The following is a 72,089-nucleotide window of genomic DNA, read 5'->3' on the forward strand; positions in this document are numbered from 1 at the left end:
AAAAAAGACATGCTACAGAATTAAAATTCCATAGATTCCTGACTTTTAATTTCCTACCTGAAAACCCATCAGTTTTACCTATGTACTTTCTCATTGCTATTCAAGACAGTTTGGATGCTTACACTGTAACTTCTCTGATAACTCCTTTTGACAATTTCCAAGCATTTCTGTATTCCACTGCTTTGAAGGCATGGACACAAAATTGGTGGCTCTTCAGAAAACTATGTTCTTGCCTCGTTTCTGGACAACAAACTATTTTATAGTTATGTCAACTGATAACCCAAAATCTGTTGCCACTTTGATGAGAATAACAACAAAGCCTATAGCAATGAAAATGATGACTGTTTGGATTTTCTTTTTAAGAATGTCTGCTGACACCCTGAAAATGCTCTCAGTACACGTATGCAAAACGTGCATGCTCAGTACTCCCAGCAGTACCACCAGTGACATTATTCCATCCTGTTCACTCATATTTGTGTTTATTTGGATACCATTGTTTCATTACTGGCAAAGCACATCACAAAGTGAGCACGTGCTGTTTTTATCCCCCCCACAGAAAAATTGTAAAACTTTCTGGGCTGTTAGGAAACATAGCCTTTTTGTTTTGCAAATATGTCTTTCCCAGCTGCCTCAGATGAATCATGGCTTAAGCAATTGCAATCAATTGCACAAAGAAAGTCATTCTATTTTGACAACCCTCACCGTTTATTACCACCTGCAAAAAAAATAGTGGATCAGGACAATTAACTCCAATTTTATAGATTTGAGAGATTCATACAGGAAAAAAAAAGCACTGTTTGATCAAGATGATGTTGGAAGTCTAATGCAGAAACTCCTTCAATTTTATTAAATATGCTTATTCTGTACAAGTCTAAGCAGTCTGTGATATTGATCATGATCATTATACAACTGACAACACGCTCACTTCTGTGGAAGTAGATGTGAAATTTTTATCCTGTCAATTAACCATATTAATATAAATGACTTAGATTGCTGAGATTATCGATATTGTTCAAATGCCCCAATTTGAGAAAGTGCTATAGTGTTGTAGGTGGTGTCATTTGGATGAAATGCTAGACCAAGATCTCGTCTACTTTCTTAAGGATCCTTAGAAGATCTGGAGGCAAATTTTTCAAACACATTGGACCTCTGTATGCTAAACAGCACTTTTCCCAAAATAAATACCTACTGACAAACTATCTGGTCATTTGTAACGTTACCATTGTGGAACCTTGTGTTCAAATTGTCTGTTGTGTTTATGACATTAGAGTAATGATTACACATTTTCAGAGGTATTTCATTGCGATAAAGATTTCCTGCAGTACATGAAAAGCAATTGTAAATTCATCTTTTACTACCTTAAAGTATTGGAGATGATTAGTTACATTAGGCTTCATATATGAATCTCGCTAGATTAATAACTATGGCCATAGTCACTACTCAGCCTTAATATTATAAGGGACCATATTCAGGGGAAGTGGTGACAGTAATTAAGACCCAGGACTAATGGTGCTGCAACATCAGACTAATGTTATTTGATGATGGCGGAAAATAAATGTTCAGTTGTGTTTAAGAGTAATTCTGAATAGAAGAGAAAAAAGTAACAAAAAGAAATGAAATCCTTTGTTCGGACTATAAACTGAAAATGAAGTTTGGCTGCTATACAGCTGAATTACCAAGAGAATTCTGGATCTTAAAAATTAAGTGCTACCCTTTTTAGGTCTGTGCACTACAATGTTGCTTTCTGAGGCAGTGAAGGAGAGAATTTGAAAGAGAGTGGTACCAAAGCGTCTTTGCATTCAGGAAACTCTTCCTGACAACAGCCTTCAAATTGATTGAGCTGCAGAGTCCTGCAAAGTTTAAGTGCCAATGCAGCAGAGAGAAATATTCAGAGCCTGCAAGCTAAAAAAACATCCATATTGCCTCTGCTCTCATTCTGTATAGGAAGAACAAAAAGACCAAGCAACTTAAAAGAAAAAAATTCTATGACAGGAATAGACCTAATTCCAACCAATGACTGATTCAAGGAATGACCTTCACTCAATTGACAAAGGTGTGTTATCAGTGCAAAATACAAACAAAAGACTTTCACACCATCTCGAAGTGTGAATGTGTGATCTTCAGAAATTTGTTTACATTGTCTGCATTCCTTAACCACACATATGACACAGATACAAACATTTGATGTTTGTCTGTCTTACGAAGGATTGTCTACAATTCAGATTTTTGAAGTATAGTTTAACTTGCATAGTGGTAGAGTAGAAATCATTTTCTCCCCTCTACTTTTAGTTAAAATTGTGTGTTACAATAAATAGTCATTTTCTGTTAGTGGCAAATCCTGGCGTGAATCGCTTTTGTTCTGAATAGCTGACAGTTGAGAATTTACATCATCTTGGTGGTCTAGTTGCATTTTTGATTTGATGTCACATGTACTGAGATACTGTGAAAAATACTGTTTTGTATGCTAACCAGATAAATCATATCTTACATAAGTACATCAGAGTAATAGAACAGAAAGCAAAAGACAGTTTTACAGCTTCAGAGAAAAATCAACTCGAATATGAGAGGTCCATTCCTAAGTCTGTAAACAGTGAGGAAGAATCAATTAGAATCATAGAGGTCCAGCATGGAAACAGAACCTTTGCTCCAACACGTCCATGCCGACCAGATATCCTAACCCAATCTAGTCCCATTTTCCAGCACTTGGCCCAAATCCCTCTGAACCCTTCCTATTCATCGACACATCCAGATGCCTTTTAAATGTTGTAATTATACCAGCCTCCATCACTTCCTCTGGCAGCATATTCCATACACGCTCCACTCTCTGTGTGAAAAAGTTGCCCATTCAGTCCCTTTTAAATTTTTCCGCTCTCAGCCTAAACCTATGCTCTCTAGTTCTGGATTCTCCTATCTCAGGGAAAAGACCTTGTCCATTTACCCTATCCATGCCCCTCATGATTTTATAAACTGCTATAATGTCACCCCTCAGCCTCTGATCCTCCAGGGAAAACAGCCCCAGTCTATTCAACCTCTCCATTTTGCTCAAATCCTCCAACCTTGACAACATCCTTAACATTCTTTGCTGAACCATTTCAAGTTTCACTACATTCTTCTGATAGGAGAGATACTAGAATTGCACACAATACTACAAAAATAGCCTAACGTTGATAAGTATGTACCTGTCAGTTAGGGAGGAAGTAGTCGAGCGTGGGAGCCATGGTTTACTAAAGACGTTGAATCTCTTGTCAAGAGGAAGAAGAAGGCTTATGTTAGGATGAGACATGAAGGTTCAGTTAGGGTACTTGAGAGTTACAAGTTAACCAGGAAAGACCGAAAGGAAGAGCTAAACAGAGCCAGGAGGGGACATGAGAATTCATTGGCAGACAGGATCAAGGAAAACCCTAAAGCTTGCAATAGATATATCAGGAATAAACAAATGATTAGAGAAAGATTTGGGCCAATCAAGGATTGTAGTAGTACGTTATGTGTGGAGTCAGAGGATACAATAGAAAAGCTAAATAAATATTTTTTTGTCAGTATTCACACTGGAAAAAAGACAATGTTGTCGAGGAGAATACAGAATATAGGCTATTAGAGTAGACAGGATTGACGCAAGGAGGTGGTGTTAGCAATCCTGAAAAGTGTGAAAATGGATAAGTCCACTGGGCTGGATGGGATTTATCCTAGGATTCTCTGGGAAGTCAGGGAGGAGATTGCAGAGCCTTTGGCTTTGACCTTTATGTTGATATTTTCTACAGGAATAGTGCCAGAAGATTGGAGGATAGCAAATGTTGTCCCCTTGTTCAAGAAGGGTAGTAGAGACAGCCCTGGAAATTATAGACCAGTGAACCTTACTTCGGTTGTAGGTAAAGTGTTGGAAAATGGTAAAAGTGACAGGATTTATCATCATCTAGAGAGGAAGAAGTTGATTAGGGATAGTCAACACGGTTTTGTGAAGAGTACGTCGTGCCTCACAAACCTGATTGAGTTCTTTGAGATGGTCTCTGTATTCAGCAACAGACCCCAGGACCTTAGGTCGCACCATAGTAAGGTGAAGTTAAAAGATGTCTACAAATACTCCCCACAGCTGGTCCACCCAGGATTGGGATGCACTGCTGGGGTCTCAATCCGGGCCAGTCGCTTTGTGGGTTTTATACATTTGGGGCAGCAAGATAATCATCTGAGTGCACTCCAGGATGTCAGATCTATTTCTAACTTTGTTAGAATGGAGTATGCTATTGGTTTCTGGTATACTAACCTCTACACACATAGGCTGAATGCTAGCTTTTGAATGCTTTCTCCTATCTCTTCCAAGACCATGAGCCCACCATTGATCAGCAGGTTACAGTATCCACAACTGTTACTAAATCCATCTCATCTGGGGACCTCCCCTCAATGGTCTCCCAACTCATAGACCCCAAACTAGTGCAGCCTGCTCCTACCTTCTCAACTGCCCAGGCAGACCCATTGTTTCTGCCTGTTCCTGTGCCACAGATTTTTATTTCTTCTTATTACGGGTCTACATTTTCTCCCCTTGTCCAGCACCTCCCCACTTACATCTGTGATTCTTCTGACACTTTACACCAGTTTCAAAATTTCCAGTTCATGGGCAGCAGCTGCTTCCTCTTCGTTATGGAAGTGCAGTCCATTTACGCATCTGTCCCCCCACCAGGATGGTCTCAGGGCTCTCCACTTCTTCCTGTAAGGACTCCATCCCATTCTCCCAATTTCTCCATCACATCTGTTCTGACATGCCACTTTCCACAAGTGGGGCCCATAAATGTCCTCCATTTTCCTCAGCCAAGGATTCCCCATTACCGTGCTCAACAAGGCTGTTAGCTAGGTTTGACCTATCCCCCACACTTTACCATTTCCGTTTCATCCCACATTTCCTTGGTTTCCTTGGTCCTCACTTATCACCTCACCAATTTCTGCATCCAAAGGATTGTAAGCTGCCAATGGGATGCTATGACTAGATACATATTCCCCTCTCTCTTTGTCAGCATTGCACAGGAACCATTCCCTCTAGGACATTCTGATCCACTCCTCTTCCACTCCCAAAATCTCCTAACCTGAACATAGCACTTTCCCCTGCATCCTGACAAGGTGTAACACTTGCCCATTTACTTCCTTCCTCCTTACCTTCTAAGACCTCAGATGCACTTTCCAGGTGAAGCAGTGTTTTACCTGCACTGCATTCAATCTAATCTACAGTATTCTCTGCTCACAATGTAGTCTCCTCTTCAATGGGGAGATGAAACATAGGCTGGGTGACTGCATCACAGAACATCTCTGCTGTTGCAAAAATGATCCTGAGCTTCCAGTTGCCTGCCACTTTAACACACCATGTTCCTATGCCAATGTTTTTTGTCGTAGATTTGCTTCAGTATTGCAGTAAGCTTTACAGCAAGTTTGAAGAATAACATCTCATTTTGGGGAGTTGGGGCCACTGTAGCCTCTTGAACTCAACATAGAAACCAATCACGTTAGATTCTGTTTCTAGCTTTCCTTTTCTTTTACCCGCCCAACGCCCAGTCCTGTTATGCAAGGGTTGCTTTTAACTCACTCGTTCTCATATACTCTTAGATCTGTTATCCAGATTGTTTGGAAGGAGCTGTGGATATTATAAATCTGAGGGAAGGTCACTTGACCTGAAAGATTAACTCTGATTTCTCTCCATCGATACTTCCAGGCATGCTGAGCTTTACCAGTAATTTCTGTTTTTGATCACATGATATGCATTACATTTAGTATAGTTTATCCATTTTCTCCTCAGTTTTTAGTGTCACTTATTTAGCTTTTCTATTGTACTGGCCTACTATCCATAACCTTTCTATTTACTTACCACTTTCACATGGGCTACTCTTCCGAAGGTCGGTGTGGGCTTGTTGGGCCGAAGCACCTGTTTCCACACCGTGGGGAATCTAATATAATCTAATATCTCTCTAGGCTCCATCTCTATCTCTCTGCTCACCCCTCCCTTTACCCCACCCACATCTTTGGCTTCAGCAGAAATAACAAGCAAACAAATGTCTTTCCTTGGCTGTTAACAGTTCTGAAGAGTAACTGGAACTCGAAGCATTAATTCTGCTTTCTTCCCACAGATGCTGCCAGACACACTGAGTTTCTCCAGTATTTTCTGGTTTTGTTTCTCCAGCATCTGCAGTTCTTTGTTTTGTTATCATCCTTTCTAGTTAAGCTCAACAATATAAGGGGTAACAGAGACACAATGTGTTAGTTGCAGAATTAGTATATGTTTGTGTCAGATTCATGTCATAGACAATTAAAACACCTTGTAGGCAATAGGATGTGTTGCTAAGAAACTTACTCATCTGTGCTTTAAGTCTTGCAAAATCCTTTACCATTAAAGTTCCTGATCCATGTCACAGTATAATTTTAAACACCTCCATTAATTTAAACTGAAACAAGGCAGGAAGGTTACAAGAGTGTGACAATTGTGTCAGTGCACTTATCCCTAGGATCATTGCATTTATCTCTTGGGTCATTGCTTGCCAACAATGTCAAGAAACCATTTAGGTTACAATTTATTTCTAACTATCTTGAAATTACAATTGGGAATAAGTTTATCCATTAGAGCATTGGGATACAGATGCAGAATATCAGAGAAGTGCAGATAGCTGAACATCTTTTGTGTTACTTTGAAATGTACCAGACTTTCAAGTGTTCATTCTAGGCTTAATATATTGGTACATAATCAATGAATAGTTTCCTTTTCATGTGTTGATTCACATCATGATCAATTAAACTAATTAATCTTTACTGCAATCACCTTGCATAATGCTGAATAGTTAAATGCATTTGGTGGACTTTAATATCTTAACTAACGTCATTTGATTACTAACATCTGAGCTCCTTCAGTTATCTTTATAAGCCAGACATTGGAGTCCGACTGAATCAGACTATTCATGCTCACTTCTTCAATACATTCATGTGCACTTCAGTGGTGTCAATAATTTGCACGTTATAGAAGCCTTGGCTAATTCAAGGATGAATACATTCACCTATTGATTCACCATTCCTTTCATCAGTGGTCTGCCATCACTGACACATCTTTGATATTCAGTTATTTAACCATTCCCTGATACTTGCTATTAAATCAGTCAGGGGCTTTCTTCTCCACTGTGACTATTCTATGGACTTTGTTATATTATGTCTCATAGGTCAGGTGCACTGAAACAAGAGACAAACTTATTGCATCACTGTTTCATGCCATGTGGCCTGAGGACATAAATATTTTACTTTCCATCCTAACTGGATGAGTTTGGATGTTGGAGATCAAATAGTGTGATCACTTGAAGTATGCAATGCTGATGAAAGGATATTGCACTTTGTAACGAAACAGCCTACTACTATCCCAGATACTGATGTGTCTGTGAACGTAATGTTTGTATATAACAGTGAATTGTGATAAATGTTCTTTAGGATTTTTTAATTAACTATTCCCTATGCCTCATTCTTGTATAACAGGAGATAACATTAGCATTTCTGCATCAGTTTCAAATACTCTGTTGGAGACAAGAAACATATTAGGTACAAAAACAGAAATCGATGGAGAATCTCAAAAGATCTGGCAACATCTGTGATGACAAAGCTGAGTCAATACTTCAGAACCAGTGACCCTTCTTCTGAACTCTTCACAGATGTCATTGTGTCACCTGGAACTAGACTGTTCACAATTTCTTTATTCCCAAATGGAGCTTCCAATGCAATATATGTCGGCCAGAAAAACCATAAACATCCTTACCCTAGCAACCATAGCAACACGACGGCTGGAAGAACCGTCTCCGCCTAGGAACCCTCTAACCACAAGGGATGAACTCAGATTTCTCCAGTTTCCTCATTTCCCCTCCCCCCACCTTGTCTCAGTCCCAACCCTCGCACTCAGCACCACCTTCCTAACCTGCAATCTTCTTCCTGACCTCTCCGCCCCCACCCCCACTCCGGCCTATCACCCTCACTTTATCACCCTCACCTTAACCTCCTTCCACCTATCGCATTTCCAACACCCTTCCCCCAAGTCCCTCCTCCCTACCTTTTATCTTAGCCTGCTTGACACACTTTCCTCATTCCTGAAGAAGGGCTCATGCCTGAAACATCGATTCTCCTGCTCCTTGGATGCTGCCTGACCTGCTGCACTTTTCCAGCAACACATTTTCAGCTCTGATCTCCAGCATCTGCAGCCCTCACTTTCTCCCATTCCATAAAATAACCATGCACTGTGTACAAAAAAAACTATTCCTCACATCACTGTTGGATCTTTTGCAAACCATCCTAAATCTGCATCCTCAGGTTCTCAATCCTTTTGCCAATAGAACAGTTTCTTTAAATTAACTTTGTCTGGATTCCTCATGATTTGACTCATCTATAAAATTCGCTCTAAACATTTACTTCTCCAGGGACAAAAATCTCAGTTTCTCAAATCTCTTCACATCATTGATTTCCCTCATACCCAGAATCTTTCTTCACCCTCCTGAAAACCCTCACGTCCTTCTGTAGGATTGAGCAAAAATTCCCATCATCTCAAACACTGGACAAGACCCTGGAATTTTCTAATATCTAAAATACTGGACAAAACCCTGGCTCAAGCTGCACAAATACAACAGAGCCAGAATGATTTCTGACTGGGACTATTGTTCAGCCTAGGATTTACAATTTACATATCCATTCTAAGAGAAGAACCAATCAAACCTGACACTTTAGGCCAAAACTAACTTTTATACCTCAGCTTAAACAACAAAGACAGTATGGGGCCTACAAAAATACCAAACATTATTCTTCAATCAAAGTCCATTCGTAGAGCTACCACACATTCAAATTCACGGTGGCTCAGTGGTTAGTACTACTGTCTCACAGCACCAGGGACCCGGGTTTGATTCCAGTCTCGGGCAATTGTCCGCGATGGTTTCCTCCTGGTACTCCGGTTTCCTCCCACAATCCAAAGATGTGCAGGTTAGGTGAATTGGCCATGCTAAATTGCCTTTAGTTCATTAGTCAGTAGTAAAAATGGGGTAGGGGAAGGGTCTGGGTGGGTTACTCTTTGGAGGATCGGTGTGGACTTGTTGGGCCGAAGGGCTTGTTTCCATACTGCAGGGAATTTAATCTAATTTAATTAAAATCCCTTCACACATATGCTTCACTACTTAGAAACCAGTTGACTTCAAAAGGACACAGAAACATAATGGAAAGCACAATTTGGCACTAAGATAAGGGACCCATAATTAGTATAATTGTAGCCCTGATCTCACCTGAAGGAGCTATCTCTGAGAGTGATCCCAAACAGCAATCTTCAGAAGCATTTCAAAGAGCTATCTTCAAATAACAAGTCACCTTTATTTACTTGTGCACAGTACACTGGTTGTCACCAACCAGGTCAGAGTCAGTCACCTGGACCAAGGAGATTCTTATCTCCTGTCTTTTTTTAAAAACAGAGGCTCAGTTCAAAACAGCAAAGAGTGAAAACACATGGAAAAACGAAAGTGAAGACACTAAAAAGCAGAGTGCAAGGGCTAAGCCCTGCCACAACATCAGCATAATCCTTTTCTCAAACATGAAACTAAAAAAAGTAACACACAGGCTACAACCCAGCCAGTGAAACAACAGTTCCCTAGCAAGAACTTAATTTCACCAGTAACACACTGTCTCCAAGTTTTTTTAAAAATTTTATTAAATAATACAAATTAGAAGCAACAATTAACAATGACAGCTGTATACAAGAAACAGCAATTTACAAGGGAGAGGTGTGGCAAAGCCAGACCCCAAACCCGACTGTACAACTAGTTTTCAGGGATATGAGGCCAAACCTCAAATCCCACTTTCAGTATCACAGAAGTATCAGTAACAAATACATTTAATATGAAACCGTGCATAGAATACAGACACCATCAACATCCGACCCTCCCACCTTCCGGCCACTCAATAGTAGCCCGCCCCAATGCCACTTCGGCTTTTGGTCCACCCCCACGCCCCTTGTGGCTCTTGGTGTGCCCTGACACACCTCTGGCCACCTCTAGGAAAGCCTGTTCTGCTTCCCCACCCCCACTACCCCCAGGATGATAGCAATCAGGATGGCCTACCCACTTTCTGGCTTCCCTAAACATTCTCTCGTGCCTTCTGGCCACCTCAAGGACAAGCCTACCTCAATACCTGCCCAGGATGACAGCGCTGAGGGCGGCCTACCTGCCTTTCGGTCAATCCCTACACACCATCTGACTCTCACCCACCCTGATGTGTCATCCGGCCTGTGCACTGCCCTGACACACCTTCCTGCCTCATCTAGGACAGCCTGTCCCTTTCCTGGAACAACGGCACACAGGACAACCCACAAACCTTCCACATCTCAGCCTGCCCCTATGCGTCTTCTGGCACTTGGCTGCCCCGACACACCTTCTGGCCACCTCCATGACAGCCCATCCCAATTGCCCCTTCCCAGGACAACAGCCCTCAGAATGGCCTAGCCCCCTTCCGGCTCTCGGGACGACTGGTATTGGGGTGGTCTACCAGTCTTCATGGCAGCCTACCTACCTTCAGGTTCACAGGTCAACCTACCCACCATCTAGCTCTCGGGGTGACAGCTTTTGGAATGACCTATGAGCCTCCCAGCTCACAGTGAGGTCTACCGGATTCAAGACAGTCCAGGTGATAAACCCATCAAGCCACAAGACAGAGTCAACTACCAACAAACACAATACCTTCTGGTACACAGAGTCCATTACCATAAACAATTCTCTCCAGTACGATAGAGTCCACAACCAAAAGCAGAATCCATTCTGGTATGCAGAGTCCACTCCTGAAGGCAGCAAATACATACCCCACAGCACACACACACAGATATTCAGTCTCCATAGAGGCCTGGTGTTACAACACAGGGTAAACCCTCCTGCTTAACTTAAAACCAGCAACACAGTAAAGATATATCCCATACAGTCATCCGTAAAAATTCAAGTGGCCAAGAACTATTTAAAGTAAAAATTAACAACATTATTTCTTAAAGTATAACAGACAATAATTAACTGACACTATTTACCATTTCTTCCTCTAACCTATCTTTTACCTTCCTTTATATAATACTCGTCTGATAAAACTCAAATTAAGATTTACAAAACCACACTTCTTATCTGAAAACCAACCACTTTCGTTCTTCTATTCGGATCTTCCTGTGTCTTCTTTTCGTTTTCTTAAGAATTTCTGAGTCACAGGTTACTAATTGAAAAGGTGCCTTTTTAAACGAGCTATCTTTCAGGCAGTCTCTTTATCTGCTCGGTTTGTCAGTTCTCCTCTCAACTGTACAATTTTCCCTGGTCTTATACCCCAAAGCACTGGATTATGTCATTAGTTTTTAAGATTGTCAATATACTCAATTCAAACTGGATTGGATTATAATTTAAACTGATTGGCTGAATTTGAACTTTTTTTTCTCTAGGCAAAGAGCTAATCGAGTTGTTCGATCATTGTTGCATCATTGAGAACACTTGGTGATGTGTCCGGTAGTTCTGCTGCTTTTAATCCTCTTAAAGTATACCCATATCTTTATAACATTGGTCTATGCACAGAGAACCAGGCCCACTCACAGTAATACAGTTCATTGTAAAAGGCTTCCTTTTTCTCAGTAAGATCCCTTTGATTAGGTTGGCCATAATAATGTTCTTCGTATTAGCTATTGATTTTTATTATTTTTAGGCTGAATTAGGTTGACTCTTAGTTGACAAGTGAATTGAAGTATGTAGATGACAGGCAGGGGAGTAAAGTTCAGATCACACTCAAATCAGCCATGATCTTAACAAATAACAAATTAGGCTTAATGGGGCAAATAACTTTATCATGTTCCTAATTCATATGTGCATGTACTCATATGTATAATTTCCCATTTGAATATATCTGAGTGTTCTATCTTCCCTTTTGGAATGCTTAGGCACCAAATCAGCAATGCAAAATGGCTGCATCAACATCATATTTCTACACCATGACTTTTCCTGCCCATCCTCTCACCCTTCCTATCCCAATCACAGCCTTAAGTAGTCACTTGAATGATTTCCAAACATTTACTACTATAGATAGTAGATCTTTTTAGGAAGATTTCTACTGTTTAAGGAGCTCCTCCTGATATTGGCTCCTGAACACGCTTGAAAGCTTATTCATCGGGTGCACTTAAATAGCATGTAGTTGCTATCCTGTAAACAATAAATAGGGAAGTTGATACCCAAAGCTGAAGTTGTGTCACGTCAATTGATTCTTTACAGTGAGAACAAGTTGTTATTTGGTAAAGATATCAATATCATGTTTCAAGTATTCTTGGAATATTTCAAATATTCCCAACATGTTTCCAAAGAAGGGCTTTTCAACATCCTCTTCATCCACATAAACTCCAACTGGCCAATGAATAGTATAGTGCGATTCAAGCGAGAAGATATTTAATCAATAGGTAGTTGAATTCAAAATAAGAAAAAAATCAGCCTAAGTAGCATTATTTGTTGCCAATCTTGGCAGTAGCTGGAGAATTGTTGGCTTCTCAAAATGTATTAACTGAACTGTTTTTCACAAAATCTTAACTAAAAAGAGATGCAAAATCTTCACCTGTTCCAGCTGAATTAAATTCTGCATATCATATTTGTTCAAAATTTTCATGCTCCAAACGAACCTTAATTCTCCCCTATTCCTTTCTCCCTCACATAACCATCTGGCTTAATCTTTAGTGGATAAATTTTATTCACCTCAATCGTGCAATGTTCTGTGTGTGCCATGTTCTAAACATTCTTTGAGTAAAGATTTTCTATGATTGCATAACTATTAGATGCAAGAACAGACAGAGTGCATGGAATTCACTATCTGTATAAATGATATGATGTGGAGGTGCCAGTGTTGGACTGGGGTGGACAAAGTTAAACATCATACTACATCAGGTTATAGCCCAACAAGTTTGTTTGGAAGTATAAGCTTTTGGACAGCTACTCCTACATTGGTAGCTACTGGGGTAGGATCATAGGCCACAACATTTATAGTAAAAGATCAAAGTGTCACGCAATTGATGCGATGTATTGAACAAACCTAGATTGATGTTCAGTCCTAATGGGGTACAGATTTCAATGGGGATGCAGGTGTCGATTCATTAATATGTAAATCCCAGAACTTCTTTCAATTCACAGTTCTGAGATAACTTAAGGTTTTATTTTTTTAAAAAGTGACATCTCAGCTCAGGCAATGCATGAAAGATGTTATGTTAGAGTCTGTCTATATGCCAAGCTTGAGTCAGACTGGTTCTACTTCCAAAGTGGAAATTTATAAAATGTCACATGGACTGACTGCCTACAGATTGTGTGCATTTTGAACAAACTGGAATGTACCTATAAATACAAATCTGCAAATACAAATCCATATAACATTTTATAATTTCATACCTTGGAAATAGAACCACTCTGACTCAAGATTGGGTTACGAACAGACTCTAACCTCACACCTTTAATGCATTGCTTGAGCTGAGATGTCACATTTCTTTTTATAAAACCTTAAGTTATCTTGCAATGGTGGCTTGAAAGAAGTTCTGGGATTTACATATTAATGAATCGAAACCTGCATCCTCATTCTACTTGATTAAAGACTTAATAGCAATCTAGGTTTATTTAATACATTGCATTAGTCGTATGATACTTTGACTTTTTACTGTGAATTATAAATTCTGTGTCCTACGATCCTGCTCCATTAGCTACCTGATGAAGGAGCAGCACTCTGAAAGCTTGTCTTTCCAAAGAAACCTATTTGTCTACAACCTGGTGTTGTATGACTTTTAACTTTGCATAAACACTATGTAATTGGTCACGTTTTGGAGACCTACCAAGGAGCCAATGCCATCAGAAAATTGGAATGACTGCGAAGAACATTAACAAAGAAACATTTTCTGATCTTTTGACTCTATGTGACTGAGCAACCAGAGTTGTGGTTTGCAAAAGATCTTTTTCCCTATGAGCGTGAAAACTATCTGAATGAATTCAGAGTGGTGTTGTGCTCACTGGATGAAAACCAATTTACAGAATAAATACCTTTTGAATTTCTTTATCTGAGAATAATATTGAATTTTTAAGAAAACATTTTTGAAGGAAGTCTTGTCATAGGTTTGACAATTTATCCAGAGATTTCAGCTAACACACCACAAACCAAAAGACTGAAGCTCAACTAGTTCATAGCCATTGAAATGCAGCTGCGAGATCAATAATTTTATTTCCATTATGTAATGTAAAATGGATAATACATTTTAAAGAAGATATTTACTGCCTTTTTGAAATTGTGATCGTTTCACAAAAATACATTCCTTTTGTGAGAATGATACTTCTGAAGTACCAAACTTTACTTGCACCAAGCATGTGCACTGTCTCAGGATGTTGTCCATTACATCACAGGTTATATCATGCCCTTGCCAAATGTGATCCTGCTAACATTACCAACAACCTATTTTCAATAAAGCCTAGTTCTATCACTATTAAATAAGACAAACATGCATAGTACCTTCCAAAATCTTAAGATGCTCCGAGGCACTTTACAAACAATGAACAAACAACAGTGGCCCCAAAACACATTCTTGCAATACACCACTAGTAACTAAACTCCAGGAGTTTCCCATCAACCGCCACCCTCTGTCCTCTTTCAGCTAGCCAATTTCTGATCCAAACCGTTAAATCACCCTCAATCCCATGCCTCCGTATTTTGTACAATAGCCTACCATGAGGAACCTTATCAAATGCCTTACTGAAATCTATATACACCACATCAACTGCTTTATCCTAATCCACTTATTTGGTCACCTTCTCAAAGAACTCAGCAAGGTTTGTGAGGCATGATATCACAAAACCGTGTTGACTATCCCCAATCAACTTATTCCTTTCTAGATGATTATAAATCCTATCTCGTATAACCTTTTGGAACACCTCTGTGGGAAGCTCAGGAAATTATTGTTGCCTCTTGCTGAGATACTTGTATCATCGATAGTCACAGGTGAGGTGCCAGAAGACTGGAGATTGGTTAACATGGTACCACCGTTGAAGAAGGCCAGTAAACACGAGTCAGGAAACTATAGACCAGTGAGCCTGACTCTGGTGGTGGGCAAGTTGTTGGAGGTAATCCTGAGGGACTAGGATGTACATGCATTTGGAAAGGCAAGGACTGATTAGGGATAGTCATTTATAGGGATGGTTTGCGCCTGAGAAATCATATCTCAAAAACTTGTTTGAGTTTTTGAAGAAATAACAAAGAGGATTGATGAGGGCAGAATGCTGGATATGATCCATATGGACTTCAGTAAGGCGTTTGACAAGATTCCCCATGGGAGACTGGTTAGCAAAGTTAGATCTCATAGAATAATGGGAGAACTAGCCATTTGGATAAAGAACTGGCTCATAGGTAGATGGCAGAGAGTGGCGGCGGAGGGTTGTTTTTCAGACTGGAGGCCTGTGACCAGTGGAGTGCCACAATGCTCGTTGTTGGGTACACTACTTTTCATCATTCATATAAATAATTTGGATGTGAGTATAAGAGGTATAATTAATTAGTTTGCAGATGACACCAAATTTGGAGGTATAGTGGACAGCGAAGAAGGTTACCTCATATCACAATAAGGTCTTGATCAGATGAGCTAATGGGCCTAGAAGTGGCAGATGGAGTATAATTTAGATCAATGCAAGGTGCTTCATTTTGGGATAGCAAATCAGAGCAGGACTTATACACTTAATGGTAAGGTCCTAGGGAAAGTTGCTGAATAAAGAGACCTTGGAGTGCAGGTTCATAGCTTCTTGAAAGTAGAGTCACAGGTAGATAGGATAGTGAAGAAGGCATTTGGTATGCTTTCCTTTATTGGTCAGAGTATTGAGTACAGGAGTTGGGAGTTATGTTACAGTTGTACAGGATGTTGGTTAGGCCACTTTTGGAATAATGCGTGAAGTTCTGGTCTCCTTCCTATTGGAAGAATATTGAAAAACTTGAAAGGGTTCAGAAAAGATTTGCGAGAATGTTTCCAGGGTTGGAGCTATAGGGAGAGGTTGAATAGTCTAGGACTTTTTCCTGGTGCATCGGAGGCCGAAGGATTACTTTATAGAGATATATAAAATCATGAGGGGCATGGTTAGGGTAAATAGACAAAGAGACCTAAGGGGCAACTTTTTCACACAATGGGTGGTGCGTGAGTGGAATGGGCTGCCAGAGGAAGTGATGGAGGCTAGTACAATTGCAACATTTAAAAGGCATCTGGATGGGTATATGCATGAGAAGGTATGGATGGGGTTCTGGAAGGTGGGACAAGATTGGTTTGGGATATCTGGTTGGCATGGATGAGTTGGACCGAAGGTTCTGTTTCAGTGCTGTACATCTCTATGACTCTATGATTTTAACCACAACCAAAGTAAGTCTCGCTTGGTCTATAATCACCAGGGTTGTCTCCACTTCACTTATTCACAGAGTCATAGAAATGTACAGCATGGAAACAGACCCTTCAGTCCAACCTGTCCATGCCAATCAGATATCCCAACCCAATCTAGTCCCACCTGCCATCACCTGACCCATATCCATCCAAACCCTTCCTATTCATATACCCATCCAAATGCCTCTTAAATATTGCAATTATACCAGCGTCCACCACATTCATATGCGTACCACCCTCTGAGTGAAAACATTGCTCCGTAGGTCTCTTTTATATCTTTCCCCTCTCACCCTAAGCCTATGCCCTCTGTTTCTGGACTCCCAACCCCAGGGAAAGGACTTTGTCTATTTATCCTATCCATGCCCCTCATAATTTTGTAAACCTCTATTAGGTCACCCCTCAGCCTCCGACACTCCAGGAAAAACAACCCCAGCCTGTTCAGCCTCTCCCTGTAGCTCAGATCTTCCAACCCTGGCAACATCCTTGTAAATCTTTTCGGAACCCTTTCAAGTTTTACAATATCTTTCCCTTAGGAAGGAGACCAGAATTCCAGTTCTTCAGGCACTATTCCTGTAGACAATAACATCATAAAAATCAAAACCAAAGGGTCTGCAATCTCCTCCCTGTCTTCCCAGAGAATCCTAGGATAAATGCCATCTGGCCCAGGGGACTTATTTTCCCACTTTTCAGAATTGCCAATACCTCCTCCTTGTGAACCTCAATCCTGTCCAGTCTAGTAGCCTATGTCTCAGTATTCTTCTTGACAACATTGTCTTTTTCTAGTGTGAATACTGATGAAAAATATTCATTTTGTTCTTCTCCTATCTCCTTGGACTCGACGCACAACTTCCCATACTGTCCTAGATTGGCCCTAATCTTACTCTAGTCTTACTCAGCCTAGACTTTTCAGTTTAAATTACTTGTTTGACGTGAGAAGCCACAATCCTTCTGTTCTTGGGATAAGAATACAATATAGTGATTTGGCCAACATCTACGTTGTTGTCTAATTGTCACACTGAGCGGTAAAGATAATCAAAATCTTCCAAACTTTTTGATCATAGCAACAGTGGATAATGACCTCATTGTTGGAATATGAGTTAAACCAATTTTTAATGTTGCCCATTTCCTTTGCTGTTGACTTCTTGTCCTTTCCAATAATTTGTCCAAGGTGATTCGGCAGCATGGGTCCTTCTGCATGGACCACACGAGCAAAGGATTTTATTATTTGAGAGTTCTCTGTTAGTTTCTTCTGCCTCATTCAGTAGTTGTTTTCTAAACTTTGCTTACCTTTATGATCCTACTCTATGAGTTTACCTAATTTTAAAAGATGTTGGCTCACTGAATGAACTAACAGCCAGTGGATTTACCAGAACAAACCTTAATGAAAGTATAGCAACATTTTAATCTCTACTTGTTTAGGTATCACATTCTGAAGACCTATTGGTGGCTACAGATGTCTCTGTTGGTCAATGACTAAACTAGTCAATATCCTACAGTTACCTTCTGCAGGAGCTGAGCAGGGGCGTCTCTCATTTTCACTGCCTGCTGTTAGTGTCTGCAGATAGCATTGGCTGTCGATAATATATGTCTGTTTGAAGAGATGGTGCAGAAATGATGGGTTAAATGTCCTTCCATACATGACACTTTTGCAACATGGTTTCGCGAGATTAATGCTTGAGATGTTTTAATTAGATTGGTTTCAAGAATCTTTCTGAATCTTCTGATGAGACTATTTAAAGAAATTGATAGATGATTTCTAGTTTTTTTAAGACTCTGCAGCTGCTGGGTTGTTATTTTAGTGCTGGCAATGGTATATAGCTGGTCAAACGTAGGCAGGGCTCAAACCTGCATGACAACTGGTGAGAGAGAGAGCAACTGCTCACCTGAGGGCTTTCTTTTTCTGCATCTCTTATTCATATTTAATCGCTGGATTAGCTGATTACTTTTTAAAACAACGAAAGGGTCTCATCGGCTTATCATATGTTGCCTTTTCATTAATTGACCATTTATCCACCATAGACTTACAGCATGTTAAATTCCAGGTTCATGGTTTAGGTATAATTAGGCTATGGTTGGAAAAGTTGCCTTCCTATCCAGGGTCCATTTTCCATAGTCATTGTGCCTTATGACTTGTTCTCCACCTAGCTGAATGTTTGGATAATTAGTGAATCAAGCAAATTCTTCTAGACTCTATCTTAATGGAGTAAAAATAATGACTGCAGATGCTGGAAACCAGATTCTGGATCAGTGGTGCTGGAAGAGCACAGCAGTTCAGGCAGCATCCTATGGGCAGCGAAATCGACGTTTCGGGCAAAAGTCCTTCATCAGGAATATGAAGGGCTTTTGCCCAAAACGTCGTTTTCGCTGCTCGTTGGATGCTGCCTGAACTGCTGTGCTCTTCCAGCACCACTGATCCAGAATCTGTCTTAATGGCATTGGAATTTGTAGCTGATAGTGATGTAAATGTTCAGCCTGTGCTTCTGCTTCAAGTCACTGCAGTGCTGTTGTTTAGACTTCTAAACCTCACATAATGGTTTCAGTCCAATAAATGAACATATGTTTTTAGTATAAATGATTGTTTTCTAACATTCTGAACACCTCATTGGTCTCTGATCTGTGTATCAGATTATTTTCTTCAAACTGTATTCCTTTCATAGCCAGAAATATCCCCGTGTAACATGGTGACAGAGTTATGCCAAGAATCTTGTATTTATTAAGCCACTGTAAAAGGGTGACCAGGCCCCTGTCTGTTTATGACTCAGCCTGTGCTCTACATAAACTTGTCATCACTCTGAGATTTTAATGGGGTTGCAGTCTATGTCAGACCTTCCTGCTTTATTTATTTTAGATTATGAAGAACAGGCCCGTCCATAATCGAGGTGACTGTTCCATGAAGGAAATTAGTAAACTCAATCTGCAGACCCACTCAGTGAATTATTGGGATGTATGACTCAATGACATAAGTTACATCTTGTGCAGTTGTCTTTAAGCTACACAGTGTGCAGGATAAATCAAAGTAAATGACCTAGTGGTAGTCATTTGCTGAATAATAATTCACTGCAGTGTCAGCTTATTTTACCTACTGGCTGCTCATCCTTGTACAATTTGTACTCCATTTATTTTTTCACCAGATAATTTCCTTTCTATATAGTGAAAACTCTGCTTATTTCCATTTTCTCAGAAACAAAATGCAGCAAATAAATTGACCTGTGAAACCTTGAGAAAATGCTTCTAGAAACAGGGTTAAAAATTACACAATGCCAGGTTATAATCCAGCAGGTTTATTTGGAAGCATAAGCTGTCAGAGCACTGCTCCGAGTGCTCCAAAATCTAGTGCTTCTAACTAAATCTGTGGATTATAATGTGGCATTGTGTGATTTTTAATTTTGCACATCCCAGTTCAACACCAGCACCTCCAAATCTAGAAACAGGGGTTGACATATGCACTGAGTAGAAAGGTGAGCTGCTGGCGTGGATGTGGATGATTCCCATCTACAATATTCATCATTTTGGGTCTAGTCTATGTGGATATGTCTTAAACACCTGTGCATCTTCCCAATATAATCTGTATCACCTGTTTGATTCCGTGTACCCAGTTATACTGAACCAGTACCAGCAAGTAAAGCATGCATTTCACAGAATCGCTACAGTGGGGAAGCAGGCCATTCAGCCCATCAGTTCACACTGAACTTTCAAAGAGCATCCCACTAGACCCACCCCCATGACTCTGCATTTCCCATGACTTCCCCAGCCCATCCCTGGACACTATGGGCAAATTTGTATGGCCAAACCACTTAATCTGCACATCTCTGGATTGTGGGAGGAAACCAGAGCAGCTGGAGGAAACCCACAAGGAAAATGTGCAAACTGCACACAGACAGTTGTCCAAGGCTAGACTCAAACCCAGGTCCCTGGCACTGTGAGGCAGCAGTGCTAACCACTGAGCCATTATGCTACCCACTTCTGGGATGAAAATTTGAACTGACTACAAATGTGAATGTCACATGTAGTGCTGAGATGAGAGGTCAATTTATATGCTAAGTTAATGAAAACATACTAATTTTGGGCAGAAGCTGATCATTCAGCCGTTTGAGCACATTCTGCAATTGATAAAATAATTGCTGTTTGAATTGCTGTCTCAACTCTACGCTCCTGCCTACCACAATAAACTTTCACTGTCTTGTTAGTAAAAAAAATGTACTTCTGTGATAAAAATATTTAATGAGTCACTTTCCAGTGTAAAACAAAAGAATTTTTGGGCTGAGAAAATGGGGTAGTATTATGTGCTGGACCCATTTACATGCTGCAATCTGCAGCAATTTTATAGGAGTTTGTATTTTTACCACTTCGTTCCCAACCATAGTTTCACCTCCAACACCATTTCCTGGAAACATAAACACTCTATTCAGCCCATCAAGCTGTTTCTGCTCTTTAGTGGCTGATCATCCACCTCAATGTCACTTTGCTACCCTACTTCCATATCCCCTTATGCCACTAATCCCCACTTATCTATCCTTATATATTGTGAAGCTGTTCTTTGATTGACCTTCAACAGCCTCTGTGGCAGAGAGGTCCAAAAGATTCTGTACCCTCTTAAATTCCTCTATAGTTCTGCCTTACATGGTGGATCCATTATTTTAAGATTATGATCCTTGAATTTTCTCCAGCCAGGGAAAACATCTTACCCACCTCTACTATCATGCCATGTAAGAACTTTGCAAGTTTCATATTTTTCGAGACTCTGATGGGAACCTGAGAGGAAGATCAGATTGGAGGGAAGAAAAAGTGGTAATAGGAAGTAGAAAAGTAAAAAGCAAAGCTAGAAGACAAAGCAAAGGTAAGCATCAAGTCAGATCAATGCCAGGGTGGGATGGATCTTTGAGAATGCCAGCAGCATTTCCTTGACAGCAGGCCTGTTAGATGGATTTTGTAGTTGGGACGTTGACCTTTGTGACTGTCCGGGCTGAGTTCACCACTCTCTGCAACCGTCTCCGATCTTGAATAGTACAGTTGCCATACCAGGTAGTGATACATCCAAGCTGAAAATGTGTTGCTGGTTAGGCAGCATCCAAGGAACAGGAAATTCGACGTTTCGGGCATAAGCCCTTCATCAGGAATGAGGAGAGGGTGCCAGGCAGGCTAAGATAAAAGGTAGGGAGGAGGGACTTGGGGGAGGGGCGATGGAGATGTGATAGGTGGAAGGAGGTCAAGGTGAGGGTGATAGGCCGGAGTAGGGTGGGGGCGGAGAGGTCAGGAAGAAGATTGCAGGTTAGGAGGGCGGTGCTGAGTTCAAGGGAATCGACTGAGACAAGGTGGGGGGAGGGGAAATGAGGAAACTGGAGAAATCTGAGTTCATCCCTTGTGGTTGGAGGGTTCCCGGGCGGAAGATGAGGCGCTGCTCCTCCAACCGTCGTGTTGTTATGTTCTGGCAATGGAGGAGTCCAAGGACCTGCATGTCTTCGGTGGAGTGGGAGGGAGAGTTAAAGTGTTGAGCCACGGGGTGGTTGGGTTGGTTGGTCCGGGCGTCCCAGAGGTGTTCCCTGAAGTGTTCTGCAAGTAGGCGGCCCATCTCCCCAATATAGAGGAGGCCACATCGGGTGCAGCGGATGCAATAGATGATGTGTGTGGAGGTGCAGGTGAATTTGTGGCGGATATGGAAGGATCCCTTGGGGCTTTGGAGAGAAGTAAGGGAGGATGTGTGGGCGCAAGTTTTGCATTTCCTGCGGTTGCAGGGGAAGGTGCCGGGAGTGGAGGTTGGGTTGGTGGGGGGTGTGGACCTGATGAGGGAGTCACGAAGGGAGTGGTCTTTGCGGAACGCTGATAGGGGAGGGGAGGGAAATATATCCCTGGTGGTGGGGACCTGATGAGGGAATCATGAAGGGAGTGGTCTTTGCGGAACGCTGATAGGGGAGTGGAGGGAAATATATCCCTGGTGGTGGGGTATCTGACGAGGGAGTCACGAAGGGAGTGGTCTTTGCGGAATGCTGATAGGGGAGGGAAGGGAAATATATCCCTGGTGGTGGTGTGATACATCCAAACAGAGTGCTCTTGATGACGCACCTTTTTAGTGTCCAGGTGTTCTAGGGAGGACTGAAGGTCAAATGATATGACATCTGACTTAGATCTGTTGGTCTAATACACAAATTAGAGTGGGTCAAGAATAGGGGGGAGGCTGGAGTTGATTAATGCCATGACCAGCCTTTCAAAGCACTTCATGACCACCGAAGTTTGGGCCACTGAGCGGTAGTCATTGAGACATGCTGCATGAGCCTTCTTAGGTACAGGGATGATGTTGGTCCTTTTGAAACAGGCAGGAACAGTGGCCTGTTGCAGGGAGAAGTCAAAGATGTCCAGGAAGACCTTGGCCAGTTGATCTGAGCATTCTCTGAGTGCATGGCCTGGTACTCCGTCTGGTCCCATCACTGTCCTTGGACTCACATGAAGGAAAACTGATCTGACCTCTGATGCAGTGACTGTTGGGATAGGTTGGTTAGTACTTGTCATAATAGGTCTTACCTCTCTGCCAAAATTCTGCACAAAGCAAGCGAAAAAGGTGTTGAGATGATCTGAGTGAGATGTGTCATTGTCTGCTATCTTGCACTGTCTCTTTTTAGAACCTGTGATGTCATTCAGTTCTTGCCACAGTCGGCAGGTGTCGGTCTGGGTATCTAGCTTGGATCATTATTGGTCCTTGGCTGTCTTAATGGCTCTGCGAAGATCATACTTGTATTCCTTTTAGTTGAGTGGGTCCCCTGATCTGAAGGCCTCACACCTGGTTTTTAGCAGATTCTGTATGTCCTGATTCATCCAGGGTTTCCTGTTGGGGAACACCGGATTGACTTCCTTGGTACGCAGTCCTCCACAACACTTGCTGATAAAGTCAGTGACAGTGGTGTTGTACTCATCCAAGGTACCTGCGGACTGTTTGAACCTGGCCCAATCAGCCGATTCCAGACAGCACCAGAGTTGATCCTTTGCCTCCTCTGACCAGCACTGTAGTTTCATACAAAGTGCTCCAGGTAGCAGAACAGAGTGCACAGTGCAGCTGATAAGAAGATACAGAGAGAGAGATCAACATTAATGTCAGAGAGGTCCATTCAAACATTTGACAACAGTGAGGAAGAAGCTGTTCTTGAATCTGTTCATTTTTGAATTCAAACTTCTCTATCTTCTGGGCCTAGATCAGAGTGGTACTGGAAAAGCACAGCAGATCAGGCAGTATCCAAAGAGTAGATCAATGATCAAGAATTCACTGCAAGAGAATTTGGGTACAGATATAAAGATGCCTTGCACAATTATACACAACCTTAACAGGACTGCAATTGTACTATTTTGTCTTCTTTCTTTTAGATTATAATGCATGCTTCGTATTTTACAAATTATTAGTTTATTCACTCTGTTCCCAGCTTAGATCTATGTTAGATTAGGTAAAATCTAATTTCTGTCTACCTAATTGGTCAGTTATTACCCATCCACCTTTTAATAATGGTATCTAAAGATTGATTTGTGATTCAGAGAGATTCCAGATTTGCACTTGCTTGCAGTTCACTCATCAAAATGACTCCTTAATAGGATTGATATGTGTTTTTCTCCTTTCAAAGCTACTTGGCAAGGTTCATTTACAGTCTTCTCTTGCTAAGGGATAATAGTCTTTCTTGGGTCATCGACAAGCTAACAACTTTTAAACAAAGAATCTTTACATGGTCTAAATTAGACAATTTCAACACTTTTTAACATGTTATAATTTGTACAGAACTTTAGATAACATTCAAGTGAGACTTTCCATTACACATTATGGCTATGTTATGTACAGATTACAAATTCATTTGATATTCTGAAAGATATAAGAACTTGGTTCTAAGAGTTCTACATTCAAACAAGCTCATAGCAACAAGATTATAGGTAAAGATAGTTAACAATAGGGGTCCCTATAAGCTTAAGACATTGGTTGACATCATCTAATCAGGTATCACCAAGTCAGAAGTCATGTGACCAGAATATCACATGATCAAACTTCTAAATGTGCATGTTCAGTTAAAGCTACTCTTGCTAAAGTACCTCTAAAGAAATAAACTAAATGTCCTATGTGAGTAATTGTTTGGGTTTCACTGCTCAGGAGGAGTAAGTTTTATTATGCGCTCTGAAGACTTGAGTATGGGTTCACCCAAATTCCTGTTGCTATATAATTATCATTTTGTACTTAATTCTCTATTAACACTATTTCACTAAAAATGTATGTAGCATAATTTACAAACACAATACTTTTGCCAATTCTTTCTCTGACTTATGTATTCATAATCTTAAACTCATTCAAAAGACACAGGCCTATAAATCAGGTGCGTCAGTAGCAAGGAATACCATAAATGAAGTTTTGTTTTACTCTAATTTTGTAATATTCTACAATGGCACTTAAATATTAAAAAAGAGCTTAGCTCCTGCTGATGCTCAACTGTTGTGAAGGAGTTGTCTTGCTGCTTCCTGAAATGAGTTTGTAATATGGCCTGTTTGGGTCATATTCATGACAGTGTTTTAAAAAGACAACAAAGCATTGACCTTCATGGTGTTGCAAATTGCTGGAGACCTTTCTTTTCAAATGTAGACCAGTATCATTGTCTGAATAACCAGAACAACATTGAACAGCATGAAAGACTCTCAATTGATAGCGTCACTTCAAAGTACAAAAGATTACTTTGCCTTGCAAATACTTCACTATGGGGTGACGGATATTCAGGAGAGTTTACATCGATTCTTGTTTAGACAGGAAACCAAAACAAATTAGGCAATTCATCAGAAACCTCCAGGATGAAAAATGACCTTTAAGCTCATCAAAATATTCCTGCATTTAGGTTTTTTTTGTCTATTCAACCTTTCAAAGCAGTTTATTACTAACTGTCTGTTGATTTTGCATAGAATGAATTTTTCCTAATCCTTCCATTAAACATGTATTTTACTGAACTGAGTACATATTTTTCATTCTGAATTTCATGTCTTCTTGCTTAGACTATGGCACTTATGTGAGATTGATTATATGCAGCTCACTCAATCATGTTGACAGCTTATCTCCATACTCTTTCTGATTGTTTGTTTGTTTGTTTGCATTTTCTTTCACTTTGGTGTGGATACTGATCTACCACCCGCCCCATGACGTGGGATTTTTGTCTCCAGTGAGGTATTTGTACTTGGTGAGACAATAATGTGAGCTCCTATAAGAACTAGATGTGATCAATATGGTCCGAAAAGATTTGACAGATGCTTATTACAGTACCTGGTGTATCATGTATTACAGTCACAGGTGATTTGGATCTGGGCAAATACAAAACTATTTGGTTATAAGTAATGCTGTCATCAATGCATCATGCTTCAAGTGGCCCCAGTTAACATGGAGTCTGAGACTGTTATACTCTCAGGTCACATGCTATGATAGAGATGTTGTGAACATTGTCTCTTAAATGTATGGTGACATGCAAGCTACAATTAAACAATTAATTTCTTGCCTTTCATTTCTTGTGAAATATCTTTTTTTAAAGTAGAGTATAAGTCTTGTTTGTCCTTGTTTTGCTTTGCTGTCCCTTTAGTTTTCCCTCTTTTATTTCTGTTTAATTTTATTTTTCATTGTTCCTAATCCTGAATTGGGTTTCAATGACTTTCCTCCAAGAAATCACATGTATACTCATTTGTTTTTAACGCTAAGGCCACTTGTGCCATGTAAGAAATGATGGGTTGGCGTGGTGGCTCAGTGGCTAACACTGTTACCTCACAGCACCAGAGACCTGCACCCTTGGGTAACTGTGTGGAGTTTGCACATTCTCCCTGTGTCTGTGTGGGTTTCCTCTGGGTGCTCTGGTTTCTTCCTATAGTCAAAAGATGTACAGGTTAGATGGATTGACCATGCTAAGTTGCTCATAGTGTCCAGGGATGTGCAGACCAGGTGGATTGGCTGTGGGAAATGCCGGGCTATAGGGTAGGAGGGGACAGTGTGGTGCTCTTTGGAGTGTAGGTGTGGACATCATGGGCTGAATGGCCTGATTTCAAACTGTAGAGATTCTATGATATCACATAATCCTGCCATCAATTTAAACAGACAAAACAGCAGTATTTATTGACCTCTGTGCATATGCAATCCAACACTGGTCAGTATAGAAAGTAATTCATTAGTGTTTTAAAAGCTGCATTTTGTTCATGGGAACTTTGAATTATGGTTTCCATCTTGAAAGACTTGTATTTTAAGTAGAAAACATTTAAAGCCATCCCAATACAGGTCTCTACTTATACAAATTGGTGCCATTAGTTTTCTGAAAGGTTTGAAGTCCAGGACTCTCCTCAAACTGGTGTTGATTGAGAATTCCAAGTCTCTCATTGAGATCATTGACTCTTTTATAAATGGCCACCACTGCTTACCATTACTTAGCCTATGATCTTCCACTGTGATGTAGACTATTGTCTCCAGCAGGATGTTCATACCTGGTAAACCAATTGATATGTTAGGTCTTGTAACATGTCAACCAGATGTTTATTATGCCTTCTTAGAAAATTAGATATTTTCCAATCAACCTGTTCAAAGATGTTATGAGGCAGTTCTGGAGCAGGTCGGATTGAACTCTGTCCTCCTGGTTCAGAGGTGGGAAATGCTCCTGATCCATTTATAGATATAGTCATAGGTATTTCAGTGTCGGAGTGAATATTATTTGGATACATAGTGTAGGACGCTCTCATCATGCTTCAAGTGACCTCAGTTAATATGGAGTCTCACTGGGTTCCATGCTTAAAGGTACATTGCTTATTAGTTGTGTAAGCTCAAAGCTCTACTCCTGCCTATGTTTTGGCCACGTAGACTTATGATGTAATTTCCTAGCAAATGTTTAAATTAAAATAAAACAAAAAGTAAACTGCAGATTCTGGCGATCTGAAACAAACAAAAATAAAAATTACTGGCAAAACTCCACGGGTTTGGTAGCATCTGTGAAGACTAAATAGAGTTAATGTCTTGAGTCCAGTGACACTTTTTTACATTGTCTAATGTTAAATTTGATCTGTTTATCAAGCCAAAGCATAACCTGTACAAAATAGAGATCCATATCATGTTGGAATTTTAATTCCTCTATTTACTCATGCCTTCCTTTCCTGTTTATATTTTTATTAACTTGCGATCCAGTTCCAGGATCTTGCATGAATTCTTGGATATCAGATGAAATCTTTGCTCTTTCATGTGGCACTTTGCCAGAATAAATTCAATAGGATGTTACACCATTACTTTATCTGTCACCATCTCAAAGAATTTCTCTGGCATCATGCTCCCCTTCAAATTCATGATGCTGTTTGTTATCAAACAATATGCTTTGTTTACAATCCTCTACACCTCCATTATTTAATCTCTAATGTAAGTTTAGTTGATAGCTCTATAGTTGTCTTGTTCAGACTTATTACCCTTTTAAAATACTGACATGTTTACTCATTTCCATTTCTGTGGGAAGCCATCAATGTCCAATGGTTCAGAATATGTGGTGTTAATTGTATCTGAAATCAAACTGCTCTGTAAATGCAAAGCTGATATTGGGCATCTGGGACCTCCATGAATAATGGAACCAATAGTATAGCTTCTTGTGCAAACAGATTTAAAGATGGAAATAAATAGAGGAGAGAGGGGGAAATAAAATTAATTCTAGTCAAATCAGGAACTGAAAAGAAAATAGTGTGAGGTGAGGAAAATGGAATTCAGGGAGAGAAGAGAAAAAAACCACAAAGGAAACACAAGGAGATATCATAAATATTTTAAAGTCTATAAGAAATATTTCCCATGGGTACCAATGAGAATCATCTATTCAAATTGTTCCCTTTTGGGGAAGAGATGTTGATTTCCATCGCATTAACAATCATTACATATTTAAGAGGCTAATTACCAGCCCTAAATTTCTGCAGTGAGTTTAATGGCAATTAATATGCAAGCTCAGTGAGATCTTAAATAACTGGGAGGTTAAGGGTCAGGCTCTTATTGCGTAAAGAAAGTAATGGTGGGACATAACCTGGGAGTTGAATGCCTGCATCTTGCTGTTTAGTTTATCTTGTATTCCCCTGCACTTGTGAGTGCAATTTGCTGATTAATAACGCAGTGTGTCATTAACACACATTATGTTTCTGGTAATGTCTAAATCAACTATTGAGTGCTGTTGTGACATCAGTTCTGAAATGGAATATCTCTATTGTTTGCCACTTAGCACTCTACGATCCTTGATCCTTTAATAGTCAAAGCATATCCCTGGAACCTTTCATGAATCTCATTGTAGAACCTCCTGCTGTTCTTTCTGTCTATCTTATTTGCATTGACCTTTTTCTAAAGTACTGATATGATTGATTTGACCTTTCCTCGATGCTTTTTTGAGTAATATTCCAGGGAATGAAACTTGTCCATGAAAAAGCAAAATTCCTAGTTTGCTTTGTAATGAATGAAGTGACATTATCTCATTGAATCTATTAAAATTTGGAGTGTACATTGTCAAATGATTATGAAGCAAAATTTGTTGTTCTCATACTTTGCTGTTACTGAAGGAAACGTTTGAGTGTTTTGTATTGACTGGTACCTATTTTTCTACAGTATCCCCCACACCCCCATTTCACACCCCCCACAAGGAATGAGACACTTCAATGACATGAAGCAAGAAGAGTGTTATTATCCCAGCTGAGTTTTTAAGTGAATAAGTTAGATCCCACAGTGAAACCTGGCTTGAAAGATCATATTTTATGACATTTTGGTGTCAATTGCAGACAAAACCTTGAAGAGGTTACTTCAATCTGACTGCATTTTAGCTCAGGTGTATAATAGCTTCAGGAAGACTTTGCCAGCAGCTCCAATCTATAAATTAAATACATGAGTTACTTCAAGCAGTTGAGGTTTTAGTGACAGATACTCTGCAAGTATTGTACAAATGGTATTTTGGGTCCTGTACAAGGTGTGTTTCAGGGTAATGTACCAGGTGTGTGGATTAGAAGGTCAGTGAAAATACCATGAGGCTAATACCGCCTACTCACATTAATTGCAGATGCTGGTTTTACAAGTTGTCAACTACTCCATTTTTTTTTCATATTTTATATAGTAATTCATTCATGAGATGTGGATGTCGCTGGTTAGAGCAAAGTTTATTGCCCATCCCAAGTTGGCAGTGGCAGTGAGATGTTTTCTTGAATCAGTGCAGTCTTGTGGTGTAGGTTGACCCACAGTGTTATTTCAATGGGCAATAAAGAGTTTTTGATCCAGTGACAGTGATAGAACAATGATAATTTCTAAGTCAGCACAAGTTGTGACTTGGAGGAGAACTTAGAGTTGGTGATTCTTGCAACCATCACTACCCTTGTCCTTTATAATTGGTAAGGTTTGGAAGGTGCTGATGAAGACACTATGCTGAGTTAATGCACTGCATCTTGTAGATGATGTGCACTATTGATTCCCTCACCACTGAAGCACAAACACAATGTCAAAGTTAGTAGGTGGCATGCCAGTTATGAAACTGCTTTGGCTTGGATGTTGATCGTGTTGTTAGAGTTGCAATCATCCAGGCAAGTGGAGAGTATTCCATCATGGTCCTAGCTTGTGCCTTGTTTGTGGATAAGCACTGGCGAGATAGGTGAGTTATGCATCAGTTATCTGACCTGCTATGGCAGTCACAGTATTTATAAGGCCATTCAAGTTTTGCTTCAGGTCAATTGTACAATCTAGGATATTTATATTAGAATGTTGGGTGATGACATTGCTATTGAAGGTCAAGGGCGATGATGGATTCTCTCCTGTTGGAGATGGCCATTGTCAGGCAGCTGCTGTAAAGGTTACTTGTCGCATATCAGCTCAAGACTGGATGCTGTTAAGCTTTTACTGTGTATGAAGCAGTCCATGTTCAATATGTGAAGGTTTGCAAATGGTGCTGAATGATGGACTGTAGGTCAATGATGAAGCAGCTAAAGATGATTGGGATTAGAACATGACTTTTAGAAACTGAGAGCTCTTGGTAATGCCCCTGCCTCTGAGCCTGGAGATCCAGGTTCAAACCTCCATCTGCTGCAAATGGGCGTAATGACACCTCTCTGAACAGATTGACTGGAAAATATCTACTTTGTTAGGACCAGGGGGCTCTTGTGGTGCAGCAGCAGTGTTCCAACCTTAGAGCCAGGAGATCTGGGTTCATGTCCGATCTGCTCTGCAGCTTTATATTAATATCTGAGTAGATTGTTTGATTGAAAATGATCTATCTGAAGGAAAGTGCTCAGACATGTCCTTGGACTGAGATGCTTGCCTTCCAATTGCCTGACAACACTGCGTTTGGACCGCAAGGCAAAGCTGTAAACCCCACAGTTTGAATATACAAGCGGTGATGAGGTAACTAGTGGTATTGATTTGAGAGCAGAAATTTATTGTTATTTGTTTTTTAACAGATCTGTTCCTGGCTAAGCCAACATTTGTTACCAATCCATAATTGTTTGGGAGAAGGTGGTGGAGTACTGCTTTCTTGAACTATGTCGTTTAAAAAGGAGGTCCAAAATTTTGATCCAGTAACAGTGAAGGAATGACAGTATTAGGCTGAATCTTGTGTGTTTTTGGTTGAGTACGAATTGTTGATTTTCTTTTTGAAAGGCTTCTTGTCACAAGGGTGAATTAATTTTCTTGCTGTATCTTCCCAAACTCGCCTCATTAATGACCTATGCCACGCCTATCATTTCGATCTCATTGTGCTGACAGGGTCCAGGAAATCCTGCTGAACTGGGTGCTGCAGAGTTGTGGTGTCCTCTTTCCTCCAGTCTTATACTCAGTTCAGTGCAGTCTCAGCCATCTGGAGGACTGCTTGATGATGGAGGAAGATGATCAATGACCTTCTCTATTCTGCCAGTGAAAAATGCCATATTCTCCCTCTGATCTCTCATACTTGTCTATCTCTGCTATTGTACCCAGCTACCACCAAGGCTTATGCTCTATCAGTCTCACTCTTGCAGTTTCACCCATCCTAACACCAGTCACTACTAACCCTGCATTTCTTCTGTGCTGCCTATTCACTGGTTCAATGCATCTCCCTCAATGCACTAATAGTAAAAGCTATGTCCTCCATTTCATATCATTTAATTGCCCCTGGCTCATTCCAGGATGCAATTTATAGGCAGACAGAATCAAGATCGGTGGTGGGCTGTTCATCATTCAGTTCTTCCTGCCTCATGTGAAGATCATCTTGACTCTGACTGTCCTGAGTAATTGTGTCCAGGCTCCTGAAATAGAATCAGAGGCTGTCCTTGATTTACTGTGCCAGGAACCCATGACCGAAAGCTATTTACTGAAGCCTGCTTTGCAACTATGATAGCTTTTTGTCTTTATGGCTGCACTAAATAGCAAGATAAAGTAGTGTGAGCCTGATATCTCTGGTTAAGAGAGCAAAGTGCAGAAAGGCAAGGCAATGCAATGTAATGTAGGACTGCTGCAAAAATACTGTGCATTCAAGGGCACATACCCAGCTCATCAACTGAATGAGGCGATGTCTCTGGTCTATTCACAAGCTGTTATTGCAATCATTCTCTGTCCCTACCTGGAAGCTCACCCAATCCCTAATTGCGTGGTATCCTTGCAGCAGTATTACAATGATAGCTTCTGATGTAGAATTAAAGGGCCATAACCATTTTTAAGAGGCTGGTATAAATTGGATGCCAATGTTCATAGATGTGTGTTGAATGTGACTTTTCACCATGGAGCGTGCCCTACAATGATGGTGACCAGCCACCAATATGGTGATCCTTCCGAGCAAGCAGTGAGGTGAACTCATATGGTAATCACTCTGGCTTCCATGTTGAGAATTTTCTTGCTTGTTTGGTAAATTTGGTAACATAGATAAATATTAATGAGTGAATTGTGTTGTTTAATCGAGCATTCCAATACTGTATAGTTCCAACACCGTACAGCCCAGATGGCCTCCTTCTTCAAGGACCGCAGATTCCCCCCAGACGTGATCGACGATGCCCTCCACCGCATCTCCTCCACTTCCCGCTCCTCCGCCCTTGAGCCCCGCCCCTCCAACTGCCACCAAGACAGAACCCCACTGGTTCTCACCTACCACCCCACCAACCTCCGTAAACAGCGTATCATCCGCCGTCATTTCCGCCAACTCCAAACGGACCCCACCACCAGGGATATATTTCCCTCCCCTCCCCTATCAGCGTTCCGCAAAGACCACTCCCTTCGTGACTCCCTCATCAGGTCCACACCCCCCACCAACCCAACCTCCACTCCCGGCACCTTCCCCTGCTACCGCTGGAAATGCAAAACTTGCGCCCACACCTCCTCCCTTACCTCTCTCCAAGGCCCCAAGTGATCCTTCAATATCTGCCACAAATTCACCTGCACCTCCACACACATCATCTATTGCATCCGCTGCAGCCGATGTGGCCTCCTCTACATTGGGGAGACGGGCCGCCTACTTGCGGAACGCTTCAGGGGTCACCTCTGGGAGGTCTGGACCAACCAACCCAACCACCCCGTGGCTCAACACTTTAACTCTCCCTTCCACTCCACCGAAGACATGCAGGTCCTTGGACTCCTCCATCGCCAGAACATACCAACACGACGGTTGGAGGCAGAGCGCCTCATCTTCCGCCTGGGAACCCTCCAACCACAAGGGATGAACTCAGATTTCTCCAGTTTCCTCATTTCCCCTCCCCCCACCTTGTCTCAGTCGATTCCCTCAAACTCAGCACCGCCCTCCTAACCTGCAATCTTCTTCCTGACCTCTCCGCCCCACCCCACTCCGGCCTATCACCCTCACCTTGACCTCCTTCCACCTATCACATCTCCATCGCCCCTCCCCCAAGTCCCTCTTCCCTACCTTTTATCTTAGCCTGCCTGGCACCCTCTCCTCATTCCTGATGAAGGGCTCTGGCCCGAAACGTCAAATTTCCTGTTCCTTGGATGCTGCCTGACCTGCTGTGCTTTAACCAGCAACACATTTTCAGCTGTAATCGAGCATTTAACAAGCTACAATCTCCTTCAGTTAACAACTTGCCACTGCCCAATTAGAAACTTGCCTAGCCACTCAGCAAATAGATAAAATATGAAATGAGTTGCTCCCAACAGCATGATAGTCCTCACCAGACTTTGTTACAAATTTGACACAAATCTTACTTTGGTCCACAACATTCAGGTACCTTTAAGATTCTGCTCATCATTAAAAATCAGGATGGAGAGAGTCTTGCAGATAATTGTTCCCGTGCATCTGCTAACCTTGTCTTTATCGGATGTTGAGGTTACAGGTTCAGATGTTATTGAAGCGAGTTGTTTAATCTGGGCATAAAGAATACACTCTGCTCCTCCTTAGTAATGTGTGTAATTTTAACTTTCAGCTAAATCACTGGTATAGGCATGATCTTAGTTTAATTATCCATTTAGAGGACAGGTCTACACCAGGGGTCCAGTAGTATAATAGTTTATGATTAGCACAGGAGCCTGTCATGTCCAAATGTGGCAAGACCTGGACAATATCAGTGTCAGGGATGACAAGTGGCAAGCAATATTCATGCATCGTAAGTGCCAGGCATTGACTGTCTCTAACAAGGAAGAATCTAACTATTACCCCTTGACAATCCATCACTGAAGCCCCACTATTAACATTCCAGGGCTAGCATAGACCAGAAACAGACTAGCCATTTATCTACTATGGCTAGGCATGTAGCTTAGAAGTTAAGAAGCCAGTCGTAATTCATCTCCTAACTCTTCAAAGCCTGTCCACAATGTACAAGGCTCAAGCCAGGAAAGGGATGAAATATTCCCCACTTGTCCGAATGAGTGCAGCTCCAAAAACTCTCCAGTTTGATACCATCCAGGATAGAGCAGCCTTCTTGATTTGGCATCTCACACACAAACATCTGCCTCTTCCACCACTGAAACTCAACAGCAGCATTTACTGTCTTCAAGATGCAGTGCAGAAATCTCCAAAGATCTTTTTACAGCCCTTTCCAAGCCCATGACCACTTGCATCTAGAAGGAGAAGGGCAGCAAATACATAGGAAGCATGTCATAGAGTCATAGAGATGTACAGCATGGAAACAGACCCTTCGGTCCAACCCATCCATGCCGACCAGATATCTCAACCCAATCTAAGCTGATTGGAGGCGGATGTTCGCAGGTAAAGGGACGGCTGGAAAATGGGATGCCTTCAGAAATGAGCTAACAAGAGTCCAGAGAGTGTATATTCCTGTCAGGGTGAAAGGGAAGACTGGTAGGTATAGGGAATGCTGGATGACTAAAGAAATTGAAGGTTTGGTTAAGAAAAAGAAGGAAGCGTATGTCAGGTATAGACAGGATAGATCGAGTGAATCATTAGAAGAGTATAAAGGAAGTAGGAGTACACTTAACAGGGAAATCAGGAGGGCAAACGGGGACATAAGATAACTTTGGCAAATAGAATTAAGGAAAGTCCAAAGGTTTTTACAAATATATTAAGGACAAAAGGGTAGCTAGGGAGAGAATAGGGCCCCTCAAAGATCAGCAAGGCGGCTTTTGTGTGGAGCTACAGAAAATGGGAGAGATACTAAACGAATATTTTGCATCAGTATTTACTGTGGAAAAGGATATGGAAGATATAGACTGTACGGAAATAGATGGTGACATCTTGCAAAATGTCAAGATTACAGAGGAGGACGTGCTGGATGTCTTGAAACGGTTAAAAGTGGATAAATCCCCAGGACCTGATCAGGTGTACCCAAGAACTCTGTGGGAAGCTAGAGAAGTGATTGCTAGGCCTCTTGCTGAGATATTTGTGTCGGAAGACTGGAGGTTGGTTAACATAGTGCCACTGTTGAAGAAGGGCGGTAAAGACAAGCCAGGGAATTATAGACCAGTGAGTCTGACCTCAGTGGTGGGCAAGTTAATGGAGGGAATCCTGAGGGACAGGATGTACATGTATTTGGAAAGGCAAGGACTGATTAGGGATAATCAAGATGGCTTGGTGCATGGGAAATTATGTCTCATAAACTTGATTGAGGTTTTTGAAGAAGTAACAAAGAAGATTGATGAGGACAGAGCATTAGATGTGACCTATATGGACTTCAGTAAGGCGTTCGACAAGGTTCCCCATGGGAGACTGATTAGCAAGGTTAGACCTCATGGAATACAGGGAGAACTAGCCATTTGGATACAGAACTGACTCAAAGATAGAAGACAGAAGGTGGTGGTAGAGGGTTGTTTTTCAGACTGGAGGCCTGTGACCAGTGGAGTGCTACAAGGATCGGTACTGGGTCCTCTACTTTTTGTCATTTACATAAATGATTTGGATGCGAGCATAAGAGGTACAGTTAGTAAGTTTGCAGATGACACCGAAATTGGAGGTGTAGTGGACAGAGAAGAGGGTTAACTCAGATTACAACAGGATCTTGACCAGATGGACCAATGGGCTGAGAATTGGCGGATGGAGTTTAATTCAGATAAATGCGAGGTGCTGCATTTTGGGAAAGCAAATCTTAGCAGGACGTATGCACTTAATGGTAAGGTCCTAGGGAGTGTTGCTGAACAAAGAGACCTCAGAGTGCAGGTTCATAGCTCCTTGACAGTGGAGGCGCAAGTAGATAGGATAGTGAAGAAGGCGTTTGGTATGCTTTCCTGCATTGGTCAGAGTATTGAGTACAGGAGTTGGGGGGTCATGTTGCGGCTGTACAGGACATTGGTTAAGTCACTGTTGGAATATTGTGCAATTCTGGTCTCCTTCCTATCGGAAAGATGTTGAGAAACTTGAAAGGGTTCAGAAAAGATTTACAAGGGTTGGAGGATCTGAGCTACTGGGAGAAGCTGAACAGGCTGGGGCTGTTTTCCCTGGAGCGTCGGAGGCTGAGGGGTGACCTAATAGAGGTTTACAAAATTATGAGGGGCATGGATAGGATAAATAGACAAAGTCTTTTCCCTGGGGTCAGGGAGTCTAGAACTAGAGGGCAGATATTTAGGGTGAGAGGGGAAAGATATAAAATAGACCTAAGGGGCAACTTTTTCACGCAGAGGGTGATTTGTGTGTGGAATGAGCTGCCTGAGGATGTGGTGGTGGCTGGTACAATTGCAACATTTAAGAGGCATTTGGATGGATCTATGAATAGGAAGGGTTTGGAGGGATATGGGCTGGGTGCTGGCAGGTGCAACTGCATGTGGTTGATAATGTTTGTGATTATCATGTTTGTGATGATTGACTATGTTAACAGTGTAAAAATAAATGCAATTTGTATGTAATTCAGATATCAGGCAGGTGAAGATATCCATGTAAATATAGCATTGACAAATTTTGGAGATTCTTATTAGATATCCTTAATTTCAATTATTCACAGGAGGTGATGGCTTTGGCACCAGCAGGTGGCACTCCTCACCTAAATTGTATAATTACGGAGAGGGAAAACTTAGTGTTTAAAGGATTCAGGGCTCGAATATCAACCAAAATATTCAATGGATCTACTAATATTGAACTAAAAATTATGTTGTGTTATATTGTGTTTGATAGCCTCAAAGCATTTCACACTTTGTTTGCTGAATATCAGAAATTCAGAGTAACCAAAGGGCACTGTGGTGGCTTAGTGGTTAGCCTTGCTGCCTCACAGCACCAAGGTCCCAGGTTTGATTCCAGCCTTGGGCGACTATCTGTGTGGAGTTTGCACATTCTGCCTGTGTCTGCATGGGTTTCCTCCAGGTGCTCTGGTTTCATCCCACAATCCAAAGATGTGCAGGTCAGGTGAATTGTCCATGCTGAATTACCCATAGTGCTAGGTGCCTTAGTCGGAGGGAAATGGGTCTGGGTAGAAAGTTGAAAATACCTGCCTTACAGAATTTCAAAAAAACATTGCTCAGTGTCATCACAATTATCTGTATTTATATAATACTGTCCAACATCTGGCCAGATGTATTACAGCCAAATAAGTACTTTGAAGTGTCATCACATTTTTGCAATGTGCAAAAACTAAAGTGCAAAGAAAGATCCTGCAAACAGCATTGAAATAACTAAATCTGTACGTGAGTTGCTTCTTGTACAAAATATAATGGCTGGGGGTCTGATGGAATTGACCTGTTGTTCTTCAAAGTTGGCCACTATTTGAGAGATCAAGAATTTGGTTTGACAACTTATCCAAAAAGCAGCACCTCTGAACATGGGGTCTTCCCTTCAATTAACTTTTAGCCTGGATTTTGCATTGAATTCATTAGGCTGGAGCTGGTACCCATAATCTTGACTAAAATATGCGAGTGCAACACACTGAGTGTCAGCTTACCCTGTGTGGTGACATTGCTCAGGTGGGTTGGAGATTTTCTTACCACTAGCAGTTGCACTGAGGCAATCCTCGGACATTAGCTGGTCTGCTTCAATGTCCCTGCTAAGCTTGTTGTTATACTGAGATGCCTAGTTGCTAACCACTGATGACTTGTGTTGAAGTAGAGTGTTGCCACAAAGTCTCCTTCCTGGTCCAGTCAAAGGAGACATCCAGTAGTCTATGGAGGAGGTTGGAACACAAATAGGTGTAAGCAGAAGAGGCTGTTTTCTTAGATAACAGCATGTTGTTTATTACATACGTAAACACCCCCTTGAAAGAAAACATAATATTATTACTGACAGAGTCCACCTACCCAGGATCTCCCAAACTGGTGAAGATACCAGCCATCTTGAGTATTTCAATCGGCCTAGGTGAAGGTTAACTGCAAGCAGCCAAAGGAACCTGCAAAAAAAAACAAGCATCTCACCCTCTCACCTATTCAACATCATTTGCCCCACCAGTGGCAGGCTTTGCAGATCCAGCTTTGAACTATTTAGCCACTTCATGACCCACCCACAACTCTGGAGTGGAAGAAAGTCCTCCTTGATGTCAAAAGACTGTCTAAGAAGGATTTCATCATTGTAACCATGGAAAGAATACATGAACTCTTCGACATATTAACTAAGCTGTGTCTGCAAAAATAGATATACTTGAATCCAATGGACTCTAACTCTACCTCCATGGTTGTTTATATCAGACTGCATGGATCTTCCACATACATTAACTCTTTCATCCCCATTACTTTTGTACAACAAAGCTGTGTGTGTGCATGGGGGCAGTTAATAGCTGACAAGATATCACTGCAGCCCTGTTTGATTCAAGTCGTAACCATGTGTAGCTGCAGAAAATTCCTTTAAAGGGACCACATCTTGAAATAAAAGAGCCTCATATAACGCCATTTTAAAGGGAATATTTTCCAATATCACCATCAATGGAATTTTCTCATTGAGAAACATAAAGAAAACAATGCTGGAGAAAATAAAATCACATGATATGAAAGGCTACATAAACCTGAAGCAGCAATTAAATGGAACAGCAGCGAACTGAAACAAGTTTTATGAGCTATTTGTAATGTGCCCAGAGTTTTTAAAAATATGTTTGTGGAGAAACAACTTTAACACTTAATTCTGTGACAACCAAGCCAACTGTAGTCTTGCACAGATCTAAACATGTAATCTGTGACCATGTGAATATTCTATATTTCAGGTAGAAGGAGAAATTGTTTTCTAGATTTCAGTTCAGACTTGATAACAATTTCTGTTCAAAGGCAGCTTGAAGGAGCAATTTGTACAAGGGTGCTGACAAGACTGGCAACAACAACTTGTATTTATGTAGCATCTTTAACATCAAGCTCCTCGGATGCTGTGACTATACTGATAGCATTAATGGTTATGTACATAGGCCTCTGAAGTAAGCAGCAACCGCATTGTGGTCATGCATTAGTGTTCCAGTCAGAGGTTGGACCTTCTAAAACATGGAGGCTTTCTTCCTGACATGTGGAGTGCAACAATGAACATAGATTACTCATAGCCAAGATGCCTGGCCTGAGTTTTATTAATACCTGAAAGGACATACCACATTTTTTTTCGATTAGATTAGATTAGATTACTTACAGTGTGGAAACAGGCCCTTCGGCCCAACAAGTCCACACCGACCCGCTGAAGCACAACCCACCCATACCTCAACATATACCCCTTACCTAACACTACGGGCAATTTAGCATGGCCAATTCACCTGACCCGCACACCTTTGTGACTGTGGGAGGAAACCGGAGCACCCGGAGGAAACCCACGCAGACACAGGGAGAACGTGCAAACTCCATACAGTCAGTCACCTGAGGCGGGAATTGAACCCAGGCCCCTGGCGCTGTGAGGCAGCAGTGCTAACCACTGTGCCACCGTGCATGAACTTTCCAGTCTGGAATGCTTGTGACCAAGCCATTTCACGACTGAGGAATTTGTTGGCTTAATTCCAAGTATGCGAACTGAAGAAGACTCTAGAGATCAATAAATTTTTGAAACATGACAAGTGGTAAAATATGGCAAAGCAGTAATAAAAATGTTCACAGCAAAAACAAATTGCTGGAAAAGCTCAGCAGGTCTAGCAGCATTTGTGGAGAAAAAAATCAGAGGTAATATTTTGAGTCAAAGGATAACTTGACCTGAAATGTTAACTCTGATTTCTCTCCACGGATAAGTCATCACAGATGTTTTTGTTTATGAAAAGAAATCCAAGTTAACGGTTGAGGTCAAGTTACCCTTTGACCTGAAATATTAACTTTGATTTCTCACAGATGCTGCCAGACTTGAGCTTTTCTAGCAGTTTTTGTTTCTGATCTACATCATCTTCAGTCCTTTGATTTTTTTAAAATGAAAATAAGGGTAATTATCCAAATACATGTTTCTGCTCCTACTATGCTGAGAGTTGATTTGAGTCTTGTTAGACAATTTATGGACAACTGATAATTTTCCTTAAACCGCCACCCACATGCTTGATGCCTGAAACGTCAATCCTCCTGTTCAGATGCTGCCTAGCCTGTTGTGGTTTTTTAGCACTGCACTTTTTGCTTCTGATCTCCAGCATTCGTAGTCCTACTTTTTCCTGATGTCTTTGTGCAATAGATTTCAAACTGGAGAGTTTGAAGTGTTCAAGTTTTGTGTAAAGATTTGTAACTAGGGTGTCAAAGAACAAAGAAAATTTACAGCCCAGGAACAGGCCCTTTGGCCCTCCAAGCCTGAGCCGATCCAAATGTACTGTCTAAACCTGATGGTCAATTCCTAAGCATTTGTATCCCTCTGCCCCACCCCCCACCTACTCATGCATCTGTCCAGACGCATCTTAAATGAATCTACCATGCCTGCCTCTACCACATCTACTGGCAACATGTTCCAAATGCCCACCAATTAGCTGGGAATTTGGGTTTGCAAATGTTTCGTCCATTTTCTAGGTGATATCCTCAGTGGTGTGGAGCCTCCTATGAAATGTTGCAGTTCTGTGTTGATTGGAATTTATAGTATTTGGTTTTGTTCCTGCTATTTCTGGTTGCCAGTTCCAGTTGTTTTGATCCAAGTTCAACCGACGCAACAAACAAATACACCAAATCTTATTCAAACACATTAAAATATTAAAAGTTAAACTTAAGCCCAAAAAGTTTCAAGGCACTTTTTCTTTTGAAATCTTTGGGATGTCGGTGTCATTGGAAAGGCCAGCAGTCATTGCTCATTCCTAATTGCCCTTGAGCTGAATGGCTTTCATTAGCCTTTTGTTAATTTTGTTGTGATGAATCTGGCCATGTGGGTCAGATTGGATAAGGATGGCAGATTTCCATTCCTAAGAATCCGTGAGTGAAACAAATACATCTTTACACAATCAATGATTGCTTTGTGTTCGCCATCACTGAAAGTGGCTTTCAGTTTCAGATTTTTATTCATTTGAATTTAAGCTCGAGGAGATTTGAATCACCAGAGCATGATTTACTGCTTTAGTGACATAACCCAGGATATAGAGGCAGACAGAATGAACTCTTTAGTGAGGGAACTCCAGAGCTCAGAGAGCAGAAAGCTGAAGGCACAGCGACTGATGAAGGAAATGGGGAATGCACAAAAAGAAATGGAAAATCTACAGAATTCTTTACTGTGGAGGCCTCCACAGGAAAAACCACTGGATTGTTCAGAATATTCAGATTGAGATAGAAATTTTTAAACATTCAAGTAATTGAGTCTGTGTAAGTTTTGTGTAAAGATTTGTAGCTAGGCTGTTGGTTGCAGTAGTTGGAGTTTTGGATAAGTGTGAGGTTATCAATTTTGTCAGCAAGATAGAACAGTATTATCTAGATGCTGAGAAACTTTGCCTTTTGATGCAGAGGGATCTGGGTTCCTTGAACATGAACCAACAAAAACTAGAAGGTCGGTATAACAGGTAATAAGGAGGGCAAATGGAATTTTGGTAGTTATTTCTAAAGGAATGAGATATAAAGGTAGAGAAGTTTTGCAGTGGCAATAAAGGTTATCAGTGAGACCGCATCTAGGTCATCAATTCAGGGTACCAATACTGTAATTAAGGGGGGTAGGAGGAGTGGACACAATTCAGAGGCAGTTCAGAGGAGGATCTCCCGACTGGTTCCAAAAGGGAGAGGTTTGCCTTATGAAGAGAGTTTTGACAATTTAGGCCTAAATTCTCGAGTTTAGAAGAATAAGGGGAAATCGAATTGAGGTATGTAAGATACCAAAAGGAATTGACAACGTAAGCATAGAAAGGATGCTTCCTCTTGTGGGGCAACCTAGAATGAGCGGTCATAGTTTTAGAATAAGGGGAGCACATTTAAAATAGAGATGAGGAGAAATTACTTCTCTCAACGTAAATCTGTGGAACTCACTACCCCAAAATGCAGTCGATGGTGGATTAGAGTAAATTTAAGATTAGATTCCCTACAGCGTGGAAACAGACCCTTAAACCCAACAAGTCCACACCGACCCTCCGAAGAGCAACCCACCCAGACCCATTCCCCTACATTCACCCTTGACTAGTGCACCTAACACTACGTGCAATTTAGCATGGCCAATCCACCCTAACCTGCACATCTTTGGGCTGTGGGAGAAAACTGGAGCACCCGGAGGAAACCCACGCAGACACAGGGAGAATGTGCAAAGTCTATATAGACAGTTGCCCAAGGCGGGAATTGAACCTGAGTCCCTGGCGCTGTGAGGTAGCAATGCTGCCCACTGAGACACCATGCCGCCCCAAATGTACAAATTTTAATTATTAATAGATTGAAGGGTTATGGAGAGTGGACCGGAAAGTGGAGTTGAGACCATGATATGATCAGCCATGATCATATTGAAAGGCAGAGCAGGCCTTTTTCAGCTCCTAGTTCTTAACTTTTCTGCTTTATCCCTTTAGCGGAAGAATATAGGTTGAGGATTATCAGATCAGCCATGATATCATTGAATGGCCTACTTGTGTTCCTATGTACTGTGGTATAAATGTAGAGAAAAAGCTAGAAACAAACATTGAAAGATTCTTTTATGAGAGGGAGAAAGCATCTTTCAAAAAAGATCTGTGCTACAATGACAACTGAATATTTGGGCAAGATGAAGGAACCGCTATCGCAAAAAGAAAAATGTGTTGCAAGCCAGGTAGTGAATAAACATTGGGTGCATGTTCTGATGTCTGTTTTGCTGAAGTATCACTTGTTTATTTTCTAGTATGAATGCAGGTAAGCAGGGCCATAAGTAAGGCTGTTTGAAAGAGAAATAATTCAGCAAGAAGCCATCAAAGGCAGTTCTACAGGTAAATGCACAATTAGATTTCCACTGGTGACTTGTATTGTATTAAGGGAAAAGTAATTTTCTATTTGGGCAGAGTTACTGAAAAATAAACTTAATAAACATTAACCATCAGGGGTTTTTATAACATAGAGAAAGTACAAACTAAAATTCATGTATTTGTATCATTGTGAGATCAAATCTCCTGTGAGTGAACAGCACAGATTTTTTGAACATAACTCTTTTTAGAGGGGGTTGGGAGAGAATATCTCACTAGGAGCTCTACAGAGCCAGGCACCAGTTTCAAGTGTATTCTGTCATCCTGTAACATACCTCCTTTTTGCACATGCTTAATAACTATGCTCAGTGTCCAGAAACAATTCATCTTGCTCTCCAGTGGCTTTACTTGAATTCTCTTTGTGCTTAGCTGATTTTAGCTGATGAGACAGCACTTTCATGAAATTACCCTTAGTTTAGGGATGAGAAAAATTTCAATGGACTATTACTTCAGATCTTTCCAATTAACCCTACAGCCACTATTGTGACATCATCGTGGAAATGAAATAAACTAATTTAAATACAATGTAAAATAGATCAGAATGTATCATTTGTTTGCAAGTAACTTGAAGTAATACTATCATACAATACCAATCACTGGGTTTATCAATCTTTTATAAATGACTACATAGGATTCAACTGTCATATTATACCCAATAGTAAGAATGTCAAGGCCTCTGAGATTGTGCAGGTAAGAACTTGATTTGAAAGGAGCCTTAAAATTTGGAGGTATGTTTTTATAACTGTAAGATAGCTAGCACATAGTTTCACTTCAATCTAGTTGACGTAGACTTGGGACCTGTCTCCTGGTCCTGCCTCTGAGAGTGATAGGCAATGGCAAGTGGTCACTGACAAAAAATTTCAAGGAATTGGCTCAGGATGAAGTATCTACAGACAATGAACCAGCCAAGGATCTACCTCTAGGGAGACCTAATAAGGCATAATGTAATGTGCAAAGATTTGGGATTACTGTCAGTGGAGCTGAGAAATTGAATTCTCAATCAAAGTTGTCTAAATTATGAATTAGATGAATTAATGAGCTACAGAGGGTGAAGTTGTTTCTTCTGGCAGAAAAATTGATGACCAGAGGACACAAATATAAGATGGACAACAGAAGCTGATTCGGAGTTGAAGAGAATTTTCTTTTAATGCAATAATTTCTTGTGAGCTCGAGTGCACATCCTGAAATATGAGAGGTAACAAAAGAGTAGTAATTTTCAATAAGTAATTTGATACTTGAAGAGACCTGTTGTGGAATAACTGGAGAGTAAGACTAATTGGAGAGTCTTTAAACTTATGGACAATGCAGACCTAGGCAGGGAAGGCAAGTAAGAAAAATGCTGCAAAGAATTAAAGACAGGTTAGTTAAGTGGGTAGCAAGATACCAATGGAACAGAATGTGGAAAATTGTGCACTTTATTCAATTTGATGCTAAGAACCAAATACCTTGGCAAAACAAAATACTTTGAAACTTCTAACTGTTGCTGTTCAGAGGGACTTGGCTGTGTTTGTACAAGGATCACAAGGTCAGCATGCATAAACAGCAAATTAGGTTCATAAATGGCACTTTACCTTAATTACAAGGGCAATGGAGCACAAGACGTATGAGGCATTTTTTTCAGTATTTGATGAGACCAAACCTGGAGTACTTCCTGCAAGTTTGTTCTTATACATTTAAAGACTTTTGAATATTGAAGACGACCTGTTAGAGATTAGGTTGATTGGTCCCAGGGGTGACAGCTTCTCTTTTGATGAGAAGCTTGAGTAAATTGGTTCTATAGTCTGAATAATTTAAAATGAGAGGTGATGTTAATGAGTCATATGATTTTGAAAGAACTGGGAGGGTAGACACTGCAAGATCACTTTGAATACTTAGAAAAAAAATGTTCTGCAAAATTCAGATGTGAATGTCCCAGCCCCATTTCAGGCATATTTTAAAGGCAAGGAGTTAAGGGAAAGGGCATGTTTACATCAAAGATAAATCTAAAATCAACAATGCCAGTTGAAGATAAAGTGAATGAAAATGGATCCAATTTTGGGTGTTTCATGGCCTTCGCTCATACTGTGGGAGTCACAAATTTATACCATAAATGTTCTTTAAGGTTAGGAAATATCTGTTTACAAGACATTATCTGAAATCTTTAAAAGATCAATCATGATTGTATTGAATCACAGAGCGTGTTCCGGGGTTAAATGGTTTACTTCTGCTCCTATATATTATGCTCTGATAACTCCTCTTTCTGTGTTGTATCATATTATGATTCTATATCTGTTTTTTTTTATCCTGTCTCCCCAGCCTTCCATTTACCATCTCTCTTTCGATTTTACTCTTCTGAAGATGCTGAATTACTGCTTTATGGTTCCATAGGCACTACCTTATCCAAGAGACATTTCCTAATGTGTGAGCCCTGACAATTTCACATTACTAGTTGACGGGCAAGTCAGATTGATCCCACCCTTGTCCACTTCCAATGCATGAGTGCATTTGCAATGAGGGTTAGTTGTTAGTGACCAAGAGGAGCAATATTATTCAATGTGCTAACCGGAGGCTCAAATCTCTATTCTAGTTCCATTGTTGATAGTATGGTTGATACAAGCAAAGCCAATATAGATCTTGGATCCAATTTGGGAAGTTCCTGATCTGTCTGAGGCTCAGCTAGTTATTTCATATCAGAAAAGACCTGTATATCTATTTATTAGATTTGCAGAAGTGAACTAAGGAAACAAATTTTCTGGAGACTGCAATGATAACTGTCAGGAGGCAGTTGGTATTTGACAAAGATTAGTTTGATACATGAGTGACACTGATCTATTAACTGTCTCACTCACAAGCGCCAGAATGCTAACAAGCATTTTCCATTAATTCTGAGTTATTTTCAGTATTTCTGTTTTAGCAACCTTCAACAACTTAAGCCTGCATTGTAATTTCTTGATGCAGTATAAATATTGTATAAGACTTGAAAGAATTACATACATACAAAAATACATTCGATCAGAATAGGCATGCATTCAGGAATGTAGAATTTCACATTAGTGAAAGTCGACATTTTCCAAGATAGCCTCAATGATACAGAGCCTGTCAAACCCAACACAACCCATCATGTCATGTCAGGATAGTCTGTAATTGAATCCTATATAGATCAGACAACTTCAAAATTAAACATGAAGAATATGTTTAATGCTCTTTTGCTACTTGAATGTTAATAAATGCAGAGTAAAGCATTAAAGGGAGTTTGAAAGGCAAATTGATGTGAGGCTCGATCCTTTCTCTGGAGTGTTTAGAAATAGTCTCTGAAGAACTGATCAGCCTTTTAGGACTGATAAAAAAGGGAATATTCACTTGGAGAGCTCTGAATCTTTGAAATTCTTTTCCACCTGACAACTGTGCCCTCTCAGTCATTGAGTGCATTCAAGACTGAGATTCTTAGTTTTCTGAACTTAGAGTATTGAGAAATCTCTGAATAGTGTAGAAGGCATGAGTTCAGGTCAATTGTCAATCGTGAATTGAATGCCAGAAGGGTTCGAAGGGCTGAATTTGCTGCCCATGCTCCTATTTCATTTCATGAAGTCCGAAGTGTTCTTCAATACATTGAGGGGAGAAAAAAAAAATTCTATAGCTGCAGGAAATCCTTCCTTCAATCTGATGTGCCTCTTAAATTTGTGCTCGTTGTTAGACATTGCAGTTATGTTTTTATCTACCAAAAATAAGTATTGAATACTGAATTTGAATATGAATGCATAACACTTCCTTGCAATTCAGATCTGCATTTCAGTCAGTTGCCAAATGCAAAATAGAGAATCCAGCTGTCACAAGTAAAAGGGCGACAACAGGAGTTGGGCATTCTATGGGAATACATCAACTTTTTTTGTGGTTTCTTGGCACAGCAGTTAATGTGTGTGCACATCAATAGAAAGGTTATGAACATTAGGTTGTCAGCAATACTCTTTCATTTAGGATAGCAGTCTCACCATGAGATTCTCCCACAGGAGGCATGCAACCAAATTCAAAGCGAAGCTCTTTTGTAAAAATATCACAACTACATCTTCCAAAACTCTCCTACTGCACCTACTGGAAATCTTATTTCCAGCCCTGATTTTCTTAAGCATCTACGAGTTCAGTATGCGAAGACATCGTGCTAGTTACTGTCTCCTTCAGTTCCAAAGAAGAATCATTGCACTCAGAACATTAACTCTGCTCCTCTGTCCACAGATGCTGTCATAATTGCTGATTTTCTCCAGCACTACTTGATTTTGTATGCAATACGATATACTTTCTTATGTAAGACTCATGCATCTTTTCATTTAAGACTCTACTGTGGTCTATACGCAATCACTGGTACAGAGACAGCTCCTTTGAATCAGTACAGAAAGAAAGACTTTGGTGGCTTTAAATTACCCGTTACAAGGCACTCAAGTGGTTAGAAACCAGAAGATGTGACAGACTGGTAGCAATGGTATCTGAGAATACAAAAATAACCTTTTTTGAGTCTAACAATGTCCAACTAAACTTCAATCAAATCCCTGATAATCCATACAACCATGTTGAAACCTCTGTTTTTACCCTTTAGGTACCTGACCTCGTCACAGGGTCCATAATTTATCTAAGCAAAGCCCTTTTGCTGTGTCTGATTTTCCACTTTCTTCCTCTCCTCCAATCACCCTGCCACTCCGATCAACTCCTGCTCTCAAGTGTGATTGATACTTCTCCTCTTTACCCATCTGATTGACTTTCCATCCCCCCCACCCAAAACATCCCCACAAATTGAGCTGCAGGTTTTCTAAAATTTAAAGTTTTTACTTTTTGAAAAGATAGCCTGTTTGCTGGCAGTAAACAGTTCACTATGATTGTTTTACTACTTCATCTGTTGCATGGGACGTGGACCTCAACTCTTGCTTCCAACAAGTGACAGATGACATAATATCTATCTTGTGTTTGCGCTTGATCAGAAACTTTGACTAATGGCAACAGAAAATGATGAAAAGCTCAGCCATTGTCATAATATTAAACGTGAACGGCAACTTGATTAGAATGGGAGGATATAACTTCAGCAGAGGATGTACTGGATATAAACTCTAATTAAAACTGCATTGTCCATAGAGATCTGGAAGGTTATGGAGTGGAACACCTGCTCATTCAGTCTCCATCCTGCTACTGTTTTTATCACTGCACTTATTAATATTCATCAATTCCTTCTGAGTAGATTTAAATCCCAATCCAGATTCAGCAAGTCACACTGTAATGCTGTAACAGAGTGCTATTGGTTCTGAATCAGGGTGTTATGTTTTAATTTTCAATCCAGAGACTTTTTTTTTAAACTCACTTGTGGGATATGGGTGTTGGCTCAGCTAGTATTTATTTCCATCCCTAGCTGACCTTGAGAAGATGGTTATGAGCTGCTGCCTTGAACCATTGCAGTCCAGGTGCTGCAGATAGACATACGTGGACTACCGTGGTTCAAGAAGGCAACTCTCAATCTTAAGGCCAACTAGGGTAGGCAATAAATACTGGCCCAGCCAGATATTTCACTGTTTTGGCCATGTTTTATCCCTCAATCAACATCTAAAAATAAATTATCTTGTCATAATCACATTACTGTTTGGAGGACTGTGTTGTGAACTTGTTACACACCTGTTTTGTACACTTGAAAATAATGACACTCAAAAATAACTTTATTGACTGTAAAGCATTTTATTGCATCATGAATTTGTGAAGGTGCTTTAGAAATACCAGTCTGTCTTCATTTGTTCATAATATGTAGATATCACTGACAAGGTCGTCGTAATTATTATTGAGAATGTGGCCACCACCTTGAACTACTGTGCTCCATGTGAACTCGCATGGACAATGTTGTTAGGGAGGATTTCCAGGATTTCCACACAGCGGCAGTGAAGGTTCTGTGATTTCTAAGTCAGAATGTTGCATTACTTGGAGGGGAGCTTTCCACTGGTGGTGTTCCCAGGTATCTAGCCTTCATTCTTCGGGGTGCTGCAAGTCATGGTTTGGAAGAAGCTGGCAAATAAGCCTTGATGAGTTGCTACAGTGCATCATATAGATGGCATATACATACCACTATGAATTGGTAATGGGGAGAGTAATGTTAGAGATTGTGGATGAGGTCCCAAACAAAAATGCTGTTTTATTTTTCCTGGGTAATGTCAGGCTTCTTGAATATTGTTGGAATTGCACTCATCCAGGCAAGTGGGGAGTATTCCATCACACCCTGACAGACTGGCTTTTGTCGCCACAATATTTATATGGCTGGATTTATTCAGTTTCTGATCAACAGCAACTCCCAAGATGTTGATTAATGGGTGATGGTAATGCAACAGAATATCAAGAAAAGATGCTTGGATATGTCTTTCTGGAGATGGTCATTGCCTGGCATTTGTGTGATTTAAATATTCCTATTCACAAACCAGCTCAAGCCTTATTGCTGATAGTTTCATTTTACAAATAAAGACTCTGTCGGAAATTCTATTCTGTTCATCATGAAATTGATAATTTCTTCTTCACAGACATGATGGGTTACTGGTAAGAGAAGTGCCATGCCATATCATGGGAAGAGCTGAGTTTAAATTACCTGAGTGGGATAACATAAGGAACATTTTACTTGTCAATAGGTGAAAATGAAAGAAAGACCATTTAATGTAGGTGACTGCAAAATTTGTTCAGAAATCCTTGAGGTTGGACAGAGATACGTAATTTAAGGCCATATTCCTCAACAAGAAACCTAAGATATATTGAGCATGAGTAAGTGCATGGCTTTCCAATCCTAGTCTACCAGTTAATTAGCTCATGATCTATCCTTGACCAGAGTTCAACTTTCCAACAATTCTCACATTTGAATTCACTTGGTGTAAAATGTTTATTATTATTAGTCAAGAATATACTCAATGAAACAATATCCAGAACCTTTTGAGTGATGTATTACATCTTAGTCTGAATGGCCAACACTTTCATTTCCCCTTTTGTTAAGACTATACCCTCATGTTCTATACTCTCCAATCAAGAGAAATATTTAGCCTTTCTATTGTCTCAGAATCAATTGTTTCAATTAGATCACCTTTCATTCTTAATTCCAGAGGACCTTCATGCTCAATCTCTCTTTACAGGCCAAACTATTTCAGAAATAATCTAGTGAATGTTTGTTTCAGCCCCTGCAGGGCAGTAATATCCTTCCTAACAGAGACCACAATTGTACACAGTACTCCTTCTATAGGATGGATAGCAGTGTAATTAATCTATAAATGTTAGATTTTCACAAGTCCGTCATGTTCATTTGCAAGCCATACACGTTTTACATTTAGCCATTTTGTAAAGGTAATGTCTTCTGCTTCAGAAATGAGATATCTTTCATTGTACTGTTCTATTGTATTACTCGGTCAGCCAATCTGCGTATAATTATCTGATATTTTTCTCTCCCAGATTACCTTCTGGCAACTGTATTCCCCGAGGACATTTCGAATAATTGCTTGTCTGCAGAACTCAGGATTATTTCCCTCTGAGCCTCTCCTTGTTATTTTGCGTATGATCTGAGTATGATCCATTATGGTGCCAGGAAGTAAGAGAATGAATCCAGCTCAATGGTTTTAACTATTTGAAGCTGGAAGAAAAATGTCAAACAAGCTACTCTTTGAGTGAAATAAAAGCAGAAATGCTATTGAAGAGCATTTGTGATCTCAAGCAAGCTAAATTATGTGATATAATTGATAAAGTTCTGAAAGGAGCAGTAGGAACAGGAATAAGTATTTAGCCCCTGAGGCCTGCTCTGTCAATCAGTTAGATCTTGACTGATTTGTAGCTTCATTCCATTTTTATGCCTTTGAGCTAACTAACAGTTGGCAATGACTGTCTTATTTTTTAAACTATTGTACTGTGATACTTCATACAATTGTATTATATCTCTGCTCTTGTTGCAAATTGGTTACCCACATTATAATGTCTGTTCCATCTTTAGTTTGAGAGGTACTATTGATGCCAATTTAAATTAAGGATCAGAAGTCAAATCTTGGTTACGGCCATAAGAAAAGGCCCTGGATGCCAATTTTATTAATACTAATACATGTAATGCCATAAACACAACAAAACTGCATATCTGCCTAACAATTGTAATGCTGGTGTTTATTACTATGGGGATGAGTATGAAATTTAAGGATGCCTTGCTAGAACTATTTTGGGCATTGTTGAGAGCCCACCTAAAGTACCAAGCACAGTCTTTTTTTCCACTTAATTAAGGATAGATATGCTTATATTCTCTTATGAAAAGTTGAGCAGTCAGACTTATACCTATGGTGGTTTAGAAGAATGAAAGGTGATTTCATTGAAAAATGTACGATTCTTAGATTGCTTCACAGGCTAGATGCTGAGGTGTTTTTGTCTTGGAAGAATCTAGAATAAAGGGATACAGTCTCAAAAAAATTATCTCCCCACTTTAAAATGCACACGAAGAGGAAATTATTCCCCCAGAGGGATGTTAAATTTGTGATGATCTAACCAAGCAAAATATGGAGAGTGCGTCGTTGAATATATTAATGGCTAAGCTGGAAAGGTGTTTTGATCTGCATAAGAATAGAGGATTATGGGAGAAACAAACAGAAAAATGGAGGTAAAACTGCACTCTGATCATCCAAGATTTTGAATGGCAAAGCAAGTTTAAAGGACCAAATTATCCAATATGGTTTCTATTGGTAGACTGATATCACATGGAAGCAGACCCTTTGGCCCAACTCATTCATGCTGGTCAGGTTTCTGAAACTGAACAATTCCCATTTGCCAGTGTTTGGCCATATCCCTCTAAACCTTTCCTCTTCATACACTATTTGTGTTTTTAATCTCTATGTAACATGTGAACTATTAAGGTTACCTTCTTACTCAGCCACTGTTCTGTTACTACAGAAGAAATATAAAAGGTTTATATTTATAGAGCACCCACACACTCGAGCAACACAGCAAATACTTCATAGCCAATGAAATATGTTTGAAATCTAGTCATTGTTATCCTGTAGAGAAAGTGAGGACTACAAATGCTGGAGAGTGAGAGTCAAAAGGTGTGGCGATGGAAAAGCTCAGCAGGTCAGACAGCATCCATGAAGCAGGAAAGTTGACATTTCATGCATAAGTCCTTTATCTTGCTGTGCTTTTCCAGCACCATACTTTTTGATTCCTACCTTATAGGAAACTTAGCGAATCTACTCATATAAAGTTCCACAAACAGTACTAATTAATTCTTGATGTGGGGTACATATTAGCCATGTAAAGGCTCTGGGGTTATTCCCAGCTCTTTGAAAACAGTGATATGTGATTTTTATTTTTACATGCCATAGTACCAATGACAGTCAAGCACTGATTGTAAATGAAGGTAATATGGTAATTCTAGCCTGTATTTTATAGCAATCATAGCTGCCTTAGAGTTCAGACGTCTTTTCCTTCTTATTTTCATCGAGGAGGCCTTGCCTGATTAGAATGTGTTATGTGGATTCAAAGTCTGTTCTATTGCGATTCAATGCAAGGAGTTTTCTTATAGCATAGGGGTCTCATGGCTGGCAAAAGAGCTAAATTTCTATTTTGGTATTAGTGTATCATTGGAGAAAATAGAAATTCTTGAATTGATATAGTTCAGCCAAATTGCAGTTTAATTTTATGCACCCCAGCATTATAATGGATGTGCATTATATTGTTTTGGACCAGACCAAACCCAAATACTGTATACCAAGGAGACAGCCTCAACCCTAACTTTTTTATAGTATTTAAAGATGAGTGTAAGGTTCTGTGTTCCAGATGTAATTTGATTAGTCATACTACTCTGCTTTAAGCAAAACATACTTTATTCCCAAACCTAGTTAAAATATAAATAAAAGAAAGAATCAGTATAACTAACTCTGTTGGAAAACTTAGCAGAATAATTGAGTACCAAGCATCGACTGTTCCAATATTGTAATGCCCCATAAATACACCCTTGGCAAAGGAAAAGACAGTAAAACAGATTGGCTGATTTGCAATTCTCACAGCAGAAAGTGAACCCAAGCTTTTAACTGGAACAAAAGGAAGAGGTAGCAGCTTCCACAAACAGCTTCAAAACCTCAGCAACTACTGAAAGCTAAACTAAACACTTGGTTCTATAGGAGCCTGACTGCACCCATTCAGGCTGCTTCTACTGTTCCAATCTTAAATATATCCCCAAGGCCTCACAAGCTATTTACTTAATTGGCTTGTAGAAGATAGCTTTTCATCTCAAGACTCAGAACTTCTATTTTTTAAAGAAAAAGGACAAAATACACCTCTTAAAGCCATAGTATAATTACAGTATCTCCATCCCAAATGAGAGAATAAGCACATGCAAACTTGCTGTTGGTCTGCATTATACTCTGTTGATTCAATTGTCATTCAGTTTGTTATGTATTATAGTATAAGCTTTTATTACAATTTCATTTTTCGGTCTTAGTGAATAATTTTCTCTTGTGTCAGTCACTGGATAATTTTTACTCATGAACCAGTAAATGTTTGACTATTTTCAAGTAATCTGGCACAGTGGTTAGCACTGCTGCCTCACAGCGCCTGAGACCCGGGTTCAATTCCCGACTCAGGCGACTGTGTGGAGTTTGCACGTTCTCCCCGTGTCTGCGTGGGTTTCCTCCGGGTGCTCCGGTTTCCTCCCACAGTCCAAAGATGTGCGAGTCAGGTGAATTGGCCACGCTAAATTGCCCGTAGTGTTAGGCAAGGGGTAAATGTAGGGGTATAGGTGGGTTGCAGGTCGGTGTGGACTTGTTGGGCCGAAGGGCCTGTTTCCACACTGTAAGTAATCTAATCTAATCTAATCATCCAGTAGAGGTGATGTCTCAGGACAAATACGTAGATCTGAGAGAAAAGCATGTCTGTCAGAGAGATTTGTTCTTATAGCTGTAATTCATCAGAATAGGCATTCAAATGATAGTACTCATTTCTACTTTGTTGCTTCTATAATTAAACATTGGACCAGTTGATTTCTGAATCTGCTTGCTCTTCTCATGCATCTAAGCCCCATGGCATCTGTAGTCTTTTAACTTTCTTTACGCAGTATGTCTCAATATTTCTCTCGCGTTGTCAACAAGTTGAAGATTCCCTCCTCAAGCTTCAGCTGAGTGCATTTGGTGCACTCTTGGAATTATATTTAAATTATGGAGCATCTGTTTCTGTGTTGGCAGCTGCTAAATTAATATTTGCTGTTTATATTAATAATCTTGCAGAGTGTTACTTTAACTGTTTTTGGATGCCAGATGCTTACAGGTCATTTATTAAGAGAGGAAGGGAGATACATATACTTTAATGCTACAAAGACATTATTAATATGAATCATATTTATTGACAAGTAGCCATTATTTGATGTCAAATTTGGAATAGTAAGCAATGGAACAATAATCTGGTTGTCCATCTTGGAAAACATACTTGAAGGAGATTCTCACCAAAGGTAGAAAAGAGGATTTCATGTAAAGCTTGATTACTTGGCCTTGCAATTTGGTAGTTGCTCCAACAGCTTTGTGACTGAACGTCATAATTCCCTTGACCATCTCCTAATGTATTCCCCTTAATGATGTACAGCATTCCATGAATGTTGCTTAAGTGTTTGCATGTGTCAGAGTTAAAGATTTACCTTGAATGATGACAAGACTTCAGATTGAGTAGCATATTTATTTCATAGCTTTGCATTAACATAGAATGTTACAGCACAGTACAGGCCCTACAGTCCTCGATGGTTCCATAGATTGGCGCAACAATCCGAAGCCTGCCTATCCTACACTATTCCATTTTCATCCATATGTTTATCCAATGACCACTTAAATGCACTTAAAGTTAGCAAATCTACTACTGCTGCAGGCAAGGTGTTCCACACCGCTACTACTGAGCAAAGAAACTACCTCTGACATCTGCCCGATATCTATCACCCCTCAATTTAAAGCTATGTCCATTTGTGTTAGCTATCAACATGTAAGGAAAAAGGCTCTCACTGTCCACCCTATCTAGACCTTTTATCTTGCATGTGTCAATTAAGCCATGTCTCAACCACTTTCTCTCTAATGAAATCAGCCTTGAGTCCCTCAACCTTTCCTCATAAGACCTTCCCTCCTTACCAGGCAACATCCTATAAATCTCCTCTGAACCCTTTCCAAATCTTCCCCATCCTTCCTATAATGTGACCAGAACTGTATGCAATGCTCCAAGTGCAGCTGCACCAGAATTTTGTAAAGCTGCAGCATGACCTGATAGCTCTGAAACTCAATCCCTTCAACAATAAAAGCTAACACACCATCAGCATTCTTAACAACTCTATTAACTTGGGTTGCACCTTTCAGGGATCTGTGCACATGGATACTGAGATCTCTCTGCTCTTCTACACCACCAAGGTTCTTACCATTAGCCCAGAATGCTTTATTCCTGTTACTCCTTCCAAAGTGAATCACCTCACACTTTTCCTCATTAAACTCCATTTGCCATCTCTCAGCCCAGCTCTGCAGCTTATCTGTATCCCTCTGTAACCTGCAATGTTCTTCAACACTATTCACAACTCCACTGACCTTAATGTTATCTGCAAGTTTACTAACCCATCCTTCTACACCCTCATCCAGGTCATTTATAAAAAAATGACAAACAACAGTAGATCCAAAACAGTTCCTTGCATGCACCACTAGTAACTGAACACCAGGCTGAACATTTCCAATCAACCACCACCTCTGTCATCTTTTGTTAGGCAATTTCTGATCCAAACTGCTAAATTACACTCCATCCCATGCCTCCGTACTTTGTGCAATAGTCTACCAGGGCGAACCTTATCAAATGTCTTACTAAAATCCATATACACCATATCAACCACTTGACCCTCCTCCACCTGTTTGGTCACCAAATAACTCAATAAGGTTTGTCAAGCATGATGTACTCTTCACAAAACCGTGTTGACTATCCCTAATAAACATGTTCTTCTCTAGATGTTTATAAATCCTATCTCTTATAACATTTTCCAATACTCTACCCGCAACGGAAGTAAGGCTTACTGGTCTATGTAATTACCAGGGTGGTCTCTAATCCCCTTCTTGAACAAAGGGACAACATTTGCTATCCTACAGACTTCTGGCATTATTCCGATAGACAATGACGACATAAAGATTAAAACCAAAGGCTCTGCAATCTCCCCCCAGTTTCGCAGAGAATCTTAAGATAAGTCCCATTCAGGTAAAAACAAGGATTGCAGATGCTGGAAACCAGAGTCTAGATTTGAGTGGTGCTGGAAAAGCACAGCAGGTCAGGCAGCATCAGAGGAGCAGGAAAATCGATGTTTCAGGCAAAAGCCCTTCATCAGGAATACAGGCAGGGTGCCTACAGAGTGGAGAGATAAATGAGACAGAGTTGGTCATGGGGAGAAAGTAGCACAGAGTACAATGGGTGAATGGGGGTGGGGAGGAAGGTGATATGTCAGATAGGAGGGTGGAGTGGATAGGTGGAAAGGAAGGTAGGCAAGTAGGACAGGTCATGGGGATGGTGCTGAGCTGGAAAGCTGAAACTGGGGTGAGGTAGTGGAAGGGGAAATGAGGAAACTGGTAAAGTCCACATTGATGCCCTGGGGTTGAAGTGTTCCGAGGCAAAAGATGAGGCGTTCTTCCTCCAGGCGTCAGGTGGTGAGGGAATAGTGGTGGAGATGGCCCAGGACCTGCGTGTCCATGGCAGAGTGTGAGGGGGAATTGAAATGTTGGGCCACAGGGCGGTGGGGTTGATTGGTGCGGGTCTCCCGGAGATTTTCCCTAAAGCGCTCTACTAGGAGGCGTCCAGTCTCCCCAGTGTAGAGGAGACCACATCAGGAGCAATGGATACAATAAATGATATTGGTGGATGTGCAGGTAAAGCTTTAATGAATGTGGAAGGCTCCTTTGGGGCCTTGGATGGAGGTGAAGGAGGAGGTGTGGGCGCAGGTTTAACAATTACTGTGGTGGCAGGGGAGGGGGCCAGGAAGTGAGGGTGGGTTGCTATGGGGTCGTGGACCTGACCAGGTAGTCACAGAGGGAATGGTCTTTGTGGAACTCAGAAAGGGGTGGGGATGGAAATATATTCCTGGTGGTAGGGTCTGTTTGGAGGTGGCAGAAATGTCGTCGGATGATGTGGTTTATGCGAAGGTTGGTAGAGTAGAAAGTGTGCACCGGGGTGGGGGGGGTCTGTCCTTGTTACGGTTGGAGGGGTGGGGTTTGAGGGAGGAGGGGCGGGATGTGGACGAGATGCGTTGGAGGACATCTTTAACCACGTGGAAAGGGAAATTGCGGTCTGTAAAGAAGGAGGCCATCTGGTGTGTTCTGTGTGGAACTGGTCCTCCTGGGAGCAGATACGGCAGAGGCGGAGGAATTGGGAATACAGGATGGCATTTTTGCAGGAGGTAGGGTGAGAAGAGGTGTAATCCAGTGGCTGTGGGAGTTGGTAGGTTGTAAAAAAAAATTTCAGTGTCAAGTCGGTCATCATTAATGGAGATAGAGAGGTCCAAGAAGGGGAGGGAGGTGTCAGAGATGGTCCAGGTGAATTTAAGGTCAGGATGGGATGTGTTGGTGAAGTTGATGAATTGCTCAACCTCCTCGTGGGAGCATGAGGTGGCGCCAATGCAGTCATCAATATAGCGGAGGAAGAGGTGGGGAGTGGTGCCAGTGTAATGATGGAAGATGGACTGTTCTACGTAGCCAACAAAGGGACAGGCATAGCTGGGGCCCATACGGGTGTCCATGGCTATCCCTTTGGTCTGAAGGAATTGGAAGAATTCGAAGGAGAAATTGTTAAGGGTGAGGACAAGTTCAGTCAATCGAATGAGTGTGTTGGTGGAAGGGTACTGTTGGGGACAGTGGGAGAGAAAGAAACAGAGGGATTGGGGGCCCTAGTCATGGCGGATGGAGGGATAGGGAGATTGGATATCCATGGTGAAGATGAGGATATATCCCATCCAGCCCAGGCGACTTACTATTTTCACACTATCCAAAATTGCTAACCTCAATCCTCTCTAGTCTAGTAGCCTGTATCTCAGTATTCTCCCTGACAACGATCTTTTTCCAGTGTAAATACTGACAAAATATTCATTGAGCACTTCCCCTATTTCCTTGGACACCACGCACAACTTCCCACTACAGTCCTTGATTGACCCTAATCTTACGCAAGTCATTCTTTTATTCCTGAGATACCCATAGAAAAAATTAGGGTTTTCATGATCCTATCTTCCAATGACTTCTCATGTCCTGTCCTTGCTCTTTTTAGCCAAGAAAGGCCCAAACAGAGAGCTAGCTTGCAACTCTCAAGAGCCCTAACTGATCCTTCACCTCTAATCCTAACATAAGCTGCCTTTTTCCTCTTGACACCTGCCTCCAAATCTAACACCTGGCCAGGTTCACTACACCGGACTTGTCTACATACTGTTCAGTTGCTATCAAGAATAGGAATTAGTTGAAATATTAAGGATATACTGTTCAATGAACATTGCCTAATTTAACATTTCCATTCATTGGGTCTTGACTATCGCAGTATGTGAACCTTATTGTACGTTATCCTTACTTATTCTGTACATGTAGAAGGAATCATTCTCGTTCTGATGTGTCATGTGTCTCTGATAAAGCTGTTCTTTTTTGCTATCATAATCACCATGTTTCACTGAATCCAGCACATTATTAATAAAAGTATCAGAAGTGATGGACAGTTTAGAGAACAGCTTGATATGATTTTCTTTTGCTTACAACCATGACTAAACGGCAGAGAAAACTTGATGGGCTGAATGGCCTAATTTCTGCACCTATGTCTGATGAAATATTTATCTAATTGTCAAAGCTTCCTTGCACGATTATCAGATAAGCATAATGACTTGTTTTATCAATGTCCAAGATATTGGAAGTAGCTTTTTTGTGTTTCTGATGACCAATGTTGGAATTTTGAAATAAAGCTACAGCCAGGAGATGGTGCCATGTGTTATATCACTGGGATAGTAATCCAGAACACCAGGCTAATGTTCTGGGGGACGTTCCAAAAAAAAAATTTGAAATTTTAAAAGAAAATGCTCGCTTCTTGGTGACCATGTAATGACTATGTTGATTTGTTGTAAAAACCCATCTATTTCACTTAGAGACTTGAGAAAGCAAGTCTGCCATTATGGCCTGGTCTGGCCTGCATGTAACTCTAGGCGGTCAATAACGTGGCGACCCTTAACAATTAAGGATAGTGAATAAAGGCTGACATAGCCAGCTATACCCATATCCTGTGAACAAGTTTCTTTCAAAAAAACTAAGAAAGTCTGGCATTGTGGAGTGAAACAGGTGATATTTAAGGTCTCATGAAGGAATATTGACCTTTGTTTCTCTTCACAGCTGCTGCATCATATTTTACAGATAGCAAAAAAAAACCAAATGCTTATAGCACTCATAGTCTATGCAACGTAAAAACTAATGGAAATGGATGCAATTTTAATTTTTTTAAAAGAACATTGCATTTAAAATTGGCAATAGATACCTGGAACTGATAACCTTAATGCATAGAAAATCATATGCTTATGATTAGGACATACAGAGCTCCATGCTTGAATACCTAATACGCATTGCTGTTGTAAAAAAAAAGCAGTAAAGAATCAACTTTAGCTGTAGCAACTTACAAGAGGTGCTGAAAGAATATGACTTTCATTTTCACCTACTGATTATTTAGGAAGAGTGCTCTGTTGAATATCTGATCATGGTGGTCCAGGGTGGATGTAGCTTTCAGTATGTGAACATGTTTCTGCACTATGGGGGATTGAGCAGGTAATTGAGTTCACTGCTTGGTCATACTGGCAGCTGTTGAAGTGATGGTGTTTTTTACAAAAGATGACCGAGTATCTACATCTTGTGTGAGTTATACTCCAGTCCAGAAATTAGATGCATGGCATCATGATCTGCTCATGCTCATCTGAATTGCAAAGACTTTGGAATAAAAACAAAAAATGCTGGGAAACTTTAATAGGTAAAGGTAACACCAGTGGTCATTGGAAGGAATTTAATAACTTAATGCGAAGACATTGTTTCATGAGTTGTGAATGCATACTGTATTATATTCAATCACTGTAGAAATGAATGAGAATTACAGAATTGCAACTAATCTGCAGAACAGAAGATCATAAAATGTCCCAATTACCAACATCAATGTTACCAGTAATCTCTACTGATATAGCAATAATGTTCAACTGTCCATTCTGTTTCTCTTCATAGCTGTTGCATCAGATATACAACATGAAAACAAGTCCTTCGGTCCAACTCGTCCATGCTGACCAGATATCCTAAATTAATCTGGTCCCATTTGCCAAAAATACCTTGTGTGCATGTACCCATCCAGATGCTTTCTAAATGTTGTAATTTAATCAGTTTCCATTATTTCTTCTGGCATCTTATTCCATACATACACCATCCTCTGTGTGGAAAAAGTTGTCCCCTACATTCCTTTTTATACTTTTCCCAATGCACTCTAATTTTTGACTTCTTGGCTATTCACCTTATCCATGCCCATCATTTTTTTATAAGCCTCTATAAGTCATCTCTCAACCTCCAACACTCCAGGGAAAATAGTCCCAGCCTATTCAGCCTCTCCCGATAGCTCAAACTTTTGAATCTTGGTAACATCCTCGTTAATCTTTTCTGCACACTTTCATGTTTAGAAATATTTTTGCTATACAGGGAGATCAGAATAGAATGCAATGTTCCAAAAGTGGCCTATCCAACATCCTGTGCAGCTGCAATGTGACATCCCAGCTCCTCCACTCAATGCACTGACCAATAAAGGCAAGTGGACAGGTCGATAGCAAAAGAAAAGTAATATATATGCAACATAAGAATAATTTGGAATTGTATCAAATAGGTTTGCTTCTTCTAGAAGCATATCAAGTTTAAATTGACAATGAATACCTGGAAATGTTAACCTTAATCGATAGAAAATTATATGGTTACGATTGGTTGCAAACTCATCTCTTTTTTTAAAGAAAGAATCTTTGAGGATTACTTTTTCTAATTTTTGTGTGTCGCATTACTATTTTGTCTCTGGTATAATCATTACTAAACTCAATGTCTGGTTAAATTGGCTCCTTTTAAAATGTAAGGTCATTGAGGTCTGTGAGAAGATAACCACAAGGGAAGTAATCTTTTCCAAATTTCATTGCAACTGACTTGGATGGTGAGTAAAGGGAGGCAAATCATCCACCCCCCCCCCCCCGCCCCCTCACTTGGGAGTTGAATAATTTGGGGTGTTTTGCATTGAACTGTAGCAAATTGGGAATCCTGCTTGCTGACTGGTTGTAACAAGGGGTGATTTAAAGAGTGAATTGGGGTGCAATTTGAGATGCTGAATGGGACGTAGATGGGAAGATGTATGTGGTAGTGGCATCATGATGGAGCTGGTGAAGATTATGGTGACGAATCTTTTGAATGGTTAAGTCAGCACTGGGGAGGGGGAGTGTGAGGGGATGGCCAATCATGTTTCCAACAGGGAGGGGAAAAAGGTGACAGCAGAAATGGGATGGAAATATTTGAGAGTTCAGTCAACCACTACACTATAAAAACTTGAGCGAAAGTGTTGACACTTCATAAATATTCCTTTGGTATAGAAGGTGACATTGTTAAAAGCGATTGGAAGTCTGAGGAATTAGAATGGAGTCCTTGCAGGATTCAGATGAGTTGGGGAAGAATGTGACAGGCAGTATGCTTATTGTAAAAAGGTCATTGAAATTTTTTTTATATACCGAAGATTAGGCTTCTCAAGAAAATCTATTGTCATGAAAAGGAATATTTGGCCACTTCATTTTTTTTTGCATGCAGTGACACAAAAATCCCAACCAGAATGGTTGTGTCCATCTAATTTACTACAGCACTTTGTAACATCTGGAGCATGATGCCATATAAATGCAATTTTGTTCCTAGTTATTTTGAAGTATGCAGATTTAATAAGGGAAAAGAGGTTTGTGAATGTGTTCAGTGTTGTAATGTTAATATTGCAAAGAGTAATTATGTGATTCATTAATCAAGTACTCCCCTTGGGCACAAGTTCTCTTGCTATTTCTTCAAATGTTCAATGAACACAATCTAACATAATTTAAAAGTGTTTATAGTCAACTTCATTTATATTTTAACAGGGCTTTCAATTATTTTTAAATATTTACTTGCTTTGTAATAATTTTATCCAGGAGAAAGAGAGGACTGCAGATGCTGGAGATCAGAACTGAAAATGTGTTGCTGGAAAAGCACAGCAGGTCAGGCAGCATCCAAGGAGCAGGAGAATCGACGTTTCGGACATGAGCCCTTCTTTATTTTGTCCACCCAAGCATTAACATCTGAGTTGATGTTTAAGGAAATATAGAAACAAATGCAGTGAGACACAAAGGGAAAGTTGTCAAATTTCCTGATGGGATGGCAATTATTTCAGTTATGTAGACTGATGTTGCACATCGTGGCCACACAGATATGGCAACACTGCCGAATGTTAAGGAATTGCCTCAAAGTTGAAATTTTGTTAGTATAATTATCTGGAATCCTCTGAAAATGTCTTCTCCTGGGACTTAAGGTCTGAAATTTTGGTGTGTTCACTTAATTACCCAGGAAAAGTTAGAGCATTAAAAATGGCAGGTACTCCTTGATAACTATTAAACTGAAAGTACTACACACTGACCACCACCAGCCCACCACAACACTACTACTCTCTTCCCAAACCCCATCCGACCTCTGACATCTCCACCTCTTGACCCTGCTGCACCCATCTCTCCTAACCCAATGATCCACATAGTCTGATACAACCTTACACCCCAACTGCACCCACACCAACAGCTCCCCATATACTCCATAGCCTTAGCTGACTGACCCACTTTTCTGACATCCTTACCCACCCTCACCTAACTGCACCCCCACCTGCAGCTCTGGCCCTCAACCCTCTACCCTCTGACTCACCTGCAATTTTACCCCCAGGAAATCCAGAAGGATTTGTTGGTAGGATGAGGGGGATGAGTCTGGTATTGGAGCTAGAAATATGCCACAACTGCAAGTTTTTATAACAAAAATCCACAGAGGTTTGGGAAGATCAATTGAATGAGGGCAGAGTATAGGAAAGTAGAAGCAACTGAAGCAAACTGTAACAACAGGACTCTAAAAGAATGTCTGTCTGAATCACAGAAGCAGGTCAGAAAAATTAAGTGAAAACTAAGTGGAGAAAATTAAATACTGAATGTTTTGAATAAATATACAGCAGAAACCTAGAAACCTGGATTTTTGTGGAGTCCCACCAACTCCAGAAATATTTAAAAATGGCAGCTGTGCCGAGATTCAAGGATTCCCTCCCCCATTCGTATCACCAGTAACACTCTGCAACACTAGATAAGGCTTTGGGTAGTGAGCCCCATGCTACTCTCTGGACCTGACTGGCCCCATTGTGAGGGTTGACATCCCAGATAGAACTTGGAATGTTACAGCACAGTGCAGGCTCTTCAGCCCTCTATGTTGCACTGACCTGTGAAACCAATCTGAAGCCAGTCTAACGTACAGTATTCCATTATCATCCATATGTTTATCCAATCACCATTTAAATGCCCTTAAGATTGGTGAATCCTTCAATTTTCACGCAGATGGGCCAGCTTCTGGTGGCTGTTTAATTTTCACCAATGCTACTGTGGGATATAGGTAAAGTAATGTTACTTCTGCAATTATAATTGCTTATACAAAGTAAATGAACTCACACCAGTGTGTAATTGTTTCAGCCAAGAGCTGAGTCAACAAGAATGGAAACTATGTGGAGGAAATGCATAATTTTTTTTTGTATTAGCTAAAAATGTATGCAAGAAAGAAACGGGACTGCAAAACAATGGTAGAAACACAGGCGACTAGATAAGATGCTGTGAAGAGAGGCAGTTAAGCTAGATACGCCTGTACAAACAATAGGTATAAACATCTGTTTCCGACTTTTACAGCAACACAGGAACAAACCCCAATTAAGAGAGTCTTAATGATAAGATGGAGGGAGTAGATAATGATAAGCAAAGGATATGCCTAACAATGACCCACAGCAGGATGAGGTCAAACGGCCTTGTGAGGCCAGGAATAAGCATTTTGTCACAGTCAAGGCCGGATAAGACAAGAGATAAACAGGAGTAATGGGTACCGGTCTTAGGGAAGTGGAGGATGTAAACAGGGGGGTGGGGGGGGGGCAAGGGAGCAATGAAATAAATAAAATATATAGAAACCAAATTATATAAATATCAAGTATTCGTTGAATTCAGTGTATGAGTCCCTTGCCTTGTACAGAGAGACAGACAGTGGACTTCACACCCACTTGCAAGTGTGAAATAAATGACACTACTGATTCAGATCTTGTCTCGGACTGAAATTATTGAAGTGAGTGAGCTTTGTTTCTCACACTACATCATAAATGAATCAATCACATTTACCAAACTGAGAGGCTGCAGTATTATAGTGTTGAGGTAGAAGATCGGACATGATTTTTTTGAATGGTAGAGCAGTCTCAAAAGCTTACATTGCCTACTCCTGCAAACATTTCCTTTGTTCCAATGTTTTAATGGCTCTATGGTTCACCTATGGAACAATATATGGAATGGAGTGCAAGTATCATGCTGGAAGAAAATTCTGAAAAAAAATTGAAATTTTCAGATCAATTTTTACTTAATTTTGTTTTTGTCTCAGCTTAGTTGTAATTCTCTCCACTCTTTCTGGGAGAATAAGTTCTGACAGGCTTGAGCACCCACTTAATTAAAAATTCTACTGGTCTGGGGGAAGCATCTTAATAGTGTTATGCATTATCCAATTTATATTTCATGTCAACGTTACACAATTATGTTTCAGAATCATACATTTTATGTGAAATGCTCTTGAGAGTTGTGTTTTCTTGTAAACGATGGTTAAACGAGTTTGAGATGTTGCATGCATAGCCAATGTAAACTTATTTACAGCATATAGCCACAAAGAATTTGAAAATGTGCTATTTAATTTTAAAAGATCAGAAATGATTAATTCAGTGAAAGCATTTCCTTATTTCTGTAGGCCAATTCCTCTATGTAAGATGGTGGGATCAGTTGTCATGACAACCTTCAATTATCTTCTGCAGTTTCGTAGTGAGACGGTGAGACAGACAATGTAATGCAGTTTCATTTTGAGGTCAGACACCTGCTTCCAATTGGCTTAGCCACAAGTTGAAGGAAAGGAGTTTGAGGACTAGCATTAATCATTAGGAATCCAGTGACTGTTAGGACCTGAGGTAACCCTAATTGGACTTAGTAACTTGCTTACTGGGGAGGTGATAGCTTAGTGGTGGTATTGCTAGGCTGTTAATCCAAATGCCTGGTAACGTTTTGGGAATCCAGGTACAAATCCTGCCACAGCAGATTATGGAATTTGAATTCAACAAATCTGAAACTAAGAGGCTAATGATGACAATTGTTGATTGTCAAGAAAACCCATTTGGTTCACTAATGTCACTTTAAGAAAGGAACCTTATCTGGTCTGGCCTACATGTGACTCCAGACCCACAACAATGTGGTTGACATTTTACTGCTGTCTGGGTGATTTGGGGATGGGCAATAAACACTGGCCTGGCCAGTGACAGCCAGATCCTGTGAATAATTCTTTTTTTTAAAAAAAACCCCAAAGGAAGGAAAGAGAGACACTGATTTACAAAAAAGGTAGAAATCCTGGACCTGATTTAATCTAGCATGATATGCTGGGAAACATGGTGAATGAGCCCATTAAGACATGGGAGAAGCCGCAGATCAGTGTACGTATGGCAGAATAACTCCTGGTTATATCAGGTCTGGAAGGGGTCGACACAAGGGACATACTCCTGGTGGGAGGTCAATCAGGCTCATTAATGTGTCAATTATTGCAAGCTATCTCTGAAACTACGAGTTCAGAATTACCTCCCGAATTATTTAGGAATCTGTCAACTTTTCCATTTCGTCTTGTGATCAGGTGATCCATGTCCTTCAGGATTGTAACATAAATTGGCATTATTTCTTCTTGAGTATGGATTTAAAAACTCACTAAGGGAGTCCAGTTTAAACCTAGCCGGACTCTGGAATTTGCAAACTGCCAAGCTGGAGCAAATAGTATTCATGCAGCCAGGCCTTAGACAATCAATTTCCTGTCAAAACCAGACAGGGTAAGAACTGTCTGGTCAGGTGCTAATTGTTTCAGAATGAACCATTGTTTCCATCTCCAGTGGACCTGCTTTGTTAGAATGCTATGCAGACTTGCTTCGAAGCATAGCATGGCAAGGACAACACTTTGTAGTTGAAGATTCAAAATCATGTTCTCTGACCTTCAAAGTAAGGAAAGTATTCACCTCACAAGATAATCCAATTTCCTCCCCACACCACCCCCCACCCCGCCTCTCCCCCTTCCCAATGCTAGTATCAGACACAAGCCACAGAATCTTTGAAAATGGAACAAATGGAAGGATAAAAGATGCATCCTGGAGCACCAACTCATTCTGATATTTGCACCTTCTTCACTGTGTGTCTTCAGAGAGCACCTTCAACTGGTAATTGAGCTACATGGTGTCTCCGGTACCTTGTACCTCATGGCGAGTACCATCAGACTGACCAGACCCATAAGACCCCCTCTCATCTGGACCTAGTTCTGGTATTTGGGTTATTTCATTGAGGTTAAGTCCAAATCCATGACTGCAGGTCCTTAAACATCAGCTAACTCTCAAAGACCAAGGAATAGCTTGTCCCAGCATTATTGAACAAGTATCAGGTCATCTCAAAAAACACAATTCAAATGCAGTGGTAAGGATTGGGTGTTCTGAATCCTTGGAAATGTATCAGAAGTACATAGCCAATGTAGATGTGAGACTATTTATTGAGCTACTTGAAACTGTTTGTTTGGTGAAGAGTCCTATGAAGAGTGATTGATTTCTTGGTAGAGTTTTATTAGAGAACAATAAGAGTCTGATAAATATTGTTTTTCTTCATAAAGTTTCCTTTTCATTCATGGGATGAGGGCACCGCTGGTAGGCTAAGATTTATTGCCCATCCCTAATTGCCCAAAGGGCAGTTAAGAGTGAACCATGTTGCTGTGGATCTGGAGTCACATGTAGGCCAGACCAGATAAGGATGGCAGCTTCTCTCCCTCAAGGACATTAGTGAACCAGATGGGTATTTTTCCTCACAATTGACAGTGGATTAGTTATCAGTATCACTCGCCTGTTAGTTCCAGATGTTTATTGAATTCAAATTCTATGATATGCCATAGCAGGATTTAAACTCGGGTCTCCAGAACATTAACATTACTTAAAATGCCATTAGGCCATTGACTTCTTATTAAATAAAGTTGTGTTTGGCCCTCCCTGACTCTCGGCCCCTTTGTCTATCGCAGTGTGCCTGAGTTAAAAAGGGTTACTGCAAACTGGTTGAGGTTAGTCAGGGTGCATTTACCTAGCTTTCACTTTACAACATTGTGGAGACTACCTCGTGGACACTGTCGGGTTTGCCAGTGGCCCACTGATAGAGAAAGGGGTTCTCTCAGTATCAGACATTCTATGCTCAATTGAAAGACCCTGTTTTAGGAAGATTGAGGATGGCGGCATTGATAGCCAATCTCCTTCCCTTGTATCAGACTCCTGTCCCATAAACTGACCCCGTGACCTTATTCATGTTTGTCCAGGGATCAAATGCCAATTACTGATGAGTCCTCAAACTAACTGTTGTTCACTTGAAGAATGTGGGCATTTAATGCCCATCGCTTTTTACTTTTGAGAAGGTGGTGATGAACTGCTGCCCTGAACTGTTGCAGTCAATGTGCTGTTGGTAGACTGACAATGCAATTAGGGAGGGAATTGTAATATTTTGACCCAGTCAAAGTGATGGAATAGTGATATGTTTCCAAGTCAAGATAGTGAGTGACTTAGAGGAGAACATGCAGGTGGCGTTCCCACGTATCTGTTGTCCTCATCTTTCTGGATGGAAATGAATTTGGAAGATGCTGTCCAAGGATCTTTGGTGAATTTCTGCAGTAAATCTTTCAGACTATATACACTGCTGTTGGTGGAGTAATTTGAAGCAATACCTGAGACTGGTGAATTTAATGTCTGCAAGGTAAATTAATTTGATTGCAATACCCTCGCAGCAGAACTCCCACCAGTTCTGTTGTCATGGGCAAAACCCTCCATTGCTGCCATTAAATCTCAGCTTCTCTCTCAAAGTGGTTTGATTTATCATTAAATAGAAGAATAGACAAGAATCAATAAGCAACAGAGCTAATCCTGCAATCTCAACCTAAGCCTGAACAGAACTCTAATACTATAATAGTGACAATTAATTACCATTCCTTAAAGCATAAGCAAATATTACAATATCACTAATAATGACCAAATCCCTTAAGAGCTAATTGATGATATTATGAAGTCAAAGTCATACATGTTCACTTTGAGATGCAAAGTGTTTTCTGAATTTTGAAGTAAACTTCAAGTGTAAGCTCAGGTGCCCAATGGAAAAGGTGAGAGACAGGCTATTCCCAAATAGGTACACGTAACAAATACCTGTTAGATATCTGAGTTTTGGTTGCTATTTTGTTGGTTAAATTCAAATTGCCAATCAGTTCAAATTATGTCCAGGATACTAAAACCCAATCAAGTTTGAATTTATTGTTTTGACAATATTAGACCAGTGAGTACCATATCGGAGGATATTTAAAAAAAAAGTGAGCTGTTTAAAAGCTGGTCAGAAATTGCCATCGATTAGCTGGGAAATTTCCATCAATCAGTCGAGTAACTGCAATAGAGCAGGAGGTCATCTTAACATCTTGCTCAAAAATAAATTAGAAAACACCCTCTATCAAAGGTACCTTTTCACGTAAAGCATACTCGCAGTAAAAAGAAAGATGACCAAGGGAGATCAGACTGAAGATTGAAGATAGCGAAGACGGACTGTGTGGACTTGCGATTAAGCTAATGCAATGTTTAATAAGTGGTTTTCGAACAGCATTTTTAGTTAAGGTCAGATAGTAAGTAGTTAAGAAAAAAGAGGGCTTAGATTTGTGAATAGTTTTTGTTTGGTGTTCACTATTTGGAAAATAAATTGCTATTTTTCTTTAAATAGTGGAAATGAAAAATTCTTTGTCACTCATTCACATTTTAACAGATTATGAGGAAAGGCGAGCTTTTTTTGGATGTTTGGTTTTAACAAACAGAGAGGTTTGACTTCTGAGTCGTAACACTGAACCTACACTCGTTCTTATTCCTAACCTTAACCTCTACCACAAGAGCTGACCATCTGAGTTCTGAATCTTAAATCCAAACTGATTGTATCTCCCTAACTTTTTCAGTGTCCTGCATGAATACTGAGCACTAATTCCTAATCACAGTAGCAACCATTTGATTCCCAATGTTTACACAAGTGGTCATCCTTGAGAAATTTACATTCATTTCGTGAGCATAATCTAAATCTCTGACACTGTCACTGACCTGAAATCTTGATCTTGTAGAGCACAAAGCACAGAACCTTACAGGTCCTTTGGCCCTCGATGTTGTGCTAAACCTTCATCCTACTAAAATCAGACTAACCTAATACTTTTGTTGTACTATCTTCCATGTGTCTATCCAAGAGTCACTCAAAAGTCCCTAAACCTACACCCTAATTCTTTCCCATATTTTAACCCTGACCTCAAGAACACCCGTTTCACCCCCAAAAAACCCACAATTTTGATCTGAATCAACAATCCTACCCCAAATCTTAACAAATTAATTTGCCTTGCAGGCATTTAACTGGCCAGTCTCAAGTATTGCTTCAGGTTACTCGTCCAGCAGCAGTGCGTATTATCTGTAAGATGAACTGCAGAAATTCACCAAAGATCCTTAGACAGCACCTTTCACACTCAATTTTATCGAAGGACAAGGGTTGCAGATACACGGGAACACCACCAACTGCACAGGAACTAATGCCATCCGGCCAAACGTTATGCTTGAATCCTAAATTACAACGGATAATCACCTCTCCTTAACCATAAGCCCTAAATCCAAACTACTCCATCTTTTTTCCTTACAGCTAAACACATTCGTAACTCCAACCCTTCTAGTGGTAAAACCTACCTTTGATCATGGTGGTGAAGTGGTTAACTGTTGCCTCACAGTGCCAAGGACAACAGGCTGGAGTTTAAGTGGATGCTGCTTTGGTCTTCTGCCCTCTTTAGCATTAGTCTGTGTTTAGTTGGGGATGGCGGCAAATCTTCCTGAAAAGATTTATTTCATTGGGTGACTGTGCAAACTCCACACAGATATTCTCCCTGTGTCTGCATGGGTTTTGTCCAGGTGCTGTGGTTTCCTTGCACAGTCCAAAGGTGTGCAGGTTAGGTGGATTGGGCAGAGTTAATGTCAGGCTACGTGAATAGGGGTAGGGAGTTGGGTCTGGATGGGATGCTGTTCGGAGGGTCAGTGTGGATTCAATGGGCTGAATGGCCTGGTTCTAAGCCACAACCACCGGATTAAACTACCTTCGGGGACGAGAGCATCACTACTTCTATCTGAACCGATCACCAACGTTCCAGTCAGTTTGAAAACTGGGTTGCTGCCAAAATTGATCCAACGCATTTTGATTAAAAACCTCATAATTTTCTGTTGATCTCTTCATGACAGCGCTTCATTTCAGTAGTTAAGAGAAACTGAATTGAAACGTGGTACATGTCATCAACAGAAGGATCTTGCATTAAATGGCATCTGATGAATTCTGCCTCGATTTACAATTGAAAGACAGCATGGGAGACTTCTGAGATTAGCATTGTTCTAGCTCTACTGGTGCATATTGAGAGGGATTTGAGGCATTAAAAAGAATTATCTTTGAGCTCAAGATAAATCCCAGAATATGCTGTTGAGTGCTTTCAAATTTATAATTGCTTTCTGAAGTAATTAAACCTTTGGGCTTTGTATTTAGAAAGCAATGTTGGAGAACAATTCAACCAGCACTTGATATATTAATTAAAGAGAAACAGCCATGCAAATCCATGTCCAAATTAACCTAATGTTGTCTACAGGATGAAAGTTAGGTGGGTGCTGCTTTTGTCTTCTGCCCTCTTTAGCATCAGGTGGCATTTAATTGGGGATGGGGGAAAATCCTACTTAAAGGATTTAGGATTTGTACAAGTGTCGCTGAAGTGGATGGGTCTGATGGGAGAAGCTCACCACCAGTTTAGTCTGCCTGTTTTGTCCCATTGCCCAATAAAACATTGAGACATGTCAACTTTGATCTAGTGGTAATAAGCCAGTACACATTTCCAACCTATTCCCTAGAACTGAATTGAATTTAATGTCACATCTACTGAGGCACTGTAAAAGGTTTTGTCTTGCGAACAATAAAGGCAGATCACATAGTTAAGTAGCATAGATAAGTAAATAATAGGTATGAACAGCAGCAAAACAAAAACACAGGTACAGGCAACTGCTCAGAGTTTGAGAGTCCATTCAGTAGTCTAACAACAATAGGGTAGAAACGGTTTCAAAACTGGCTGGTGTGTGTGTTCAGGCTTCTGTATCTTTTCTCTGGTGATTGAACTTGTAGAAAAGCATTGCCAGGGATCTTTGAGAATGCTGGTGGCCTTTCCTTGACAGCGGATTCTACAAATGGGAGTTTGACCTTTATGATTGTCCAGGTCGAGTTCACCATTCTCTGTAACCATCTCTGATCTTGAATGGTACAATTGCCATACCAGGTAGTGATACATCCAGACAACATGGTCTCAATGGTGCCCCTATAAAAGTTGGCAAGAGTATTCGCCATCATGCCAAATTTTCTCAGCTGCCTAAGGAAGAAGAGACATCTGCGTGTTGTGGATGACCACTCCCAGGAGCTTGACACTCTGCACTTGTTCCACCTCTGTGCTGTTAGTGTGTAGGGGGTCATGAGCAACATCCTACTGAAAGTCAATAATGAATTCCTTGGTTTTGCTGGCAGTGAGAGCTAGGTTGTTCTCAGTGCACCATTTTTCCAGGTCTTCCACCTTCCGTCTGAGACACCATCTGAGATTCGAACGACTATGGTGGTGTCATCAGCGAACTTGGAAATGGCATTAGTCTGGTA

Source organism: Hemiscyllium ocellatum, chromosome 2 (assembly GCF_020745735.1).
Source record: "Hemiscyllium ocellatum isolate sHemOce1 chromosome 2, sHemOce1.pat.X.cur, whole genome shotgun sequence".
NCBI classification, from domain to species: Eukaryota; Metazoa; Chordata; class Chondrichthyes; order Orectolobiformes; family Hemiscylliidae; genus Hemiscyllium; species Hemiscyllium ocellatum.